A 72,089-nucleotide genomic window follows, 5' to 3' on the forward strand; every position below is an offset into this window, starting at 1 on the left:
GCATTGTACTAAAGTAATTGTATAAAAGAAGCGTATTTATACTTTCTGGTCAGTTGTGCGTAATGACTCGAAGAGGTAAGAACAAAAAACACATCGGTGCGGGACTCGTAAACTCGCTGATAAACAACCTACCATTCGAGCTACACATTCCCGGCTACAGATTTTGCGGCCCCGGCACGAAACTAGCGAAAAGGTTAGCTCGCGGTGACGTGGGAATTAATTCTCTGGACGAAAAGTGCAAGCAGCACGATATCGCATATTCATTAAGCAAGGATCTGGAATCCAGGCACCGGGCCGACGAGATATTGGCACAGGAAGCCGAAGATATAAGCAAATCGTCGAACGCGGGACTAGGAGAGAAAATCGCAGCGTGGGGCGTATCTAAGATCATGAAGGCAAAGACGAAATTAGGACTGGGTGCTCGTCGAACCAGCTACATCAAGTCAAAGACTAACTCACGCAAGACCAAGAAGCGCAAGATCGGTGCAGGCGTGCAAAAATCCAAGCAAAAACTACAGACTCTCGACAAGAAGATTATAGGAGGATTTCTTCCTTTGCTTTTGCCTGCATTGGGTGCTCTCGGAGGCCTTATCGGTGCAACGAGCGGTATAGTGCGGGCAGTCAACACTTCGAAGAATGAGCGCAAGCAGTTAAAAGAAGCACAGCGACACAATGCCAGCATGGAAGCCATTGCCATCGGTAAAAAAAACGGCGCAGGACTGTACTTGCATCCTCACAAGACAGGACGAGGCATGAGAAAGAAACGTGTAAAGAGAAAATCCTAAGTTCCCTACCGAAACGATCGCTCACCAACGTAGATTTAATAAAGTACGCACGCAAACTGAAAATACCAAATTTCCGCGGCGTGTTTATGCGAGACACTTTGCCCAGCAAGCCAAAGACACGTGAGTGCGCCATAATTAATTTAGACACGTCGGCGGGTCGCGGCACGCACTGGGTGGCGTATATAAAGTCTGGAAAAAAAGCTACTTACTACGACAGTTTTGGAAATTTACGCCCTCCGCCCGAACTTAGGCGGTACCTGGGCCGGTCCACTACGTTGTTTTACAATTACGAAACGGAACAGAAGCCTAATCAAACAAACTGCGGACACTTGTGTCTTCGCTTTTTAACAAACAAAAATTAGCTGACAAATAAAAAGTGCTACTTAAAGGTTGTGCAGTGATGTTAATTTATTAGTCATGTCGATAACACTTACCCTGACAGGTCACGCATCTGAGCTGCGGGCGGTTCATTTCCCGCCTCTGGATTTAGACGGAGAATGGTGTATCGGACTCGTAGATTTTCAAACGTATAATGCCATACCGAACATTGACGAAGAAAATTGCAAGATCTGCTTCCTGAAAAGTGATGGGACCGCTCATGAAATACGGTTACCTGTTGGCTCTTACGAAATTGACGACATTGCAAATTACATCAGGGATATGTTACCACAGGATGTAGACTTTCAACTGCGTGGAAATCCAAACACTCAAAAAAGCATTCTAACATGCAGTGAAAATGTCGACTTTACGAAACCTGGCACCATAGGTACGATGCTCGGATTCGAATCAAAGGTTTATGATACGGGAAGAACGTACGAATCTACACGCGCAGTAAACATTTTGCCTGTGAATGTCATAAGAATAAACTGTAATTTGGCAAGTGGAACGTATCTCAACGGAAGACTAAGCAACATGCTGCACGAGTTTTCGCCGATGGTCCCGCCAGGATATAAACTGGTCGAAGTACCGCAAAGTATCATTTATGTTCCAGTCGTCGTGAAGTGCGCACACGAAGTCGTCGTCCGAATCGTTGACCAGCGAGGACGATTGGTGAATTTTCAAGACGAAGAAATTTCATTACGTCTGCACTTGAAGCGATGGGCATAAAGTTCGTAACACCGAACAATTATAAAAGAAATCGTATTGCCGTGAACAAGAACAGTTCTCTACCAGACATCGGTGCATTAACACCTGACAACATAAAGTATCTTCTCAGTATTGGACAAGTGCCGAATAAATATGGAAGACGAAATCCTCAACGTGGAAGATCCAGTCATTTTTGATGACAGCATTACGAAAATGGAATTGCACGAGTACCAGCCTTTCCTGCTCGGACCGTACGCACTACCATCGGAAGTACGCATTGCAGTACAGCACCAAGATATTTGTACTTTACCTTCGCAGTCATTTCTACGCATAAGAGGCACGCTTACAAAAGCGGATGGTACGCATCCGACAACGACGTCAATATCCTGCAATGGTATTCTTCACCTAATCGAGCGCATTACTTATGTACTCAATGGTGTCGAGGTAGACCAGACGAGAGCTGTAGGCATAACATCTGCTATGAAAAATTACCTTTCGCTCACTCCAAATGAACTGTCTGCTGCAAAGATGGCCGGTTGGGCTCTCGAGGATGAATATAAGCTTCCGGTTTATGCCGAAGGGAAGTTCGAAGTTTGTGTTCCTCTGTCCATGCTTCTCGGATTCGCTGAGGACTACAAGCATATAATCATTAATTCGAAACAAGAGCTCGTACTGCTTCTAGCCAACACGCACATTAATGCAATTGTCGCCGCTGCTGAAAACCCTCAAGATGTCTCGCTAACACTACAGTCTATCGAGTGGATGCTGCCCCACATCCAAGTGAGCACCGTTGAACGAGTCAAGATGTTGAAGAACATAGAAAATGGCCAGAATTTCGATGTGCCATTCCGATCCTGGAGCCTGGAAACTTATCCTGGCTTGCCTCATAGTCAGCGTATCAATTGGATAGTAAAGTCCAGCTTCGCTACGGAAAAACCAAGATACATCATCGTCGGGCTTCAGACCGGAAGACAGCTCAATGCAGGAGTAAGTTGCTCCGTATTCGATAACTGTCAAATACGTAATGTAAAAATATTTTTAAACAGCGAAAGTTATCCGTACGTTGACATGAACATGGACTTTGAAAGTGGAAGATTTCTTCTAGCATATCAAATGTATGCCAAGTTTCAGCAAGCTTACTATGGGCGGAGACAGTCACCGATACTGAGTCCCGACAGTTTCAAGAACAAGGCGCCATTAATGGTGTTTGACGTTTCCAAACAGGATGATCGAATAAATTCAAACATCATCGACTGTAGGATCGAGATAACGACTAGCGGAAATATTCCACCAAACACCTATGCTTTTTGTCTGATACTTCACGATCGGCTTGCTTCGTACAATTGTCGAGACAAACTTGTGAAAATTCTGACATAAATACTGTTTCGTTTTCGATACTAATTTAGTTACGACCGAGCATTGCTGGCGACAAGATGTACTGCAACCTGCAAGGTTTCCAGAGCCAAAATGGATTCGTGCTCAAGGAAATTAGCGTCACCTCCGGAGACAAGACTCGAACCCGCAGCTTCCGACCTCCGTATCCGTGGAAACTACTAGACGAAAAAAGTAAACGGTCGAACGAATGGCTATGCAAATATTATCACGGACTAGAGTGGGACGAAGGAAAAATTCCGTACCACCAAGTGAAAAACACACTTCAAGATTTACTAGTTCAAAACGAAATAATCTACGTTGCCGGACCCGAACAGAAGAAATGGCTACGAGGACTGTGTGACGACGGAGCAGCTGAAATCGTAGATATACAGACCGACTACAGCTGTCCTTCCCTGCGCAAGCTTAGTGCAATATACGACATGCAGCCATGTGACAAGTTTGAACGTGTCTCTGCCTGTACAAACTCGCAGCTAATGCAGAAATGGCACACACAATGTTAGTAGGAGCCTGCATATATAAATGGCATACATACGTACGTGCCTTCAGTTGACGTTCGACCTGCAAGAAGATGTTTACGTTTCATCCTGCTAACGTGTACGTGAGCGCAAGACCTAGCTTCGGCAGTGTCGAGTACAGCTACTGGGATTCCGGATATCTACGTACATATACAGAAACCTGTGATGGAGGTGCTCAGCATTGGCGGTTTGCGCACTTTCCTGTGTCCTACGAACCGACTCAGCAGCTGCTAGCTTATTGCGAACCTGGAAACTGTGCCGTCTATCACATGAGACCACACACAATCCTTCCTGCTAGCATCGATGAGGTAGTCGCCTCGTCTTCACGTGCAACACCAAACATGAGCGTGTTGCAACCTGTTGCGACCTGTGATGCTTCTACGCAGACGCCCAAACGGTGTGTGTCTCGTCGTCGCAGTTCAGGCAGTGAATCTGTCCCAACTAGCACTGAGCCAAAGCCCAGGCGTAGACGTGGTCACAGACGTCATCGACCATGTCTTGTCGGAGTTGTCAACGTCACAGAAGATGACCAGCTGGAAACCTGTGTTCCTGATCCTGTGGCCTGCGAACCAGTTGGAACCGGAGTCGACGAACCAGTTGGAACCGGAGTCAACGAACCAGTTGGGACCGGAGTCGACGTGTCAGTTCGTGCGGCATTAAAGACTTTGCTTGTGAAAATGCTTGATTCCTTAACCTAATATGTATTTGTGTACTTTTTATAAATAAATGTGTAAAACTTGAACTCGTATGCTTTTTATTTCTACAATTTTTAGGTACCTAATAGGAAAAAAAAAATAATTTTAAATACAGACATTATTTTGACTCATGAGGTATACCAGTAGACCACGGGTATATAAGCGAGGTTCAGACGACTGGACCCGCAGTTCACCTCTGGTCGCGGTGCAGTACGGACGTGCTCTCTCCATTAAGTTTCGTGAGATTTAGTTATGTCGACCGGAATAGAATGTTTACCGACAGCAGCTAGGACCTCGATGGCAGCAACGATGATGGAGTCGGAGATCCCGATACCATTTGCAGAGGAGACCACGGCAGCGGAGAGCTCAATGGCTGAGGTGTCGACAGCTGTGGAGATCCCGATACCTGCTGCAGAGAAGACAACGATACGTGCTGTTCCACCATCAGCTGAAGTTTCATCATCAGCAATGGATTCTTCAACTAATGAAGAGCGTACATCGCATCAATGCAAATATTGTGGTGCATCAATAACCTGCAGTAGGTCTCTGACAATCTCTCGAGAGACATATAAGTGCGATAAATGCGATAAGGTTTTTTCGCATTGTAACAGTCTGGACAGGCACAAGATTATGTGCATAGGAAACGAATCAAGTGATAGTATGCTTCCATACCATCAGACATCATCATTTATTACCTTACCTGAGGCGATAGTCAACAAAAGAGCAGTAGTCAATTGCCAAAACTTCAAGGACCAGTTTTGTTTTAAATGGAGTATTTTGGCAAGATTTGTCGAGGGAAGTCATCAAAACCGTGTTGATAAGAGGTATTATGCTTTGGAGAATAAGTACAACTTCGATGGACTGTGCTATCCGCCACCGTTAAATCAGATAAAAGTTTTTGAGAAAAATAACCCTGAAGTCTCAGTTAATGTGTATGCGCTAAATGAGGATAATAAGGTGTGTCCGATTCGGGTAACCAAACAAGAAAGAAAAAATCATTTCGATTTGTTGCTTGTGACAAGTGAAGGCGGTTCTGCACACTACTGCTACATCAAAAACTTCTCCCGACTTGTGAGACCCCAGGTTACAAAACATCAACATAAGATTTATATGTGTAAGATGTGCTTTAAGTATTTTGCTAATCGACCTCGAAAATCAGGACTCACAGCTATACAGTGTCTTGAACAGCACAAGATTAAATGTGGAAATAAATCTTAACCAAGACTTTAGTAATTTGTCTGTGTAATTTTTTTGTACTTGTAGTAGTGTAGTATGTATGTAATAAAAGTATTTTTTAAAAGAACTTGCAGTGTTTTTATTTTCTCAAACCTTACACTTTAGTGGTATTTTTTAAAATTAAAGTTGTTGTTTGGTATCGGTCAGGGATCGAACCATGGACCTTAGTCGATCTAATCAATCAGTATATAGATTACAAATTTATTTAATGAATTTTGAACATGGTTTATGGCAATTATTTTTTTACATAAAATTAAACATTATTGCATCGATCGGGTATCGAACCGAGGACGGGAATCCATCGAATCAATATGTAAGTTAATGAGTGATTTATTTAATGAATTTTGGAACTTTTCCCGAATTTCTAGCTAAATAATTACGGATTTTCAAGATGGTGCCCAAATGACAAGATGGCGGGCACCTTAGTATTAATAAATGATTACTGCACTCTAGCGGATACGAATTCAACTAACATGGTGTCAGCGCACTCTCGCCGACGAAAACAAGATGGTGGTCTCCAGCAACGAAGACAAGATGGCGGACATGACGTCATACTAGGTGACGATATATATGCATTGGTAAAAGTGGTGGGAGTCAGTCTGCCTGCAGTCGCCATTGAGGAAGGATCGGTCGCCATTTTTATTTTTTTTGCCTTCACCGGGGGTCGAACCGAGGACTCCGAACTCCGTGTCGTTAATGTATGATTTTTAAATATTTTTTATTAAAATTTTATTAAATGAATTTTTTAATAAATTTTTAAAAAAAATTTCATTAAAATCGGATAATAAATAAAAAAGTTAAAGATGGCAGCCGTAACGGAAGTTGCAACGGTGACGTCATCATCCAATATGGCGGAAAACACATCGCCGGAATTTTCGAGAAAACACAATTACGTCATCCAAAATGGCGGATCCAAGATGGCGGATCCAAAATGGCCGCCGGGGTCAAGGTCAAGGTTAAAGGTCAAGGTCACATCCATCCAAGATGGCCGCCGTGACGTCACAATCCAATATGGCGGTCGGCACCTCGGCACCTCAGCCAGAAGCCAGATCTCGGACATACATTCGTATACTACTCATGTCCACGTATGCAAGAAGGGAATTAGCGGAGGGAGGTGGATGACGTCACGGGAGTGTGACGTATGCAGGGGAGAGACGTTTTGGACTCTAGCGAGGACAGAGGCTTGCGGGCGTTGACCGACGACGGAACAGCTATGAATATGGGGTGTTGGTGTAGCTCCGTGCACGGGAGTAGGGACGCGACCAACACCGTCGTTGTGAGCTGTTAGCCCTGGAGACTGCTACGTGGTGCCGTCACTGCCGCGGCCTGCATCAGCTGATTTTTTTTATAATTTGGAAGGGACGGCAACGTATTTACCGTAAGCAATCTTAAACTTCTCGTGAGTCGCGAGTGTTAATGCACCTCGTCCCGAAGTGCGGAGACCGCTGCCGTTTGACTGTGCTACATGTGTCACCTACGCCGAGTCTACAGCCCGGGTACCCGGAGGCGCTACAGTTTTGGTAAATTTCTACTACACGGCGAGAATTACTGTAAGTAAAACTTTAATTTGTTATTGGTGGAAGAATAAGTTGGTTTGGGACGGTAGGCAAGTTTGGGTGTGGAGTCCCCCTCCCCCGCGCGTCTTTCAAGTACGGACTTAGACTTATGCGAAGGCAAGGCCTTGGTGTTGTAGGTAACGTGATCGCTACGGCCGGGCGTCACGTAAGGATTGTAATTTTTATGTCTTTTTTTAAGTATTTTATTCCGTGCATTATAATCTATCCTTTGTTTTTGTGTCAGAATACATTTATGAACCCTGCAATAATCTACTCAACACACAATCAAGTGTTTAATTTTAGTTTTGCGTCCCTACCGTGTCCACGCGACTAGCCATGGTGAAGTCAGTCAGCGGGGTTCAAACAGAATGATTGCAACTGGCTGTCATGGTAGGGACGGACGTGGGCTGCTCGCCCCGGCACGGGGTAGCAGGCTACACAGGTTGGCAAATTTTTTGAGTCTACATGGTCAGATTAGTTTCTGTTCTTGTCAGTTAATAGATTATTCAGTATTTCATATATTTTCATGTATATGTAAATTGCTACGGGTCAAGAAATGTGCAGCTGTTAAAAAAAATGCACTGTGGTGTAAAGTGAAGTTTTCTGTTTGATTTACGGATATCAACTATAGTAACTTATTAATTTCTTGTACATAAAAAAAATATCAAACACAATTTTTTAGTTCGACTTGTTAAAGGTTGGCACTTAGTGTCGTATGAAATAAAAATACCGCACACCACCTATCTGCACTGTGAATAATTTTTGTAACTGGAACTGAAATATTCATGTCAACTTAGAGTTATTCATGTAAACTTACTAATAGTTTATAAATTTGTACATTCGTATTTAAAATACTGCATCATTACAAAATAGTTCAGATTAACTCTCAGGAAATTACGATATGTTTTTTTTCCAGTACCTATTAAAGTCAAAGTTATTTGTAATCATTTTCCTGAATGAATTAAACTATAAAATAATCCACCGATTTTTGTAAGAAATTCTTAGTATAAAATAAAATATTTCATATAGCCAAGTATATTAATGTATTTTACGATTCTACAATGTATTTTTGTGGAAGTACAAACTATTTCTTGGCAACTGGTTTCCAAAAGAAATTTTTTAAGTACAGATATTTTTTTTCTGTGTGTGAGCTTGAGAGCCACAAGAAATGCATCCGTCATCACTGTAAAGGGGTTCTGTTACCAGGAAACGTGTGGCGGTACATGAAAGGTATCGTTGTCCCCTCTCTGCGTCCTCACAACCAGACAATGACAAGATAAGTCATTTCCTAGCGGTGGCCATGCTCTCAGGTCTGTGGCGCGTAGTATGCAGCATGTCCATAACTGAATGACCTGGTTAAATATTTAACAGTGTCAACCGTAAGCATTGTAGAGTGTTGTTTCAAAGTTGCAATTAAATAGCAACTCAACCAGTTTTAGATAGGCGCATGCGCTTATATTAATTTGCTGTTTGATCGCTTGCAGAGCGAAAAAATTACTCTTCACCCTCTTCTATAAGGCCACTCGAAAGATATTAAAAAAAATTGGTTGTCTGTAAAGTCGGTTTACGGACGATAGTTTAACGTGACAACGTCATAACAAAACATTGATGAAATGATTGCATACTTTTATGAATAAAATTGAATTAATTTTTATTGAATTATCACTATTTTGTATGGGTAAAAAGAAGGAGTGAAATTAAAGATACAATTTCATTGATAAATTTACTTTTATTTGCACTCATTAATTCAAATATGTTTATTACTTTAACGAACAGATTATTTTAACTATAACTTTTATACATGTTTGCTATTTAACTTCCTCCAATCTGTGTTATTCTGTTAAGGATAGGACGATGATAGGAAAAGTAGGAAACAAATGGGAGTGTTTCAAGTTTAATGTGCCTCAAAAGTCAAATCGATGGTTGTTCCAATCGAGTGAAAGTTAGATAGATGCGGCGCAAGCGTACAATGAGCGTAACGGGACAAATCGTAATGGGACAATGAGTCATCCTTTTTCGGGCGTGCAGCCGGCGTTCATCGATTTATTAGACCTTGTCACGTCAAAATTGTTATTTGTGATGTGTAAACACCTTGGCTGTCGGTACACGGCATGTTGTAGGAGAAATTTCGTGGAAACGGAAACGTGACATCAAGCTTTCGGACCCACGTGTAGCAACATAAACCCGTACATAGTCACTTCCGTAAACATTAGAGAACATACCAAACATATTGACGTGCCAAATTAAACTTTATGAAAGTGAAACTACCTTGGAATATAGGTAGTTTGTAAAATGAAATGGTTATAGTAAAACGGAATCTTAATTTTTAAAATACCTAAGAAAACTGACATTACAATGATAATAATATATATTCTCCTTTCTACAGCGTGTTTTATACCATCAAGGAACATGGTTAATATACCGTCACAGGAAAAAAATTGTACTTTTTTGAAATCACTATATAAAACAATATTAAATATTAGTAAATTTGAATCAGCTCAATAAGTTTAAGGTTTGTTTGTAAGAAGTACCCACAGATTGATTTCAGTTGTTTAAGCAAAAACAAATATACAAACATAAATTTAGTTTTATAATATATTTTTAAAAATGATTCAGGTTAATATTTTAGTAATACCATAGATGTATAACTACTTACGTGTGCAAAAACTTAAAAAATATTAAGAGTTCGATGAATTTTAAAAAGATTGAAAGCATATTAAACAAAACATTTTGTCAAATAGAAAGTCAAACGCCGGGGTTCAGGATTGTTTTAAAACGTTTCTTCATTCCTATAATAGTTTGAAAATTCCTTTTTTTTTTATTCCTTCGTGCTGCCATTTGCGGATGATTGTGGCAAACAAAGTTAACGATTCAGGCAGCGAATTCTAGCGGTGGGCGCAGAAAGTAAGTGTGTGATTCGCGTCAATAAATTGTGGCATGTACTTCGAAAGTGAATATTTTATTGATCAGTATATTTATCACGCTCGGCATTATTTAAAAGGATTATACCTTAAATTTCTCACGTCCCGATTTCGTGTCACAAGTTTATTTACAACATGAACAAGATGATAACACGTGAGGCCAGAGCACTGGAAGTTTCTGACAAAAGTATCCGGTGAAAGGCACCGGAACAGTTTGCTCAGTGGCGTGTAACAGGAACCCCCCACGTGTGGTATGTCCCACCAGACAGATGGGAGGGGTTGAGTTCCCTGCTTCGCGGAACCCTGTTCTGCGGAGACTTGTAGGCGTGTGCGAAAGGCGTGTTTTGGCTTCCACGAGGCGCAGTTTACGCAGATACACACCCTCTTCCCCCCCACCTCTCCAACCTCGTAAACTTCTTTTTTGTTTTTGTTTGCGGATACGCCGGCGGTTACTCAGCCCTGGGCTCCCTCGCTGTTTGAGCAGCCGAGCGATACTCACGTCGGGCTGGGCTTCGCTGAGCCCTGTAGCCGGGAGTACACGGCCGCTTTTCCGTAGTCGCTCGCGGGGATAAAACCGCCTCCCCGGGCGCGCCGCAACACAACACACCTCACCAGCAACACCTTTAGAAATTACGGACTTTTTAACGAAGAATTCATCCGAAATAAACAACAAATTCTCCATGATTTCAGACAGAAAACAACGCCTTATTAATAGAGACCTGAAAAATTCGCGGGTTCATTTCGTGTTACGCTAAAATTCAAATAATTATACCTTAGTGCTGCTTCTGTTATTGGTTCACTGTTAATGTGGAGGACTGAGGGCCAATTAGAGACCCTCACTCATAGAAGTGTCGAATCGCAGACCACCCAGTCGAGACGACTCACAAGTCAGCAGCCAATGAACAGTTGGCATTTGCCCGAGTGTGTAGAGGATATTGGAGTCTATCCTGGAGGTCATTGAACCCGCGAATTTTTCCGGTCTCTATTTATCAATAGGGACTGGAAAAATTCGCGGTTTCGACGATCCCAGGATAGCCCACACAGTCCTCAGGAAAATAACGCCTGTTCATTGGCTGCTGACTTGTGAGTCGTCTGAACTAGTTTGCTTGTGATGCGATACTTCTTTGGTTGAGTATTCCCCATTGGCCCAGAGTCGTCCAGACGAACAGTGAACCAATAACAAAAACAGCTTAAAGGTATAAGTATTTGAATTTTAGCGTATCGCTAAATGAATCATCAAATTTTTCCGATCTCTACGTATTAAGACTACTTGTTATTTTTGTCGGTATAAACACGGTAAACACACCCGCGGAAAAAAAATCAGTTTTTTGCAGTTGTGTCAACCAGTTTTTTGAAAATAATGTTCGCAGGCTTTCACGGCCATTGTCTGAAGTATCTTGGCTTCTGGGTTGTAGCCGTGTCCTTGGCGAATAATTCACCGACGTTTCGGTAGACATTACCTACCTAGGTAACTGCTCCCTGATGATGGCTACTGCAATGTCAACCGAAAAGTCGGTTAATTATTCGCCAAGGACACGGCTACAACCCAGAAGCCAAGCTACTTCAGTTTTTGAAAGTTTTATATGTTTACCAAAATTACTTTTGTGAATTCATTTACGAAGTAAATGATCTTAACACCAGAAAAATTACGATGGTAAAGAGACAGCTTTAGAATATCCTTTATTATAATTTGTAAACAGTGTTTTTCGTAAATTTAAGGTAAAATTCTAAACATAGAGGCTAAGACCATCGAAAGTAATTTTATCTTAGGACGGAAAATTACCTAATGCCGATGCGCTGTTAATTGTCACAGGAATTTTCTTTTCAGGCAGTTTCGTGGAGAATAATAAATAGGTACATGCCCGCTAAACGCGTTACGATCGAAATGACAGGAAAAATTATTAGGCGCGTAAATATTTGAAACCCGTGCAAAAAAGTGTAAGTATACAAGCGGAGTAGTGTACAGGTAGGCGACTGCATGAGAGAGTTTGCGAGTATCAGAGAGCAGAAGTGTGCGAGTGAGCAAGTATTCGAAGTCACATGTATGCGAGTGCATGAGAAAGTGTGCGAGTATCAGAGAGCATAAGTGTGCGAATGAGCAAGTATTCGAGGTCGCAGGTATGCGACTGCATGAGAAAGTTTGCGAGTATCTGAGTGCAGAAGTGTGCGAGTGAGCAAGTATTCGAAGTCACATGTATGCGAGTGCATGAGAAAAAGTGCGAGTATCAGAGAGCAGAAGTGTGCGAATAAGCAGTATTCGAGGTCGCAGGTATGCGAGTGCATGAGAAAGTGTGCGAGTATCAGAGAGCAGAAGTGTGCGAATGAGCAAGTATTCGAGGTCGCAGGTATGCGAGTGCATGAGAAAGTGTGCGAGTATCAGAGAGCAGAAGTGTGCGAGTGAGCAAGTATTCGTGGTCGCAGGTATGCGAGTGCATGAGATAGTGTGCGAGTATCAGAGAGCAGAAGTGTGCGAGTGAGCAAGTATTCGAGGTCGCAGGTATGCGAGTGCATGAGAAAGTGCGCGAGTATCAGAGAGCAGAAATGTGGGAGTGAGCAAGTATTCGAGGTCGCAGGTATGCGAGTGCATGAGAAAGTGTGCGAGTATCAAAGAGCAGAAGTGTGCGAGTGAGCAAGTATTCGAGGTCGCAGGTATGCGAGTGCATGAGAAAGTGTGCGAGTATCAGAGAGCAGAAGTGTGCAAGTGAGCAAGTATTCGAGGTCACAGGTATGCGACTGCATGAGAAAGTTTGCGAGTATCAGAGTGCAGAAGTGTGCGAGTGAGCAAGTATTCGAAGTCACATGTATGCGAGTGCATGAGAAAGTGTGCGAGTATCAGAGAGCAGAAGTGTGCGAGTGAGCAAGTATTCAAGGTCGCAGGTATGCGAGTGCATGAGAAAGTGTGCTAGTATCAGAGAGCAGAAGTGTGCGAGTGAGCAAGTATTCGAGGTCGCAGGTATGCGAGTGCATGAGAAAGTGCGCAAGTATCAGAGAGCAGAAGTGTGCGAGTGAGCAAGTATTCGAGGTCGCAGGTATGCGAGTGCACGAGAAAGTGTGCGAGTATCAGAGAGCAGAAGTGTGCGAGTGAGCAAGTATTTGAGGTCGCAGGTATGCGAGTGCATGAGAAAGTGTGCGAGTATCAGAGAGCAGAAGTGTGCGAGTGAGCAATTATTCGAGGTCACAGGTATGCGACTGCATGAGAAAGTTTGCGAGTATCAGAGTGCAGAAGTGTGCGAGTGAGCAAGTATTCGAGGTCGCAGGTATGCGAGTGCATGAGAAAGTGTGCGAGTATCAGAGAGCAGAAGTGTGCGAGTGAGCAAGTATTTGAGTTCGCAGGTATGCGAGTGCATGAGAAAGTGTGCGAGTATCAGAGAGCAGAAGTGTGCGAGTGAGCAAGTATTCGAGGTCACAGGTATGCGACTGCATGAGAAAGTTTGCGAGTGTCAGAGTGCAGAAGTGTGCGAGTGAGCAAGTATTCGAAGTCACATGTATGCGAGTGCATGAGAAAGTGTGCGAGTATCAGAGAGCAGAAGTGTGCGAGTGAGCAAGTATTCAAGGTCGCAGGTATGCGAGTGCATGAGAAAGTGTGCTAGTATCAGAGAGCAGAAGTGTGCGAGTGAGCAAGTATTCGAGGTCGCAGGTATGCGAGTGCATGAGAAAGTGCGCAAGTATCAGAGAACAGAAGTGTGCGAGTGAGCAAGTATTCGAGGTCGCAGGTATGCGAGTGCATAAGAAAGTGTGCGAGTATCAGAGAGCAGAAGTGTGCGAGTGAGCAAGTATTTGAGGTCGCAGGTATGCGAGTGCATGAGAAAGTGTGCGAGTATCAGAGAGCAGAAGTGTGCGAGTGAGCAAGTATTCGAGGTCACAGGTATGCGACTGCATGAGAAAGTTTGCGAGTATCAGAGTGCAGAAGTGTGCGAGTGAGCAAGTATTCGAAGTCACATGTATGCGAGTGCATGAGAAAGTGTGCGAGTATCAAAGAGCAGAAGTGTGCGAATGAGCAAGTATTCGAGGTCGCAGGTATGCGAGTGCATGAGAAAGTGTGCGAGTATCAGAGAGCAGAAGTGTGCGAGTGAGCAAGTATTCGAGGTCGCAGGTATGCGAGTGCATGAGAAAGTGCGCGAGTATCAGAGAGCAGAAGTGTGCGAGTGAGCAAGTATTCGAGGTCGCAGGTATGCGAGTGCATGAGAAAGTGTGCGAGTATCAGAGAGCAGAAGTGTGCGAGTGAGAAAGTATTCGAGGTCACAGGTATGCGACTGCATGAGAAAGTTTGCGAGTATCAGAGTGCAGAAGTGTGCGAGTGAGCAAGTATTCGAAGTCACATGTATGCGAGTGCATGAGAAAGTGTGCGAGTATCAGAGAGCAGAAGTGTGCGAATGAGCAAGTATTCGAGGTCGCAGGTATGCGAGTGCATGAGAAAGTGTGCGAGTATCAGAGAGCAGAAGTGTGCGAGTGAGCAAGTATTCGAGGTCGCAGGTATGCGAGTGCATGAGAAAGTGTGCGAGTATCAGAGAGCAGAAGTGTGCGAATGAGCAAGTATTCGAGTTCGCAGGTATGCGAGTGCATGAGAAAGTGTGCGAGTATCAGAGAGCAGAAGTGTGCGAGTGAGCAAGTATTCGAGGTCGCAGGTATGCGAGTGCATGAGAAAGTGTGCGAGTATCAGAGAGCAGAAGTGTGCGAGTGAGCAAGTATCGAGGTCGCAGGTATGCGTGTGCATGTTAAAGTGCGCGAGTATCAGAGAGCAGAAGTGTGCGAGTGAGCAAGTATTCGAGGTCGCAGGTATGCGAGTGCATGAGAAAGTGTGCGAGTATCAGAGAGCAGAAGTGTGCGAATGAGCAAGTATTCGAGGTTGCAGGTATGCGAGCGCATGAGAAAGTGTGCGAGTATCAGAGAGCAGAAGTGTGCGAATGAGCAAGTATTCGAGGTCGCAGGTATGCGAGTGCATGAGAAAGTGCGTGAGTATCAGAGAGCAGAAGTGTGCGAGTGAGCAAGTATTCGAGGTCGCAGGTATGCGAGTGCATGAGAAAGTGTGCGAGTATCAGAGAGCAGAAGTGTGCGAATGAGCAAGTATTCGATGTCGCAGGTATGCGAGTGCATTATAAAGTGCGCGAGTATCAGAGTGCAGGAGTGTGCGAGTGAGCAAGTATTCGAGGTCGCAGGTATGCGAGTGCATGAGAAAGTGTGCGAGTATCAGAGGGCAGAAGTGTGCGAATGAGCAAGTATTTGAGGTCGCAGGTATGCGAGTGCATTATAAAGTGCGCGAGTATCAGAGAGCAGAAGTGTGCGAGTGAGCAAGTATTCGAGTTCGCAGGTATGCGAGTGTGCAAGTGTGCTATTATTGCAAACGTGTCACCGAGGACGCCTGCTGCCATTTGCGTTTTCTTCAAGTAATTCGCTAACTAAAATACATGTCGTAGTTATGCCTAGCAGTTTTCGTTAGCATCTTCTGAGATTTAAAACTTTTCGTCACGTCATGATGACGCAATCACCCAGACTTACCCTTTCGCTTCAAAGAATTCGGAAAAAGGTGATGTTTGTGTGGAGCGAAGAAAGATTGCGAAAGCCCGGAGAACAGAGGAGATTATCAGGAACGACGAGGAAAAGGAAACGCTTGTATCTTGGGCCACCTCTTAAAAAGAGAGCTTTTACAGAAAATGGTTATTGAGGGAAAGATGAACCGCGAAGAGAGGGAGAGGAAGAACTCGAAGACACAGAACGCTGACAAGCGGGAATGAGGCACGGACGTAACAAGTGCTGAAATAATCTCAAGACGGAGGAAAGTTTGCCACAGTGGAGAAAGTGGAGGAAGAGAGGTAGATTTGAGGTGGTTGCCGCACCAATAAACAATGCTGAACAATGAACTAGTGTCCAACCGCAACTGATCAAGACTTATTGGTATTTAATAAACAACATCTCATTACTGGCTTGATGTCAACGGTACGTATTTTAAAAGGACGCAGAAATGCCTACAAGTATTTTACTTTTTGGCTGACTCTATATATGTTCAAATGGTCTATACAAAGATGTGTGTTAACCATACAGTAGAAGTTATTATTCTCAAGCAAAAAAATCACTTTTTTTTTCATCCCACCACTATATGTGTACGGTGGTACATATATTAAAATTAATTGTGGAAATATATTGAGAATATAGTTAACTATATTAACTTAGTTTGGCTAACATTTGTTCATACAAAGATACCACTTAATTTAATATAATGTTTTCCGTAAACTCACACTCTAAAAAATGCCAAAAGTATTCTAAATTTTGAGGTTAATGTAAATCATATGGACTTATCAAAGATGTAAGTATAACAAATCATTGACTAATAATGTAAGAAATATCTCAGTACTTTTATGCTAATTGTAAGCAATAAGTTATTTTTTCATTGGTAAAAATATATGAAAAGAAAATTTCAATAAGAGTATAGCAGAAACTACACTAATGCATATTAAACGAATTTAATAATACGAATAATAAAATAAAAGAACAAAATTTATGACAAATTTTTTTCAAGAGTATTACAACGAATTAAATTTTATTTTTAATGAGTTAAGCACAGTGACATATATCCCAGAAATGTTATAAGGTCATAATATTTATTATGAAGTATCTTGGCTTCAGACAATGGCCGTGAAATATTTCTTATGTTTATTTGAAATTACTCAGAATAATATTGTAATATGAATATTATTTTTTAACGGTAAGCGCTGCAACAAGTAATACGAATATACTTATAATATTTTATTAAAAACGTAACTTCTCTTAAAAACTTAATTTTAATACAAGGAAATATTCCTGCAAAATGTAACCATTTTCATTTATTTAATTAATTTAAGTTTACCTTATAAATACAAAATAAAATATACAAATTTTTATTTCAAAATTATTTTTTTATTTTTCTCTGCCAGGAACAAATTAGCCATACATCTGCAATTTTATATTGCAATACTTTATAACTAGCGTAAACATTAAAATATATTTGGAGATTAGTTGCAGTAATTAACGCAAAATGCAGCTTTTATAACTGCGAAAGTAGTCTCACTTTAATATTGTATATTACACCAAGTGAACTCATTCAAGAAACAAGAACAACAATACAGGGTGAGCTCAGGAACGATTAAAAATAAATACTGTAATAGGGTGAAATTGTTAACATACTTCGTAATAAACATTATTATTGAAGTTTTTCTATTTTTATCCGATTAACACGTCTCTTCAGTGTTAAACGTGTTCTTACACACATTCTCAGACGAATTTTTGTTATTGTGAATTATATATGGCTAAAATGAAATTGTAATTTTTTTAAAATCTTGCTTGCTAAGCCATTTGATTAAAAAAATTCAGAAAATTTTAAGCACCATGATTTAAATAATAGTCTATTTACAACAACACGTGAGATTTAGAAGTTGATTTAAATATCTAAATAATGAAAAATTTTTTTTTTTTAAAGTTACGAAGACTAAATAAATGATTTCGTTCCCAAGTATCGCAGTGTGTAGTTTCAATCAACACATACTTCAATCTGCTCTTCCTCTGAAAACTGCAACTGCAACTAATGAAATGGCTCTCTAATTGTTTCTGTTTCCGCAGATGTCTGCACGGAAGTGTTGTTGAACGCACACACACACACTCTCGACGCGATGTGGGTGTGCGCGTGAACGCACAGAGTGCTCGCACGGAACTCGTCGGGTCGCGGTTAACGCACAGCGCACATTGTGCTTGTTCCGTTACTCGTACACGTTCTATTCCGTGCGAACAACACACCGCCAACCTCTCCCGTGTAGGGATAAACGTAGCCCCTGAAATCTATGCATCCACGCACTACCGCTTCATGTTGCGGGCTGCGTTTTCCCCCTCTGACATTTTCAAGCGACATTTATTCAACGAACTAAAGTGTGGTTCGACTTTTTATCTTTTTCCAGTTTTCTAAGCCAACGTACAATGACTTTCAAAATTTATATATTTAATTTACAAAAATTGGTGGTCTGTAAAGTCGGTTTACGGACGATAGTTTAACGTGAAAACGTCATAACAAAACATTGATGAAATTATTGCATATTTTTATGAATAAAATTGAATCATTTTTATTTTAATAATATAAAATTAAATACTTGAAATTATACTAGTAATCACATTTTTTAAAATGCAAGAATAATTAACCTTTATTGCCGAAATTGTTGTAATAAGCAATGAAAACCACATTAACTTTTCACTTCACTTTATAAACAGTCGACGAAACAGTTCACGTGTAGATGACTTGTAATTAATTTTAAAAACTGGCGTTTAGCTATAAAGTTTAAATATACTTATGATCAAGTTTTCATATAACTAAACTGTAATCAAATATCTATCATCAATTATATGAATCACCATAATTTTTTAGTCAATTGTAACATAACCTATTATTACTGCACTCGCCGACAGCGTAACGGAACACAGCGTAACGGAACAATGAGCGTAACGGGACACAGAGTAACGGAACAATGTGCGTAACGGGACACTTTTTCGTGCGTGCAGCCGGCGTTGATCGATTTACTAGACGTTGTCACGTCAAAAAAAATAATGGGTACGTGTCCGCTATGCGCGTTAGAAGTCAAAACTCGTTGATAAGAGGGAGAGGAAATTTATATTATTATCTAATAATTGAAATAGGCGTAATCATGCAATGGAAAGATACTTTTGTTAACTGGTGTCAGTACCTGTATTCAATGTAATCTCTGAATGAATTAATGGGTTTATGGTAGCTAAAATATGATACATAACGCTAGTGGAAATGCCTAGACATATTGTTACATTTCTAATGTTAAAACTGGCTACAACCTCATAGTTGAGAGTTTAGAGTTGCGAATTACGAGTTGCGAAAATATGTGAAGTAGGCAAAATTATGCAAAAGTATGTGAAATTTTGTAGAAATGCAGCATTATGAGTAAGTATGTAATCGTTTACTAAAGTATTGAAATAATACCAAACATGCGCTTCTGCTGGCATCTGTTACCAGTTGTAAAGGTGTTTCAATTCAAACCATTTTTTAAAGCCCTGCGCCTTCGAGCAATATTCGTTACTTACATTACACACATTAACTTTGTTACCTACTCACTTCCATTACGTAGTGAGGGATATTACTCTACCGGTTGTAAAAACTCATCACTCTAAAATAATACAAAATTGATGGATTACATTTTTTCTTTCAAGTTAGCAGGCTTCAACCAACTTGATATAATTTACCCACAAGACTTCTTAAAAATATGTCTAAAATAAGATAAAATAAAATAAAACTTTCTTATTATAAAAGTACAAATACACGGTCAGCTAAATTTAAATTTATTGTATTACTCCAGCCACCAAAAGTATTTTCTTTACACTTTTATTTACTATAAAAAAGTTCTGGTTGCGCCCTTTGAAAATTTTTAATATTACTATGTATTCATAGAGATACCGTTAACAAAATAATGTAGGTAAATATAATTTTTAAATCAAAACAAAATAGGTTTTATTGTGTTCACATGTAGTACATTCAAAGTTTGAGTTTTGTATGGATACATTTCCTAGAAAAGAAAACAAGTTATTATTTTATTGAGGCATAGCTACTGATCATGCTGCCAGGAGATATGTCACGGCATAAATTTTCTTGTAAATTTCTTTAAAGATCACATCTTAGTCAGTTCTACTTAAAAACGTGAAGCATAATTTACAATAAGTTATAAAATTGTGTGGATGCAGCCTGGAAGGTGAATGAGGTCACAGATTGGTGGTTGAATAATTGGTGTTCTTGTTTCATCAACCGTGTTGGGGAACGGAGATCACAGGAAGCGTCGTCGAAGGTACTTTGAGGAATGTAGGCCCATTAAAAATTAGTTATAGGTAGGGACCAGAAAAATTCGTGGGTTCAATGACCGCTAGGATGGACTCCACAGTTCTACGTACACTCGGTCAAATGTCACCCACTCATTGGCTGCTGTCTTTTGTAACGTCCCTGAGTAGAAGTCCTGTGATTCTTTACAGGTTTGGTTGAATGTCTCTCATTGGCCCAGAGCCCTCCAGATGAGTCATGAGCCAATAGCGGAAGCAGCATTGGGACACAACTGTTCGAATTTTAGCATATCGCGAAATGAATCCGCGATTTTTTCCGGTCTCTAGTTATAGGCTATTTAGAGGCCAGATGTTAGATGCTAGTTAGTTTTAGGCAATGAAGGAGAGGATACATATACTGCTGAAGAGTTAACGAATATTAAGTATTTTAATTCTATATATATAATTAAAACATAAACAATATATTTTAGTGAAAATTATTAATTAAATGGAATCTTATTTTTCTTTTTAATCCCAGTTGCTTGGTCCTGTTTGATGTAAGCATAAGAAGGTTTTTTATAACCTTAGCTAAAACCATAAATGTAAACTAAAAATTATGTGAAGAACATGTTTAAAGTTGCATTATTAAATGCAAAACGACCTTATCTTCATTGTACTTAGTATTGTCCTAGATATGGTACTGATGATAATAAATTTGTAATAACTGCAGTAACTCATAAGTGTATATATTTTTTGGCAAGCCACTTTCAAGGTTGTATAAAAATAAGGGAATCAAAAATTTCTTGGGATGAGTGTGTTGTTACATATAGGCAAGGTATGTGAAGTTACAGATTGCTTACTAATAATCAAGTACGTCCTTTGTTTCTAGCAGGTTTGTTGGACGTTCAGACGTTCGGTCATATGTCTTCGAGGGTATGTTTTTCTTTTAAGAGTGTAAGTCCAGGCAGTTTTAGTATAAGGCATGTATTCAGGAAAAGAAAGTGACAGCTGAGGAAAGGGCGATCCTGCTTACAACAGTAGTGGCAGTGTACAGACATATTTGATATACGTCGACGTAAGTCTGTTTTACGTTTGAGAGTGAGGGATACGTTGGAGTTGGCTAGTGGCATGTGAAAAATAGTAAATCTTGAAGACGGAAGAGATGATCTTGCTATCGTGTTTAGGTGTCCAACTCCCCCTGGCAGAAATACAATGTGCAGAGCTTCAGGAAAAAAAACATAGTGATTTTAAAACTCCTGAAGATAAAAGAATGGGATCTGTTTGTGAAAAGCATTTAAGAATGCTCTGAGGCCCGAAAAGTATTTTAGAATCTGGATTAAGTTTTTAAATTGTATATTTAGAAGAGTTCAAAAGGCTAAAAAGGTTTTCTTTTGAGACTAAGTTTAAGGCATTAAACAACCGGTAATTTTTCTTGAAAGCCCTTAAGGGCCTTTCTCACAGCTTACGTTCAAAACTAAAATTTTACAATTGTCCTATGCATGACGAAAAGACTGCGTGCCAGTTCATAGCCTTGCGCTTTATCACAGCTTACGTTCAAAACTCAAATTTTACAATTGTCCTATGCATGACGAAAATACTGCGTGCCAGTTCATAGCCTTGCGCTTAGAGGCTATACTGTGATAGAAGCATAAGCGAGCGTCGCACTTATCATCACACCTCATTAACACAGGTACAATCCTTACTAGGCTAGACTATAATCCTTTTAGAAAATGGTTTGACTTTAGAGATTTTGGTTTCAGTTAAGTTTAGCTATAGTCATCTGTGTTCACCATTTCGGAAGGCGTGCAATGATGCCACTCGATGGCAGAAGACTTGACGATCCTGTTTCCAAAAACCATGTTTAGGTACAAACTTTCCTGTAGTCATCTCCGTGTGCCGTCTCCAAGAGTGTGGAATCAGGACAAGTCGTCTAGAAGCTTGTACTCGTAAGTACAGTTAAATCTGGGCGAAACAATTAAAAGTTACAGTTTATTGGAGACGATTTGGTGAATTTGCTTCTGGCAGCAAGTGTTGATACTCGCAGGTTTTTTAAAAGTATCTTCTATATTTTCTTAATATGGAACTCTTACAGAGCGTGTAATATGTTAATTACGCGAGGGTACAATTGGACAACGGATTATTTGGGTATCATGCTTCAAGCTGCTACTTTGAAGGACAGCTGTTTCTGGTAGTGTCTACGAAGGTTTATTTTAATTTAAATATCAAAGAGAACAGTTTTTGATGGTTAAAAGATTTGAGTTATTACACTTAGGAAAAAAAAAGTTCGGCCACAATTTGACGGTTGAAGAGGAAGTGATCCTGCTTCGAGCATTCAGGGACAGATGCTTCTGGTGGAATCTTCAAAGGTATATTTTACTTTAAAAATCTAGAGGAACAGTTTGACCTGTTTAAGAGGTTTGTATTGTCACATCAAGGAAAAGCAAGTGAGAGGCTTTTAATTGATGGCTGAAGAGTTAGCCATCCTGCTTGAAGCAACCACGTTGAGGGACAGATGCTTCTGGTAGCATCTTCGAGAGTCTATTTTACTTTAAGTATCCAAGGGAACTGTTTGAGCTTGTGGTGATTTATGTTGCAAAACATAGGAAAAGCAAGAGAGAGGCTACGGTTTGACGGTTTCAGAGGAATTGAAACCTGCTTCAAAAAGTCACATTGAGGGACAGATTCTTCTGGTAGCGTCTTCAAAGGTCTATTCTACTTTAAAAATCTAGAGAAACAGTTTGAGCTAGTTAAGATATTTGAGTTGTAACACCAAGGAGGCTAAAGCTTGATGGTTTAAGAGGTAGTGATCCTGATTCACGTTGATTGACATTTTCTTCTGGTGGAGTCTTCGAAAGTCCATGTTATTTATAGATGCAGGGTAACAGTTTGAGATGGCTAAAAGGTTGGTGTTGTCACGTCCAGGGAAGGCCAGACAGAGGCTACAGTTTGACAGTTTAAGAGGAAGTGGTCCTGCTTTACGTTGGTGGACATTTTATTCTGGAGTGGAGTCTTCGAAAGTCCATGTTATTTATAGATGTAAGGTAACAGTTAGAGATTGCTAAGAGGTTGGTGCAAGACAGAGGCTACAGCTTGACGGTTTAAGAGGAAGGGATCCTGCTTGAAGTTTATGGACATTTTCTTCTGGAGTGGAGTCTTCGAAAGTCCATTATTATTCATAGATGCAGGGTAACAGTTAGAGATGGGCTAAGAGGTTGGTGCAGCTACAGAGGCTACAGCTTGACGGTCGAGGTGTTGGCGACCCTGCTGCCGGAAGCCGTGTTGAGGTACAGCCGCTCGGGGAAGCCCCCTCCTCCTCCCCCTCCTCCTCGGGCGCCGAGCTGGAAGGGACCCGCACCCAGGTCGCTGCTCGCCGGGCCGTAGAAGCCGACGGAAGGCGCCGCCTGGCCGCCTAGCGCCGCCTGGCCGCCTAGCGCCCCGGGGAAGGGCGGGAACCCGCCGGCGGAGACGTCGGGGCGCTGCGCCGCCTGCTGGCCCGTAGCGGCAGCCACGCCCAGCGCGGGCAACTGGCGCTGCTGGAAGAAGAACCCCTGAGGGCCCAGCTGTCCGGCCTGCGCAGCGGCAGTGGACACTTCTTCATTTAATTATTATTTATTAATGTCTTGAGATGACTACCAACAGCGATGAGCCGAGGTGGTAGCCACCGTACATAAAAACAAACAAACACAAAAAATGACAATTAACAAATACAAAACAAAATGAATTATAACAATGACACTGACAACAGACACACAATCTGAAGTTATAGGGGAGACCGGGGTAAGTTGGCGAACGGGGTAAGATGACGAATCGTATGTAACTAATCCAGAAACACAGATAGAAGGTTGGCGCACCTGTGACCTTTTGTGTCACCATCTGCACCTACTAGGCAGGTGCAGCGGAATTTTCCAGTCAGTTTGAATGTGGCAGTTTTGAGAGGCAGTCTGTTTCGTGAGCCATTGTTGTAATATTGAAGGTACGTATGTTAAGCTATTACGAGAAAAGAGTCCATTTGTTTTAAATGTTTATATATGTAAAATGAAATGCTGACTTTTGGGAGTATTTTAGTGTATAGATTTTTGAAGAAAATTTGTTAATGTTGTTCATGATTTTGGTAAAGCAAAAATACGGCTGCTGGGGCAAGTTGACGGGGGCAATATGACGAATTCGTCATCTTGCCCCTGCAATCGTCAACTTGCCATAGGTAATGACAGTGTGAGCATTATTTTGTATTATATGTGTTATTTAAACCAATGATGTACAGATATGACGAACATTTAAGTAAAATAAAAATAATAATGAAATTATAAAATATTATAAATAGTTCCTGTGTTAATAGTCGTAACAATTTTGTTTGATTTTTTGTAGATGCCTAGGCATATTATAAGCGGAAAACGGAAAGGAGGCGTTGGAGTGACGAAGAGATAGATAGAAGAAGCAGAATGAAGAGAAGAAAAATGAAAGAAAAACTAAGAAAACTGAAAAACAAAGCTCTGATCATTCTGTAGCAAAACCATGAAGCCTAAATAGCGTTTCTTGCCCTGCATGTGAAGAATTTTACGTGGAACCTCCAAATGAAGACTGGATTCAGTGTTCCACATGTTCTGAGTGGTGGCACGAAAACTTTTCCAATTATGAAGTCAAGGAATTATATCAAAGTCGTTCAAATATGTTATAATATATCTTCTTTACATCCTGCACGTTGTTTAGTGTAGGATATCTATAAAACTATTGTTTACTTTGTCCATAAATATATATATTTTGGTTTCGTCATCTTACCCCAATAGGTTCGTCAACTTACCCTACTCCTGGGGCAAGATGACGAATGTGCTAACTAATTGGTTTCTTGTCAATAACTTCGGAACTACGCAAAGTAATACAACCTTTTTACATATTAAGGTAGAAATTAGTATGTACTTCGTATTGGTACCAAATTAGATATTATATATGCTTATTTATCTGTTAAAGGCCATTTCAAAGCTTAACATCGTCAACTTGCCCCGGTCTCCCCTACCTAGTGTGAATAATTGAAACATAAAGTAAAAGATGATACAAAAGGAAATGTATTGCATTACAATACCGTGGTTATATACTACATGTAACTAAGGTAAGTACAGAACATATAATATTAACTACTAGCCTTTGCAAGGCCTCCGTCACTTTGTTTGAAGTACCACACAAAGCATCTCTATATCTCTACATACATCTATATCTCTTTATATATCTCTCTATACCTCTATACATGAACACTAGCCAAACACGTCCACGTTTCGCTGTGGCTCAGTCTGACAAGGGGACCACCAAGTATGGTACAAACGGATTTTAATGGGTCTTGTATATGTTGTGGAGGGAGGCCCCCAGAGTACTATAAGCTAAAAGGATTTTGTCCAATGCGCCTTAGTTTTCGCGAAAATGGCGGTTAAAATTTTATACGAACGTTTCAGACCGGTACATTTTCTGTCGCGCCAGGCGAGCCAGCCTAGCCTAGTTAGTAAGGCTCTTGCTTTGTGTTTATTGTTATTATGTAGGCTACTCTCTAGCATGTAAGTAACTTAGGTCTAATTCTTATTTATTTTCTATTTACCTTCTACTTACCTTTTTTCCTTACCTTTATGGTATTACTTACCTGTTGTTGCGGGCCTCTTGGTCCTTAATTTTAATTATTCTTGTTGGGTTTCTTATTATATTTCGTTACTTACCTTTTCGTGCTACTAATTTGGCCCCATGAGTGACCACTAACTTTTCCCATCTGTAAGCAAGATGGCGACCTGGTTTTTAATTTTTCTTCCCGACCCTCCAAGTTTCTTTAAGTTATTATTGTCGTTTTTTGTTTAATTTCTGTTCCCTTTTTGTTTGCTGTACTCTGGGTTTATTGTACTTTTTCCGAGAAATTTTAGTGGTGTTATTTTGTACTGTTGTGTTGTTTTTTTAATTGTAATTTGTATTTATTTTAAGCACGAAAGAGCAGAGTTAGCTGGAGCGTGCTCTTTATTTGCTGTAATGTTCGTTTGTAATGTGTATTTATGTGTTTGTAAAATCAATATAAATCTAAAATCTAAATCTTGCCTAGCAGCCGGCCGGTCAGGGTTCGCTTCTTGTTCATAGAATTTTTTTTTATTATTTCATAATTTTAGCATGTGACTCATAATTGCCCATGAGAGAAGCATTCACACTTGCAAAGATTGCCCGTTGCGCTTTATTGATAGTACAGTGAGTGCAAGGAGTATTGGAAACCGAAGCCGTTTGAACTCGAACGCAATGTCGGTCGGAATGAGTGGTATTCGTGGGAAGTAGTAAGTCTTCGCCTTTATGAGGTCCAATCAAAATTGTTTGCTTCAATTAGATTGTTTGTAATACCAATCTTATGGCATTACATAACTTTGACTGACTGATGTTTCGGAGTAAAGTAATTTGCTAGCCAATTTTCAAATTCAGAATTTCTGACGGTAATACGGTATCATCAAGTGAATTAAGAAATTCCGTGGGAAAATGTATTACTTCACTGTGGTTTATCACGGATACAATGGATTTTAATGTCACTGTTTCACCTGCGATTCTGTTTAGAATGATACGTTTACGTCGACAGTTTTAGCCGCTAGAATGGCTCTTCTACTTAACCAAGTGATTTCGATAATTTGCTTCAATACTTTGGGAATATTTTTCTATTAATTCTTCTTTTGAATTCACGATATTGAAAAAAAAAATTAACTAAGTAGTGATTTTTCCTGATTATGGATTTGTAGGTACATTGCCGTTACCGACCTCAAGTACTTGTCTTGAAGGAGATGGTCCCCGGACCTACCTGGGTGTTGAGCTGCGGGCCCAGCTGGCCGAACTGCGGGAAGTTGAGGAAGGCAGCTCCGCCCCCGGCGGGGAGGGGCGAGTTTCCGCTGTTGCCCCCCAGGTACGCCAGGCCCCCAGACCCGGGGTAGCAGCTCCCCCAAGGAGATGGTCCCATGACCTACCTGGGTGTTGAGCTGCGGGCCCAGCTGGCCGAACTGCGGGAAGTTGAGGAAGGCAGCTCCGCCCCCGGCGGGGAGGGGCGAGTTGCCGCTGTTGCCCCCCAGGTACGCGAGGCCCCCAGACCCGGGGTAGCAGCTCCCCCAAGGAGATGGTCCCATGACCTACCTGGGTGTTGAGCTGCGGGCCCAGCTGGCCGAACTGCGGGAAGTTGAGGAAGGCAGCTCCGCCCCCGGCGGGGAGGGGCGAGTTGCCGCTGTTGCCCCCCAGGTACGCCAGGCCCCCAGACCCGGGGTAGCAGCTCCCCCAAGGAGATGGTCCCATGACCTACCTGGGTGTTGAGCTGCGGGCCCAGCTGGCCGAACTGCGGGAAGTTGAGGAAGGCGGAGCCCACCCCGGCGGGGAGGGGCGAGTTGCCGCTGTTGCCCCCCAGGTACGCGAGGCCCCCAGACCCGGGGTAGCAGCTCCCCCATGGAGATGGTCCCATGACCTACCTGGGTGTTGAGCTGCGGGCCCAGCTGGCCGAACTGCGGGAAGTTGAGGAAGGCAGCTCCGCCCCCGGCGGGGAGGGGCGAGTTGCCGCTGTTGCCCCCCCGGTACGCCAGGCCCCCAGACCCGGGGTAGCAGCTCCCCCAAGGAGATGGTCCCATGACCTACCTGGGTGTTGAGCTGCGGGCCCAGCTGGCCGAACTGCGGGAAGTTGAGGAAGGCAGCTCCGCCCCCGGCGGGGAGGGGCGAGTTGCCGCTGTTGCCCCCCAGGTACGCCAGGCCCCCAGACCCGGGGTAGCAGCTCCCCCAAGGAGATGGTCCCCGGACCTACCTGGGTGTTGAGCTGCGGGCCCAGCTGGCCGAACTGCGGGAAGTTGAGGAAGGCAGCACCGCCCCCGGCGGGGAGGGGCGAGTTGCCGCTGTTGCCCCCCAGGTACGCGAGGCCCCCAGACCCGGGGTAGCAGCTCCCCCAAGGAGATGGTCCCATGACCTACCTGGGTGTTGAGCTGCGGGCCCAGCTGGCCGAACTGCGGGAAGTTGAGGAAGGCAGCTCCGCCCCCGGCGGGGAGGGGCGAGTTGCCGCTGTTGCCCCCCAGGTACGCGAGGCCCCCAGACCCGGGGTAGCAGCTCCCCCATGGAGATGGTCCCATTACCTACCTGGGTGTTGAGCTGCGGGCCCAGCTGGCCGAACTGCGGGAAGTTGAGGAAGGCAGCTCCGCCCCCGGCGGGGAGGGGCGAGTTGCCGCTGTTGCCCCCCAGGTACGCGAGGCCCCCAGACCCGGGGTAGCAGCTCCCCCAAGGAGATGGTCCCATGACCTACCTGGGTGTTGAGCTGCGGGCCCAGCTGGCCGAACTGCGGGAAGTTGAGGAAGGCAGCTCCACCCCCGGCGGGGAGGGGCGAGTTGCCGCTGTTGCCCCCCAGGTACGCGAGGCCCCCAGACCCGGGGTAGCAGCTCCCCCAAGGAGATGGTCCCATGACCTACCTGGGTGTTGAGCTGCGGGCCCAGCTGGCCGAACTGCGGGAAGTTGAGGAAGGCAGCTCCGCCCCCGGCGGGGAGGGGCGAGTTGCCGCTGTTGCCCCCCAGGTACGCCAGGCCCCCAGACCCGGGGTAGCAGCTCCCCCAAGGAGATGGTCCCATGACCTACCTGGGTGTTGAGCTGCGGGCCCAGCTGGCCGAACTGCGGGAAGTTGAGGAAGGCAGCTCCGCCCCCGGCGGGGAGGGGCGAGTTGCCGCTGTTGCCCCCCAGGTACGCCAGGCCCCCAGACCCGGGGTAGCAGCTCCCCCAAGGAGATGGTCCCATGGCCTACCTGGGTGTTGAGCTGCGGGCCCAGCTGGCCGAACTGCGGGAAGTTGAGGAAGGCAGCTCCGCCCCCGGCGGGGAGGGGCGAGTTGCCGCTGTTGCCCCCCAGGTACGCCAGGCCCCCAGACCCGGGGTAGCAGCTCCCCCAAGGAGATGGTCCCATGACCTACCTGGGTGTTGAGCTGCGGGCCCAGCTGGCCGAACTGCGGGAAGTTGAGGAAGGCAGCTCCGCCCCCGGCGGGGAGGGGCGAGTTGCCGCTGTTGCCCCCCAGGTACGCGAGGCCCCCAGACCCGGGGTAGCAGCTCCCCCATGGAGATGGTCCCATGACCTACCTGGGTGTTGAGCTGCGGGCCCAGCTGGCCGAACTGCGGGAAGTTGAGGAAGGCAGCTCCGCCCCCGGCGGGGAGGGGCGAGTTGCCGCTGTTGCCCCCCAGGTACGCGAGGCCCCCAGACCCGGGGTAGCAGCTCCCCCATGGAGATGGTCCCATGACCTACCTGGGTGTTGAGCTGCGGGCCCAGCTGGCCGAACTGCGGGAAGTTGAGGAAGGCAGCTCCGCCCCCGGCGGGGAGGGGCGAGTTGCCGCTGTTGCCCCCCAGGTACGCGAGGCCCCCAGACCCGGGGTAGCAGCTCCCCCATGGAGATGGTCCCATGACCTACCTGGGTGTTGAGCTGCGGGCCCAGCTGGCCGAACTGCGGGAAGTTGAGGAAGGCAGCTCCGCCCCCGGCGGGGAGGGGCGAGTTGCCGCTGTTGCCCCCCAGGTACGCGAGGCCCCCAGACCAGGGTAGCAGCTGCCCCAAGGAGATGGTCCCATGACCTACCTGGGTGTTGAGCTGCGGGCCCAGCTGGCCGAACTGCGCGAAGTTGAGGAAGGCAGCTCCGCCCCCGGCGGGGAGGGGCGAGTTGCCGCTGTTGCCCCCCAGGTACGCGAGGCCCCCAGACCCGGGGTAGCAGCTCCCCCATGGAGATGGTCCCATGACCTACCTGGGTGTTGAGCTGCGGGCCCAGCTGGCCGAACTGCGGGAAGTTGAGGAAGGCAGCTCCGCCCCCGGCGGGGAGGGGCGAGTTGCCGCTGTTGCCCCCCAGGTACGCCAGGCCCCCAGACCCGGGGTAGCAGCTCCCCCAAGGAGATGGTCCCATGACCTACCTGGGTGTTGAGCTGCGGGCCCAGCTGGCCGAACTGCGGGAAGTTGAGGAAGGCAGCTCCGCCCCCGGCGGGGAGGGGCGAGTTGCCGCTGTTGCCCCCCAGGTACGCCAGGCCCCCAGACCCGGGGAAGAACCCCGGCGGGCCGAAGCCCCCGAACTGGTTGGTCCCGGGACCTGCCTGGCCCGCTGCGACAAACAAGTGATGTTAGCCTCCTGCGGTAGTGATCTCGTGAGTGGATCTCGGACGAACGGAAACACGTAACAACGGCGCTTCCGTGCGTGGATGTCTCAGTAGTAGAGACCTGAAAAATTCGCGGTTTCATTTCGTGTCATGCTAAAATTAAAATAATTATACCTTATTGCTGCTTATGTCATTGGTTCACTGTTAATCTGGAGGACTGAGGGCCAATTAGAGACCCTCACTCGCAGAAGTGTCGAATCACAGGACACCCAGTCGAGACGACTCACAAGTCAGCAGCCAATAAACAGTTGGCATTTGCCCGAGTGTGTAGAGGATATTGGAGTCTATCCTGGAGGTCGTTGAACCCGCGAATTTTTCCGGTCTCTGATCAGTAGTTTAGAAAAGATGGTGCACTCGCGTGTTTAATCCGTATATGTTGCTTTCGTGAACATCGCAAATAGGTATTAAACAATAATGTTTTAAAATAGTACTCTTTTCATTTACTACTTTATGTTGCAATTTAAAATTAAAAATAAAGTTTGACGTTTTTAAAATGTGTTTAATCTTGGCATTACAATCCATAGCTTACATTGAAAAGTTTAGCTAGCGGATTGTTATTTATACTGTAGAAATAAAACAAATTTTTACCCTGAACATATTTGACGCAATAAAATATTTACTGTTAAATCTTAAATTTTGAATCACATCAATAAGTTTTTTTTGTTTGAAGGAAGTATTTACTGACATATTTCAGACGTTTAAGGAACAACAAATCTTCAAACACATACATAATGTTAAAATATGTTTTAAAAACGTTTTAAGTAAAAGTTTCATTCTAAAGAATACTGCGTTACTTTACGCGTTTAAGTTTCTTATTATAAGCGTATTTGCAACACAATACATGCATTTTTAAAGTCTTTTTTACCTTTATCGGAGCCATTTCATAATAAAGTTTACAGTCTATATAATCAAATGATTTAATATTCGACGTAGCTGCTCCAACAGCGAATTATAGTGGTGGGTGCGGAAACTACGTGTGATTTAATTTCCAGAAATCTAGTTGAAAACACAATTTGCGTATACTTATCACTAGGGGCAGGCATTTTTCGCGAAAAGGTCTGAACACTAATTTGACTGCAACAAGGTATACCCGCACCTGTGGTTTCTTCCTTGTGATTGGCGGCCGTCTGCGAGAGAAGTCGTCGTCTTATTTGACCGAGCCACTCAGGACGCGTTTACTTCCGCACTGAATCACTGCGATTGGTGTTGTTACAATCGATATGTACCTGGGAGAATCTCACCCAATCACGAAACACAGACGATGTTACAGTGTTTTAACTTTCATCTAGTCCCGAAATCTTTTCGCGAAATCTGCGTGCCCCTACATATCACGCTCGGCATTCTTCTGAAAAATTCTACGTTATATTTCGTGTCTGAGTTTCGTAATATAGGTGTATTTGTAACATAAGAACACATGTATTTGCTCGTTACCGAGGTTACATGTTACACATCACTGGCGAGTACTGTAAGACTGGTTTAGGTACATGTGGTTACATGGAGGGATAGGAACTTAAATATGCAACATTTCACATTTTTAAGGGCATAAAGATTTTGTGACTTGAGTGTTTTCCAAAAATTGGCTTTGTTAAAGCATAATTTATTATTTAGTAGAATGCCTGAAGTCAAAAGAGACTGGCTGCTAAAAAGATATTTATTTCCGTGAATTCACTGGCTTTTAGAATTAAATTAATTTTTAGGATAGGCTGAAAATTTCATAATACAATAAATTAACACGTTTGGGTGTTTAAAGATATGTCGTGTAATTTCTGCTTAAACTAGAGTCACGTTTTATTATTGAAATAAAAAAAAATGGTAAAAGCTTGAAAACTTTGAAAATATAATGGCGTATTTGGGTTCCTATACCTCAACAATGGGCTATTAGTAGAGACCGGAAAAATTCACGGATTCCTTTCGCGATAGGCTAGAATCCAAAAACGTTTGCCTTTTTACCGCATCAGCTTTTGGGTAACAGTTTATCTGAATGACACTCGGCCAATGAAAAACCTTAAACAAAAGAAGTATCGAATCACTAGCGTCCCAGTTAACAGGTATCACGAGTCAGTAGCCAATGAGCAGATGTCATTTTCCCGCATGCATAGAGGATCATGGAGTCTGTCCTACAGGTAATTGAAATCGCGAATTTTTCCGGTCTCTAGTTATTACTGTAATTAAAATATTTTATATATCAAGAAATACAAAGTTTAACTAGTACGACAAAAAAAATCACCGTAACTAAAATAGCATTCAAGTGATCCAAAAGAAAAGAAGAATATAAATATTTTTTCATTATAAATGGGACACTTCAACCGGTGATAATTAAGATCAAGATAACATTTCTCATAAACGTTCGTTAGGATTTATTTTGCATGTGTATGTAGACCACATTTAACAAAGTAGCAACTGTGAGATCATATGCTTGGAACCGAACTAAGTGACCAAAGATTTGGTTCTTTCAGTTTATGAGTTAATATTATGAGCAATATGTGTCTGATGACTGTGGACGTAGGTCAACAAATAACCACTGTACACGTTTATTACTTTGAACACTAGAAACTGTTGGAATTAGTAACACCAGAGCTGCTTTACATCTTAATGAGTATTTTCCTGTGTTCAGTTCACCGGTTCACATACATATATCTTATAGAGAGTGTAACCACTCTAGCTTATAGCAGTAGTTTAAATTGAGATCATGCATAGTCCAAGTCTTTTTTGTATCGTGAATAAAAAATAATTATTGGAAATTCTTACCTCCAGGTCCATTGTTTGTGTTAGGTGTCACGATTTGACTCTCGACGTTTTTCAGTAGTAGTGAACAGGTGCAGAATAAAATCAACGAAACAACCTGTAAAATCAAGAAAATCCAATATCAGGTGAACCAGTTTATACTTTCATTTGATGTATCCCAAATAATTTACTATAAAAGGTATGCACAAGATATTTTACGATATTTATACAAATAAAAAGAAACTCGTATTTAATTAAATGATAAAAATTATTAACATTCGATAAAGGATTAGTATCATGAAAACTGGACAAAAATCAGGATGTTCCTATTCAAGGCTACAGAACCGATCTCAGTTACTCAGCCGATAAAAGTGCAACCATCGAAAACAAATAGCGTGTGTTTCTTTATTTTGTTAAGGCTTTCTTGCTCACTCGGCTAATGCCGTTAATTATTGCGAGCTTATTTATAAACTTGGTTTCAAATCATTACCATACAGCGTGTGCGAGGAAACGTGTTGGGGCTTAAGTGCGACATTAAGGTCAGACATTTCGAGTCACCCTTGGATAAGGTTTGTCCCTTTAGAGTTCAATCTTATTGACACTAAACACGTTTTTTTTAGATTTTTTAAATAGCTAAAATTTCCCAAAATAAAAGTAAATTTTTCCATACTTTAGACAAAATTACATTTTAAAATCTACATTTTGAACTTTTTCATGCAGAACCGATAAAAAGAATTAACTGGATTATTTAAATGATAATTAAATGTTAAAAACAGATTATACTGGCTGCTACAAGACATCGTTTCAAGTTACTTCAGATAACATTTCTGTTGAATTTCTTATCATTTAAATATTCTTTATATGGTAAGCAATTTGATTGGCAAACAGCAATAGCTCTAGCAATATGAAAGCTCATTTGTAGGGCCATGCATATTTCGCGAAAAGATTCCGAGATCTGATATAAGTTAAAAAACACTGTAGCATCGTCTATGTTTCGTGATTGGGCGAGTTTGTTTTCAGGCACAAGTCGATTGCTAAACCACCAATCACAGCTATTGAGCGTGGAAGCAAAAAGCACCCTGAGAGGCTCGGTCAAACAAGGCAACGACTTCTCTCGCCGACGGCCGCCAATCACATGGAAGAAACCGCTGGTGCGAGTATACCTTGTCGCAATCTAGTAGGCGTTCAGATTTATTCGCGAAAATTGCCTGACCCTAATTATTAGATCAGAATTGTCTGAACACTCCCCGTTATGACTTTGGGCCAATCAACTATCATCCAGCAGTAAATTGACTGAATTACGTAGAACCATTATAAAAGGGGAGGTTCAAAAGAAATAAACCATCCGATAAGAAAGCTCATTTGTAGAGACCTGTAAAATTCGCGATTTCAAATCCCTAAAGGATAGACTCCATGATCCTCTATGCACTCGTGCAAATTACATCTGCTGATTGGTTACCGACTCGTAACACCTGTTGACTGGAATGATAGTGATTCGCTAATTCTTCTGTTAAAGATTTTTCATTGGCCCAGAGTCCTTCAGATAAACTGTGGCCCAATCACTGAAGCAAAATAATGTGAAAAGTATTTGGACTCTTACCTATCGCGAAATGGATCCGCGAATTTTACAGGTCTCTACTCATTTGAGTTAAGTGTACATAGGACTATGAACTTTAGCCTGACGCCAAATGAGTGAAGGAAATCTCCTGGTCTCTGGCAGGAGAGGTCGTACCCGCGGCGATGCCATGATGGACGTGTGCGGCTGGACTCTGCTCGGTACCTGGCGACGAGCAATGATGCCTGGGGACTGTGAGACACGTGACTAGGGGGACCCCGTTATATCTGGGAGCCCGTCCTGCAGACCCCACCCCCGTGGACGGCGCCATTCTTCCAGCGGTCAGCCTCCAGTGAGCACCGCTTCCGCCCCCGGAGTTGCCCCACCTTCCTGCTTGTCCGCGCGCGACACACTTCTTCCCCTGTCGCACCTCCGTCCGCCGCTGGACGTCCACCCGCACCCCCGCAGGTACACCCGGTCCTCCGTAGGGAGCCTCGCGCCGGAGAGACCAATATTAAGGGACCGGAAAAATTCGCGTATTCAATGACCTGCAGGCTAGACTCCACGATCCTGTGCGTACTCGGGCAAACGTCCAGCTGTTCATTGGCCACTGACTTGTGAGGTGTCTAAAATGGGTGACTTGTGATTCGTATAGGGACCGGAAAACTTCGCGGGTTCAATGACCTGCAGGATGAACTCCATAGTTCTACGTACACTCGGTCAAATGCCATCCACTCATTGGCTGCTGTCTTGTGAGACGTTCCAGCGTAGCAGCCTGTGATTCGATAAAGCTTTGGTCGGGTGTTTCTCATTGGCCCAGAGTCATCCAGGTGAGTTGTGAACCAATATCAGAGGCAGCACTGAGGTGCAACGATTTGTATTTTAGCCTATCGCGAAATGAATTCGCGAATTTTTGCGGTCTCTACCTGTAGGATATACTCCATGATCGTCTACGCACGCGGGAAAATTACATCTGCTCATTGGCTACTGACTCGTATCGCCTGTTAAGGGGCCCGCCTCGTCAGGGGCGTATGTGTGTTAGTGAGGCGGGGTGATAAGCGCGACGCTCGCTGGTGCTTCCAGCGCGGTATAGCCTCTAAGCGCAAGTCTCTGAACTGGCGCGCATTCGTCTCGTCGTCACAGGATAACTGTGAAATTTGAGCGGTGACCATAACATTATATGGCGAAGAAATGAAGATAAAGGTGTTATGCAAGCCCCTTAAGTGATTTCAAGAATCTGTACTAATTCTTTTATGCCTAAAAATTACTCTGAAAACACGCGTTTTAGGCATTTTAACGCTTCTAAAAATACAGTTTAAAAACATGATCCAAAATTAAAAGTACTTTTCGGGCCTCAGCGAATTCTTAAATGCTTTTCGTAAACATACCCCACTCGGATATGTTGGGTAGTTTTGAAATCGCGTTGTTTTTCCTGAAGCTCTGCACACCGTATGTGTGCCCAGGTAGGCGAGCCCCTTAACTGGGACGCTAGTGATTCGATACTTCTTCTGTTAAATTTTTTTCATTGGTCAAGCATCATTCAGATAAACTGTGGCCCAATCACTGATGCAGTAAAAAGGCAAACTTTTTGGATTCTAGACTATCACGAAATGAATCCGCGAATTTTTCAGGTCTCTGCCAATATTGTACTCACTGTGAACGTGATTTTTGACGTGACAACGTCTAATAAATCGAAGAACGCTGGCTGCACGCACGAAAAAGTGTCCCGTTATGCACATTTTTCCGTTACGCTGTGTACCGTTACGTTCATTGTTCCGTTACACTGTTGGCGAGTGCAGTAATAATAGGTTATGTTACAGTTGACTAAAAAATTATAATGATTCATTTAATTGATGATTGATAGTTGATTACAGTTTATTTATATGAAAACTTGTTCATAATAATTATTATATTTAAACTTTATAGCTAAACGCCAATTTTTAAAATTAATTACAAGTCATCTACACGTGAACTATTTGTCGACTGTTTATAAAGTGAAGTGAAAAGTTAATGTGGTTTTCATTGATTATTGCAACAACAATTTCGACAATAAAGTTTAATTATTCTTGCATTTTAAAAATCTGATTACTAGTATTATTTCAAGTATTTATTCTTTTATTATTAAAATAAAAATGATTCAATTTTATTCATAAAAGTATGCAATCATTTCATCAATGTTTTGTTATGACGTTGTCACGTTAACCTTTCGTCCGTAAACCGTCTTTTCAGACAACCAATATTTTTTTTTGTTTTGTAAATATACCTGAAATAATCATCCAAAATTACAGATATTATTTTTAATTTTTGTATAAATTCGTACAAAAAATCTTTTACGATTCTTGCCCCGGGCATTTATGCTTTGTGTTGTCCCAGGATCTGCATTAGTTAAAGTAATATATAACCTGTTCCCCAAAGGGCTTCCCATTATTAACTGTGCACAATATAGAGCATAATAAAACAAAATATATTCTAATATTTTTGTATTCGTATATAATTTCCGTGGTTAAATAAATGTACGTCTGTATAAAATTCCTTCGTTACCGCTACAATTAATATTAAGCACGTACTGTTTCCTGAAACGTGTAATATATATGCAGAAATAACAAAAGCAATGAGTTGTACAAATTTTCTATGTTTTTCTTGTATTATTACAAGATATTTCCTTGCAACAGGTTTGTAAAGGAATATTTTGTATAAGTACAAACATTTTTTTTTCTAGTTGGAAGGCAAGTGATCCGGCGTTCAACCGTAGTGATCCTAAGGCACAAGTTTGTCAGTACAGATGAATAGTTAGTGCCTACCTTTTCCAACATGGCGCCCATGAAAAAAAGAGTAAACTTGTATAAATAATATTCAAAACATCAATTTCAATAAACTTGTCAAGCCCTACCTAGGGACCGGAAAAATTCGCGGATTCAATGACCTCTAGGATAGCCTCCATTATCCTCTGCACTTCTCAAGCAAACACGCGTGTTCATTGGGTACTAAATTGTGAGGCGTCTCCACTGGGTAGCTTGTGATTCGACGCTTCTTTGGTCGATAGTCTCTCAGAGCTCCAGTTAAACTGCGAGCCGATAGCAGAACCAGCAGAACTGTTCACATGTTTCCAGTAGCGGCCGGTATTAAAGAGCACAAGTGCACGTGCACACCCAGTTTTCTACAGAACATTTATTTATTTTGTAGAGTTATAAGTTCCTTTTTATATACTTTTACCAGTGGCAGCTACCAGAGTTACACTCGTCGCTTTGTTTGCATCTGTCACGGACATCTGTTTTTATTTTTTCGATTGCGGCGATACGGCAACGCTGTAGTGTTCACAATGGATCTGTGCACGAAGCGCGCTGCCTGCATGCCTGCCTCGGTCCTTTTGCGCATGCGCACGAAGGAATTACGTCACTTCCTACGGGACATTCAACACTGGACGAGTGCACGACTCTGGTGTGCTCGTGATTGTCTCGTTGCTCATTGATGGAGTTCCAAATTTCAGCACGCACAGCAGCACTGATCAGAGAAGTAAGTTATAACTTATGAATCAGCCCGGTAGATGCCAGTATTGTCCACTCCAATACTATCACCCCTAACCAAACAAACTTTTCGTGTTCAGTTTTTTACGTCCAGTAGAAACAAGTATTTGCGTGTGGTTTAATGCGAGCGTAAATATCTTTTATTGTGACTGTGCGTTTGTAAAATATTTTTCTGTGCCTTACGCAGGACAACATTTTTCTGAGGTAGCTATATTATAAAGTTTCCCTTAAACCCAGCCACAAATTTGAAAAATCAAGAACATCAAACATAATTTTTTATTATTTATGTGAGGCTTGATCGGCGATCTACCATTTTGAATTACAATTTAAAATCTCTTAAAAAACAACTAGTCTGCTCAATAAGCTTCGTTGTGATAATTCGGGCTACAATTACAGACATGAGTTTGTGTAATAAACGAAATATAATTTTCACGACTTCAAGATAAGCAGTAACTGCTACGGTGCCGCACCAACACAGATAATCTGACACCAAAACAGGCTTCAAGAACGCAGTAAGGTAGGAGGTCTTTTTTTTATGAGTGCATATGTGTTAGCATGTGTGTATGTATGAGTGTGTGAACACCCATAATTTAACATCACCGGCCGCTACTGCATGTTTCAATTTCAGCCTATCACGAAATGAAACCGCAAATTTTTCCGGTCTCTACCTATTGCCAAAGTTATCTTCTATTTCTGAGGAAACAGCGTAAGGACATCACAATTGACTTGTCATTTGAGTTGCGAAACTTTAATGTAGTCAGCAGCGAATTAACAGTTGACCACGTTTTAGAGTCACCTAAGAGTCTATCAATCACGCAAAAACTATTAATTATTGCACTATCCCGTTTAAAATAAAAAAAAGTAAATGAGATAAAATTGTTATTAATTTTTTGAAAAAAATTTATTGAAATTTTTTTTTTTAGTTTAGACTTCATTAAATATAGGTTTTTATTAAAAAAATCTGTGGTACCTGGATCTCAACAGTTATATAAATATTTTTAACTAAGAATGTACATATTAAATAATCACTTAGTAAAATATTATAACGAAATAATGTTAATTTAGAACAAAATAAAATTTTTTGTCACTCTGTTGATAGGACATCTAACATAAATAAAGAAAGACCGGATTAAGATTGTTAAATTATATTCACTTACAATGTATAAGATATGTGAAATAGTCTATATATTAGTTATACAAGATGTGCATATTTCAAACGTACATATGCGACGGGACATTATTTTTCCAACGCATCTTTAACATTTTAACCAATGTAAGCTAAACAGGCAGACAGTAAGTCTCTGGTTTAATAATAAAATATTATTTTCCTTACGAAAATATAAATTTTTGCAAAAAAAAAAATCATTTATAGCCATGTAGTTTAGAATTTTTTTTGAGTTGTTTTCCATTTTACCGATTACAAACAAACTCACAATATCTTCTGATATATTAGTGTAGATATTGATTTTGAAAAATTTAGACACATCAGAAATTAGCACCAATATCGATTCTTCGAAACAGGCACTCATTGTTTTTATGAAAAATAAACCTTTTACCTTATCCCTGATAACCAACACTGAAAAATTAGGAGTAACTAATTGATCACAAGCACACTGGCGCTGTTATGGCACATTGAAGGCGCGCATTGAAAAAACTTGGTGCATAGCAAGTAGTGCTTTATGACTTGCTCCAATATTGCATGGAGAGTTACAGTGATTATGCTTAGGTGGACGAGAACAACATATATACACAGTATATATTCGGACTTTTCAATGAAGAATGTACTCAAATAAACAGAGAGCTCCTTTTAGTCTTAAAATCTGGGTCCCCTTAGAAATTACACTATACTCATACTTACTTATGTAATCCATTATGAACAATGTAAAACGCACGTACTGGTACAAGGAAAAGGAATGCGTTTACTGAACACTAAACCAGTTTTTAAATGTTTTATCACTGCTCTGCGATATTTTCGTGAGTTCACGATCAATCTATGCTAGCTCAAGCCTTTTAAGATATGAAAATCCATGGATGATTAGCAACTAGCTTTCTTCGTTAATTTAAACTGAACATTTTTTTTGCAAGAATAAAAGTACAAATATTTCAAAAAAAATTTCGGAAAGTATCAATATTATTTGTAATGCGAAACTTTAAAATCAGTACACCAGACCGAAGAATTTTAAACCTAATTATTTTGATATTTGGGCTTTTGAGAAAAATAAGTAAAATTGATTATGCATATATAAGAAATAATTTTGGTTTCTTAAATCGTTAAATAGTTTTTTTTTCAGTCTAGTTTTAACTCCCTGTGTTTATTTTGTGCCCGGAAACCAGTTAGAAAAATTCGCATTATTTTGTTTACGAACGTTGAATCAGAATTACACTTTCCGTAATTTATTTCCAGCGAAATATAAATATCTGATAAATAAAACCAAAAGCCTACAAAAACCGTTATAGAAGTTAAGATTTTATGGTCTGTTAAATATTCGCGGCTTTGGATAAGCTGGGAGCCTTCTGCGGTGTCTCTGACATCCGGGGCGTGTTGACTCACCGGGCCTGCGAGCGAAAGTATAAGAGAAAAGAAGTTTTCCCTGAAATGTTTACCCGAGCTTCGCCTGAAACTCCCTTCGTCTACGGTAACCTGCTTGTCTGGCTGCGTGCTACTCCCGCTTTTAAAACAACTGCTACCTTCTTTCGCGTCAACAGTGCTGGCACAGCTAGCTGGCACGCAAAGTGCACTGTAAATATCTCAGGTAAATTGAACAGAAATATTCATGTTAAATTACACATATTTGAAAAAAAAATTTACGTGACAACGTCTAATAAATCGATGAACGCTGGCTGCACGCACGAAAAAGGATGACCCATTGTCCCGTTACGCACATTGTCCTGTTACGCTTTGTCACGTTACGCTCATTGTAAGCTTGCGCCGCATCTATCTCTGTTTCACTCGATTGGAACAACCATCGATTTGACTTTTTCGAGGCACATTAAACTTGAATCACTCCCATTCGTTTACTACTTTTCCTATTATCGTCCTATCCTTAACAGAATAACACAGATTGGAAGAAGTTAAATAGCAAACACGTATAAAAGTTAAAGTTAAAATAACCTGCTCGTTAAAGTAATAAACATATTTGAATTAATGAGTGCAAATAAAATTAAATTTATCAATTAAATTGTAGATTTAATTTCACTCCTTCTTTGTATCCATACAAAATAGTGTTAATCCAATAAAAATGATTCAATTTTATTCATAAAAGTAGGCAATCATTTCATCAATGTTTTGTTATGACGTTGTCACGTTAAACTATCGTCCGTAAACCGACTTTACAGACAACCAATTTTTTTTGGCACTCACATGCCAACAACTATGTCACTACAAAAAAAAAGTGCTCGCAGTTAACGCTGGGTTCAGATTTTTACCGGGGTATTTATTATTTGGGTAAATATGTATTGTACGGATTAGCGCCAAAAAAATCGTACAAATATGAAATAACTTTCATTAAATGCTCTTTTACGTCCTCTTTTCAGAACCGCCTGCGGAGATTAAAAATTCCAATTACTTTTGGAGATATCGCCGTTCTTATTTTGCAATACAAGCCCTATGTAATCATTCAACAGACGCCATTTTATATTTTGCCGTGTGTGCGTGAATGCATAAATAACAGAAATTTTCCATTAGGTAAGGTTAGTTACATGATAAATACTTCAAAATAAACGGAAATTAAAAATAATATCAATTAATTTTACTTGTATAGTTTTAAGTATTTATAATGTAACTGACCTGACCTAACAAAACGGGACAAAGGTAGATTAGGTCAGGTCAGCTACAGTATAAATACTTTGAAACTGAACGGACATTAAAAATAATAAAAATTAATTTTAATGGTTGTTTAGTTTTAAAGTATTTATAATGTAGCTGACCTGACCTAACAAACCGGGAAAAAGGATGAACAGTAGGAACTCACGTAATTTTCTTTTTACGTGATGTAGTCGTTCAACTACGTCGCGAAAAAAAAAAATCATACTTTTAAACAAGCAACAATGGGAACGCGGGAAGCCTACGATTCACTCATCCTTCTGGACATACCCGAATACTCACGTTGGCAATCCTTCTTTTAACAGACGAGAGGCAAACGCCCGATCGTGCATCTTCGGTTTTTTTTTGTTTATTGTAAATAAATATGCAACTCATGAAAACTAATGGTCAATTAGGTTATGTTAGCTACATTATAAATACTTGAAAACATTGTGGATGGTTGATTTGGTTAGGATAGCTACATTAAACATACTGTGAAATCATGTAAACTGTTTCCTAGCGCTGGATAGCTACATATTAAAAAGTTATTGGCTAAGCAACCATAAAATGATTTTACAGTTTTTTTAATGTAGCTATACTTACCTAATATAACCAACCATCCACAATGTTTTAAAGTATTTTTAATTACTTCTTGCTAATTTTAAGAAAAGAAGGCTTGCCAACGTGAGTATTCGGGTATGTCCAGAAGGACGTGTGAATCGTAGGTTTCCCGCTGAGGGACGCATCAGTGCACAGCATGAAAATTAAAAAATTCCATATCTCCTAAAGTATTTGGAATTTCTGATCTCCGCCGGGTTTACTGAAAAGAGGAAGTTAAAGAGCACAGAATAAAGGTATTTTCGGATTTTTAAATTTTTTTTTTAAAAAATCGCCAAAAAATGAATATTAAAAAATTCCATATCTCCAAAAGTAATTGGAATTTTTTATCTCCGCAGGCGGTTCTGAAAAGAGGACGTAAGATAGCATATAATTAAAGTTATTTCATATTTGTACGATTTTTTTTGGCGCTAATCCGTACAATACATATTTACCATTATTTGTGCTCTCCTAGTACCTGCAATTGTTATAGTCATTGTAAACCTTTTTTAAATAGTATTAACTGCGCGATTTTGGTTAAACAAATACGAATGTGAAGAAATTAAAAAAAACTTTTGGATACAAGATGGCGTCTTTGATTTATATTTCTTGCCGGTTAACTAATTTCAATCGATTGGTTTTTGACGTGACAACGTCTAATAAATCGATCAACGCCAGCTGCACGCACGACAAAGTGTCCCGTAACACACATTGTCCCACTACGATGTGTCCCGTTACGCTCATTGTACGCTTGCGCCGCATCTCTCTTCCACTCGATTGGAACAACCATCGATTTGACTTTTCAATCATCTTTTCGTCGTTTGAATTATTAATATTATGTAATTTAACGATCATCCACCGATTTTCAGCACAATCGGTACGGTTCTTTAAAAGTAATGTTGAATATTCAAATACGTTTTTAACCAACAATGGTGTTTTACAGTTACACATAATAATTCTAATTACACCCGGGATCTTTTGCACAATGTTTTAAAAAATATTGTAACACATTATAAATAAGTTTGGTGTATTTGGGATGCGTATTTGTTATAAAATCGTATTATAAAAACGAATTAATATTATCCCCCCTACGGTGCTTCCATCTACGGTGACGGACGCGAACCGAACGGATCGCCCTATCTATCGATTTCCGCGGCGACCAGGCACTCTTTAATACATATTTTTCTTTGTTTATCGCAAGGGGCGTTATTATTAATAAATTATAAATAAAATTTCGTGCCCGGGGCCACAATTGCATATCATTTTGAGCACTGGAATACATAAAAACGTAAAATAATCTCGACGAATTTTAATCTCGGCCACAGCGCACCACGAGCATCTGGGTTGGAGATTAAAGCCGAAATTCTTTCTTAAACTTACTAATACTTATTTTATTAACTGCAAGGGCATTTTAATTAAATTCTAGGTTTAATTTCACAACGAACAAACTTCGTCGTTAAATGTATAATTGCGATAAAGCGTAAAACATTCTCGACGATCTTGAAGTTAGTATAAACATGGCGGACAACTAGCAGCCGACAATATATTTTAAATTTCCCGCCTACCACTATAAGGAATAAACATGGCGGATTACATACGTTTTTAAAACTTCCACAACACAAAACAAAATTTTTATAATCATATAGCTATACAACATCTGAAATTATTATTTCCAAGATGGCCTCGTGGCCGCGCGATTAGCATCACTCAATCCAAAGATTGATGGATCGAATCCCCGCTGCCGCGATACCTCCCATTTTTGTACTTGTAAAAATAAATACGGCGCGTGCGACACTACAAAAGTAATTAATATATTTGAATTAATGAATGCAAATAAAAGTAAATTTGTCAATTAAATTGTAGATTTCATTTCACTCCTTTGTATCTATACAAAATAGTGATAATTCAATAAAAATGATTCAATTTTATTCATAAAAGTATGCAGAGGTAGATTTTATCATACAAAAGATAGAAAAATTAAAAAAAATTACTTCCTCAAAGAATAACATGTTTTTAATGCCTAAATGGTTTGGTTGCAAAAACCTATTATGGCTGTCTCAGGCCGAATTGGATATTTCATTTTCTTCTAGATCAATCATTTCATCAATGTTTTGTTATGACGTCACGTTAAACTATCGTCCGTAAACCAACTATACAGACAACCTATTTTTTTTAAAATAAAATAATTTTAATATTATAACCTGGAAATATATTTTGATAAAATGTTTTCACACAAGACTTGAAAAATACTTATTAAAACAGGAATGGTATGCATTAATGATAAGTTGTGTAAAACTAAAATGAGTGAGGCAAAGTTTTTGGAAAAAATTTGCACCTAATGAATATAAAATAAAATACTTGAAATATTATAACCTGGATATATATTTTAATAAATGTTTTCACACAAGACTTCACAAATTCTTATAAAAACGGTAATGTCATGCATTTAATGATGTATATTTGTGTTAAACTAAAATGAGCGAGGCAAAGTTTCTTGGAAAAAATATTTGCACCTTATGAATTATTTAAAATATGATATAGCTAAATATTCGCGAATGTGTGACCTCCATGTGTGATGGAGGTAGAACTTCACAGACTGGTTGCATTCCTGCTTCAGCTCACTAACAGTTCGGCAGGAAGTGCTACAGCTGCCATCTTTGTTTTCGGCTTCTAACATGACAGCTAATGCGACACCCAAATTGGCTTTTCGGGGGGGGGGGGGGGCTTTATTGTTTATGCCAGCTGAACATATTTACAGGTTATATGTAAGTAATGTGTTTTTGACTTGTTGTAAGCTTTTGGACATACGCCATTGCTAAGCACATTTATGTCGGTAGAAGAAAACTACAAAAAACCCAAAAGACAAAAACACAAATTAAGCAAAAAAATTGCTGTTGTCAACAGGATATAAATACCACATAGTATTCCATAACAGGAATATGGTCAACAAATAAAGAAAAAAAAAGAAAAATCGACTAAGAGAAAGAAAAAACCCCACAAATGATGACAGCACAAAAAAATATTGAACCCAAAAAAAAAAAATCAGCACAACTGTTGAAACGAGACAAAAACAAGACAAAACGAAAAGACGAAACAAACACAATAGTTTTCCAAAACATGTATTGTTTTTATAAATCTTCAAAAAATTAAAAACTCGGTTGTTAGCAGTGTTGAAAGGTTTCGGCACGATGTATGTGTTGTTCAATTGAGGCATCCGCAGCCACAGAGCCAATTCACCTCACCACAGCCAATTGCTCGGAAATCCCACAGAATTTCAATTTGAATAAAAATGGCGTCAAATTCCAAAATTATTTTACCCTAACCTCTCTTCCAATCGTTACAATTTCTCATATCGTTCTGAATTTTTTTTTCTTTACGCTCTGATTAAGTCATTCATGCATTAAGCATTCATGCTTAGTGTTGTCAAAATACCTTCAATAGTTAAAGTTATTGGTAAAATTTTCCTAGAATATCTTTCCAGTTTTAACTGTGCTCAAATTAAGCATGATAAAACCAAATAAAGTCCAATTTTTCTATATTCGATATTATTTATTCAAGTTTATGTTTGAATGAAACATTTGGGTGATTTTGGTGATAAATACTCAGTGTTATACTCGGAAAAATGTATTTCGTAAACGTAAAAAATAAACATAGCCATGTGTTGCACAAAGTTACAATATATTTCTTGTAATATTACGAAATACTTTTTTTCTCAAACGGCTTTCAAAGGAATCTTTTGTAAAAGTGCAGACAATTTTTTTTTGCGCCATTCGCCAGTCAACGACCACCGGCGGACAGAGAGACGCGCAGAAGCGGGCGACACAGTTACACGACGCGGCCTTTAGGGCTTGAGGGAGGAGGAATACAGGGGATGAGAGGTGGCGGATGAAGCCGATCAAACCGCGAAGGTCCCTGAGGAAGCCACGGAAGTGACCTGCCGGCGGACAGAGTGTACGCGCAGGATCGGGAGACACAGTTACACGACGCGGCCTTTAGGGCTTGAGGGAGGAGGAATACAGGGGATGAGAGGTGGCGGAAGAAGCCGATCAAACCGCGAAGGTCCCTGAGGAAGCCACGGAAGTGACCTGCCGGCGGACAGAGTGTACGCGCAGGAGCGGGCGACACAGTTACACGACGCGGCCTCTAGGTCTCGGGGAGGGGGAATGTAGGGGGGAGAGGTGGCGGAAGAAGCCGATCAAGCCGCGAAGGTCCCTGAGGAAGCCACGGAAGTGACCTGCCGGCGGACAGAGTGTACGCGCAGGAGCGGGCGACACAGTTACACGACACGGCCTTTAGGGCTTGTGAGGAGGAATGTAGGGGGGAGAGGTGACGGAAGAAGCCGATCAAACCGCGAAGGTCCCCGAGGAAGCCCCGGACGCGACCTGCCGGCGGACAGAGTGTACGCGCAGGAGCGGGCGACACAGTTACACGACGCGGCCTCTAGGTCTCGGGGAGGGGGAATGTAGGGGGGAGAGGTGGCGGAAGAAGCCGATCAAGCCGCGAAGGTCCCCGAGGAAGCCACGGAAGTGACCTGCCGGCGGACAGAGTGTACGCGCAGGAGTGGCCGACACAGTTACACGACGCGGCCTCTAGGTCTCGGGGAGGGGGAATGTAGGGGGGAGAGGTGGCGGAAGAAGCCGATCAAGCCGCGAAGGTCCCCGAGGAAGCCACGGAAGTGACCTGCCGGCGGACAGAGTGTACGCGCAGGAGTGGCCGACACAGTTACACGACGCGGCCTTTAGGGCTTGTGAGGAGGAATGTAGGGGGGAGAGGTGACGGAAGAAGCCGATCAAACCGCGAAGGTCCCCGAGGAAGCCCCGGACGCGACCTGCCGGCGGACAGAGTGTACGCGCAGGAGCGGGCGACACAGTTACACGACACGGCCTTTAGGGCTTGTGAGGAGGAATGTAGGGGGGAGAGGTGACGGAAGAAGCCGATCAAACCGCGAAGGTCCCCGAGGAAGCCCCGGACGCGACCTGCCGGCGGACAGAGTGTACGCGCAGGAGTGGCCGACACAGTTACACGACGCGGCCTCTAGGTCTCGGGGAGGGGGAATGTAGGGGGGAGAGGTGGCGGAAGAAGCCGATCAAGCCGCGAAGGTCCCCGAGGAAGCCACGGAAGTGACCTGCCGGCGGACAGAGTGTACGCGCAGGAGTGGCCGACACAGTTACACGACGCGGCCTTTAGGGCTTGTGAGGAGGAATGTAGGGGAGGAGAGGTGGCGGAAGAAGCCGGTCAAACCACGAAGGTCCCCGAGGAAGCCCCGGACGCGACCTGCCGGCGGACAGAGTGTACGCGCAGGAGCGGGCGACACAGTTACACGACACGGCCTTTAGGGCTTGTGAGGAGGAATGTAGGGGGGAGAGGTGACGGAAGAAGCCGATCAAACCGCGAAGGTCCCCGAGGAAGCCCCGGACGCGACCTGCCGGCGGACAGAGTGTACGCGCAGGAGTGGCCGACACAGTTACACGACGCGGCCTCTAGGTCTCGGGGAGGGGGAATGTAGGGGGGAGAGGTGGCGGAAGAAGCCGATCAAGCCGCGAAGGTCCCTGAGGAAGCCACGGAAGTGACCTGCCGGCGGACAGAGTGTACGCGCAGGAGCGGGCGACACAGTTACACGACACGGCCTTTAGGGCTTGTGAGGAGGAATGTAGGGGGGAGAGGTGACGGAAGAAGCCGATCAAACCGCGAAGGTCCCCGAGGAAGCCCCGGACGCGACCTGCCGGCGGACAGAGTGTACGCGCAGGAGCGGGCGACACAGTTACACGACGCGGCCTCTAGGTCTCGGGGAGGGGGAATGTAGGGGGGAGAGGTGGCGGATGAAGCCGATCAAGCCGCGAAGGTCCCCGAGGAAGCCACGGACGGGACCTGCCGGCGGACAGAGTGTACGCACAGGATCGGGCGGCACAGTTACACGACGCGGCCTCTAGGGCTTGAGGGAGGAGGAATGTAGGGGAGGAGAGGTGGCGGAAGAAGCCGATCAAAGCGCGAAGGTCCCCGAGGAAGCCCCGGACGCGACCTGCCGGCGGACAGAGTGTACGCGCAGGAGCGGGCGACACAGTTACACGACGCGGTCTTTAGGGCTCGGGGAGGAGGAATGTAGGGGAGGAGGGGTGGCGGAAGAAGCCGATCAAACCGCGAAGGTCCCCGAGGAAGCCCCGGACGCGACCTGCCGGCGGACAGAGTGTACGCGCAGGATCGGGAGACACAGTTACACGACGCGGCCTTTAGGGCTTGTGTAAGGAGAAGAATGGGAGAGAGGGGTGGCGGAAGAAGCCGATCAAACCGCGAAGGTCCCCGAGGAAGCCCCGGAAGCGACCTGGCGGCGGACAGAGTGTAGGCGCAGGAGCGGGCGACACAGTTACACGACGTGGCCTCTATGGCTAGGGGAGCAGGAATGTAGGGGAGGAGAGGTGGCGGAAGAAGCCGATCAAAGCGCGAAGGTCCCCAAGGAAGCCCCGGACGCGACCTGGCGGTGGACAGAGTGTACGCGTAGGAGCGGGAGACACAGTTACACGACGCGGCCTCTAGTGCTTGATGGAGGAGGAATGTAGGGGGGAGAGGTGGCGGAAGAAGCCGATCAAGCCGCAAAGGTCCCTGAGGAAGCCACGGAAGCGACCTGGCGGCGGACAGAGTGTACGCGCAGGAGCGGGCGACACAGTTACACGACGCGGTCTTTAGGGCTCGGGGAGGGGGAATGTAGGGGAGGAGAGGTGGCGGAAGAAGCCGATCAAACCGCGAAGGTCCCCGAGGAAGCCCCGGACGCGACCTGCCGGCGGACAGAGTGTACGCGCAGGATCGGGAGACACAGTTACACGACGCGGCCTTTAGGGCTTGTGTAAGGAGAAGAATGGGAGAGAGGGGTGGCGGAAGAAGCCGATCAAACCGCGAAGGTCCCCGAGGAAGCCCCGGACGCGACCTGGCGGCGGACAGAGTGTACGCGTAGGAGCGGGATACACAGTTACACGACGTGGCCTCTATGGCTAGGGGAGCAGGAATGTAGGGGAGGAGAGGTGGCGGAAGAAGCCGATCAAAGCGCGAAGGTCTCCGAGGAAGCCCTGGACGCGACCTGGCGGCGGACGCAGTGTACGCGCAGGAGCGGGCGACACAGTTACACGACGCGGCCTCTAGGGCTTGAGGGAGGAGGAATGTAGGGGAGGAGGGGTGGCGGAAGAGGCCGATCAAACCGCGAAGGTTCCCGAGGAAGACGCGGACGCGACCTGGCGGCGGACGCAGTGTACGCGCAGGAGCGGGCGACACAGTTACATGACGCGGCCTCTAGGGCTTGAGGGAGGAGGAATGTAGGGGAGGAGGGGTGGCGGAAGAGGCCGATCAAACCGCGAAGGTCCCCGAGGAAGACGCGGACGCGACCTGGCGGCGGACGCAGTGTACGCGCAGGAGCGGGCGACACAGTTACATGACGCGGCATCTAGGGCTTGAGGGAGGAGGAATGTAGGGGAGGAGGGGTGGCGGAAGAAGCCGATCAAACCGCGAAGGTCCCCGAGGAATCCCCGGACGCGACCTGGCGGCGCCCACGTGACCCTGCCTCGTCCTGACGCAACGCGCGGACCGGCGATGCGTGAAGCGCGGGTTCCTGTTTCGAGACACGTCGCTCGCCAGGACTCAGAGAAACTTCAAAATCACCGCAACGGATCCCGTGACCTCAATTTTATTGCGACCGTAATGTACGAGTGTACACAGATAAAAAAAATTTCACCTTTAATTTACAAAGAACGCTGGTTACAAATTATCCATGGATAGAGAACGGAAAATTTTGCGGTTTCATCCGGCGATAGGCTAGAATTCAAATACATATACCTCTTAGATGATTTTGCTATTGGCTTACTGTTCATCTGGACGCATCTCAACCAGTTATAAACCCTCAACCAAAGAAGGATCGAATCACAGACAAACCAGCTGAGACGACTCACATGTTGGCAGCAAATGAACTTGAGTTATTTGCCCGAGTGTACAGGGGAATGTGCATTCTATCCTGAAGGCCAACGAAGCCGCGAATTTTTCCGGTTCGTATCCATAGATAATCGTAAATTTACTGAAATATTAGTTCACTTGATTTGAACATGATTTCAAAAAAAAATACTGGTAAATTTTCAAAACATTTAAAAAACTGGTTAAATCTACAGCAAGAACACACCCCTGTTGTCCAGGTGTATGTTTACAATTTGTTTACAAAAAAAATGTTATACTCGGAAGTCTAAATATGGCGTAGTTTCTATGGAAATTCTGTTGTTTGAAATTACAAAGAACTCTTTGTTTATTTCAGTTAATTCCTTCGTTGAAAAAGTCTGTAAATTTACTGTTACTTCTAACATTGTAAAAAGTATATCAGTCGGAGCAATAGTATTTGAGTACAGTCTGTGTGTGCTGTATAACAATGTTAATAAACTACTTTCTAAATAAAAATCTTCCAAAAACAATTTGGAAGATGATTCCAAGTTGAGAAACATAGATTTATTAACAGCTTGCATTCCAAAGGATATCACTAGATACACGGTGTACTTATGTGAGGTGGAATTAAAAAAATATAGCAAGAAAGCACCCTTTAAATAAATAAAAAAAAAAAAAATATGCTAAATTTCAATCTTAACAGTAGTGCGTGTTAGAAATACTGATTAATTAGATGGTCCCAAGTTCATAAATATAACAAAGATGTAGCTCATCACAACCAATGTTAGTTAAATTCAATCAATAACAGATTTTTACGATTCCTTCAAGTCATAGATTTCTTGGAGGATGAGCTTATCTCTGCAAATATGAAAAAAATTGCTTATTTAATACAATTTCTTTGACATAAGCAATTTGTAGTTTTGCAGTGTTTGTCATGGAAAAAATTCAAGAACGCAAATCAAGGAATAAATATGAACACTTAAACCCGCAAAGAACAAATCTAGATGAGCTATTTCCAACCGGTAAATCCAACGATTAATTAAACAGGTAATATGTACTGTTTGTGTCCGATAACGGAAACAGATGCCAGTTCCCTAAACTTCGCAACTTTTTTGGCACAGGAAAAAAAAATCTGTGTTCGTCGGTGTTGTCACCATTGTGTTGTCCATAATAGGTACTACCTGTTCATGTTCATCATTAGGTTTAACTGTTTAACAAAGCTGATTTCGGCTTTATCTCTGTGGGTTATGTTTCCATTTGATTTCTTAAGTTGCGTTCGTAAATACGTATTTACATGACAAACAGTTCAAAGCTGCAAAGTTGTATGTCCAAGAAATTGTATTAAAACAAAATTCTCCATTGCATTTATCATTTAAAAAACGGAAAACTATATTCCATCACAAACAAACAGAAAAACATCAAAGAACGATGGATTGACTAAGTTTAATGCAGATTTTTTACTTTTTGAACGATTTCTGATTGTCACACAATATTCTCGAGGATTGGATCCACACACAACCTCAGGGAAATATGAAGGTTTCACTTGTGGCTGGATCCATGTTTGCACAATATGGAAAACAAATGTGTCGCTACTCAGATAAATGTAAAATAATTCATATCTTGAAGTCTGTTGGGGAACCCACCTCAAAAAATAATTAATCTCTTCAAGATAACTGATTGAACAGCTGGGTTGCGATCGGGGATGGAATGGGAAAATTCCAAGTTTCTGAAGATCATGCTGATGTGTACTCCTGAGAGACGGAAATGAAATTCTGGTTAAATGATCAACTCCATATTGTTTACGACACGTACTAAGACAAATCAATCAAGAATCTTATTACATGTAAAAAGGCCCCATGGAGATGTAGCAGCATTGCACAGAATATGTGATAACACTGAAATTTCATAGAAAAATGTGAAGGAAACCTATTGTTTCACACTCGTGAAAATATTAATTAATTACTTACATAGCACACAGAACTCTAATTCATTTAAAGAGAGCAGCAAAGAACTGTGCTCTTCCGTGGCGTTCTGAATGTTCTGTTAAGCATTGGTATTTTCACTGTTTAAAGAGTAGTCAAGAAGGAGCCGACAATTTTTTTTCCTTAATTCCCTTAAAGCCAAAGATATAGGTTCAGATGCACTTGTAGTGTTTGATCAAGGACACAAATATTTTAGTTTTGGTAGTGAGACGTTATCAGAGACTTCTCTGTAACACACAAAATTTGTGCCATCATCAGGCTATATAATATTAGTAAAAACCATAAATAAACCGGAGTTCACACATTATTAGTAGAGACCGGAAAAATTTGCGGGTTCAATGACCTCCAGGATAGACTCCAATATCCTCTACACACTCGGGCAAATGCCAACTGTTCATTGGCTGCTGACTTGTGAGTCGTCTCGATTGAGTGTCTGTGATTCGACACTTCTATCAGTGAGGGTCTCTAATTGGCCCTCATTAATCTAGATTAACAGCGAACCAATGGCACAAGCAGCACTAAGGTATAATTATTTTAATTTTAGCATAAAACGAAATGAATTCGCGAATTTTTCAGGTCTCTAATAATATCTAATCTCGGTAACGAGCAAATTCACGTGTTCTCATTTTGAAAGTATAACTTACACTTATAATACGAAACTCTGACAAGAAATTTAGTGTAGAATTTGTTTTAAAAAATAATGCCGACATTGTTATATGTACGCAAATCGTGGTTTCAACTACGTATCATGAAGTTAATCACACGTAGTTTCCGCACCCGCCACTAGAATTCACTGCTGGAGCAGCTACGTTGACTATAGAATCATTCGATTTTCAGAGCGAAAGGTAAAAAATGATATCATGATACGGCTCCAATGAAAACCGAAAAAAGACTTGAAAAAAAAAAAACTAGAGCCTGGCATTGGACATGGTTTTCTACAATGGCTTTTATTAAATTACTGCCCAACTTGTTAAAAATTCATTTAACGGTTTATAATATAATTTTTTCCCTTTTGGCTTTGTGAACTGTTCGCGTCATCCGCTGCAAATGGCAGTACAGCGGTTACACATTTACGTTACACGCGGCTTCCGGTCCATTCGCGAAATACCTCCTAACCAGATGCCGAGGGTTCAAATATTACGCATCAAACAATTCTGGGTCTCTGGCGATCATATAGTCACGGGAGCATCTATAGTCCGGTCAAAATAGACGTAAAAATAGTGATCAATAATAAAAATTCCGACAGAGCTGAATTTCGCAGAGACCTTGGGTACACCAGTAGAAATAAAGTGCCAAAAGTACCCATAGATTCCATGAGCGATAAAAAAGTTATTCAAGGTCAAACGTAAAAAAAAATTGTTTTTATTTTTATTTTTCTCAAAAACGGTAATTTTTTAAAAAATATAGCCTAGAAAAAAAATAGTAGATTATAAAATTATCTACAAAAATGTTCCTAATACTTTTTTTTTCTGTAAGAATCAGCATTCCTAAGATGTCGCCATTCTAAAAATTGAAAGAGTTAGTATTATCTTTGAAAGATTTGTGCAGTGGGCGTCCATGACTTGATGAAAGCTTTTGGATATACGCAATTTTTTGCTTAATTGTGTTTTTTGTCTTTTGGATATTTTTTAGTTTTCTTCTACAGAAAAAGTGCTTAGCAATTACGTATGTCCAAAAGCTTACATCAAGTCTTGAAAGAGTTAGATTCTGCACTATATGCACACATTTCCACGCCATCTACGAGGTAGTGTACTTGGCGAGTTTTTTTTAACGTGGTTTCCCCGTGGTTCCCATCCGAGAGCATTGTTGTTTGGAACCAGAACATCTCTCTCTCCCCCCCTCCCACCGGGCCTTATTAAAGCAGAGCAGAAATCACAGCCGTATGACGCACGCGCCTTCCACCCCTAACTGCGCTACCTGCCGGACGGGGGGAGGGATATTGTCACATTGTGCCGACACCCGCGACGGGGAGATATTGTGTCTTCCACTTCCCCCATTACTCCCAGGTAGCCAGGAAGAAGGCTTTGTCCGCGCCGTTGAATGGGGGCCTTCCTGCCGTCACCCCGTACACCCCACCTTCCCCCTTTCCCACACACCACGAGCCGGAGAACAAAAGAAGCCGCCCGCCTAGGTACAGTCCGGCGCGCGACACAACTAGACACGAGCCTCGCGACGCACCGTCGTAAAGCGCCCCATACACTAGCGGAAGAGACCGGAATAATTCGCGAATTAATTTCGCGATAGGCTAAAATACAAATAGTTATACCTCAGTGCTGCCTCTGCCATTGGCTCGCAACTCACCTGGATGACTCTGGGCCGGTGAGAAACACCCGACCAAAGCTTTATCGAATCACAGGGCTGCTACGTTGGGATGTCTCACAAGACAGCAGCCAATGAGTGGGTGACATTTGACCGAGTGTACGTAGAACTGTGGAGTTCATCCTGCAGGTGATTGAACCTGCGAATTTTTCCGGTCCCTACACTAGCGGATAAGCTCGGCGCATGGCCGCTACCACACACTACACGAGCACGCTCGTCTCTTTCTCTACAAAGACAGCAGGGTTTTGTACTTGCTAGAGACCGGAAAAATTCGCGGGTTCAATGACCTCCAGGATAGACTCCAATATCCTCTACACACTCGGGAGTAGGGAGAGCGTGCCGACTCTGGAACATAGGCGAGGGGGGAGCGGGGTAATCCGGGGATTATCCCATTTTTTATGGTTTTTTTACGCATTTTTTATGGTTTTTTATGTGCAAATCCACTTTTTTATGCGCTAATCCAGTGGCTAATCCGCTAATCCGCAAATCCGCAAATCTCAAATTCGCAAATCCGCAAATCTCAAATCCGCAAATCCGCAAATCCGCAAATCCACAAATCCGCCATTTTGTATTTCTAGATATTTCCACCAACTTCGAATCGTGACGTCATGATTCTGTGTCGTCTGCTGGAGGCCGCCATCTTGATTTCTTCTGGCCGCCATCTTGTTTCGTCTGCTGGAGGCCGCCATCTTGATTTTTCCTGGTCGCCATCTTGTTTCGGCTGCTGGAGGCCGCCATCTTGTGTGATGTCATATAGTTCTGTTGGTCGCCACCAGGTAGCAGCAGGTATTATTTTATTTTAACTAAAATATTTTCAGTGCCGAGGCTGGGATTCGATCCATGGGACGTGAAAACGTCCAGGATGTCGTGGTTACGAGGCGGACGCCTTGACCACTAGACCACGAGACCAATTGGAATATGGTGGAATAAATAATCTATATATGCTACGTACTGACGGCAAGTTTATGATAAATGGGGGAGGGTGTTTTTGCCTTCCTTAATGCATACCTAAGGCACACACATTAAATCCCCCAACAAACTTGGAGATAATGGCCCACTTGAAACATTCTTGATCTTCGTTCTGGGGATTAAGTACAGCATGTTTGATAGCAATCGATGGTGGCAGAGGCAGATAGGAAGATGCACGCAGTGGGTCGAGCTTGCTGACACGAAGTTGTATGCACTTCACTGACGTCAGCGACCAGCCAGAACCTTTGCTCATGTACTCGTCCTCCTCCTTACAGATGTTCAAAATACTATTTCGAACAGCTATAGCAACATCATCTACATTGTATAGAGGGATGTTGGGGGTCTTGAAGGCACGCAGTTCTGCACTGTCGTCGAATGGTGCTGGTTTTGCATAATTGCACTCGAGCCACATATTAAATTTTACGGCCCCAGTTGCCTCTACAATCTCAGTTAGCTGCGCAACTATTCTATCCTCCATCGTCTCAAGATATGTACAGATATCCAATGAACGGTCGAAATTGTTCCCGGCTACGAAGGTGCGCAAACTACCACTGAATGCACGAGCCACTTCAACGAAATCATTAGTATTATTAATATCTTCTGGCTCAATGGTTGATGTGGCCTGGGATGTTGAGGTATTAGGCAACACCATGGGTTGAACTGCTCTAGAAGTAGAGGCTTGCTGCTCATCACTCACAAGCATTGTGCACCGAGTCGGGAGAGCTGGAGTCGTCGCCGCAGACCCACGACATACCAAGCGGTGTGCTGCTAAATTGTCGCGCCGGGCAAAAACATTTCCGCACTTATCACAAAGAGCATTAACTGCTCGAGCCTGGTTTCCAGTACAGGAATCCTCATGCCTACGAGCATCGAAGGTCCTCGTAAACTGCCTGTAGCAGTACCGACAATGCTTGCTGCGAGATGTATGTGTGCTGGTACAGATCTTCAAATGGCACTGTAGGTTACCCCAACGAGCAAATGTAGTGCCGCATTTCTCGCAGAGGTGCATTTCTAGGTTAGGTGCGTCTGCACACTGTCGTTCATGACGTAAGGCATTTTTCCAGGCCGTAAATAACTTCTTGCAAAAGCGACAACTAGGACCCATCGCGCCTACCCCTGAACTAACTGAAATATCAGCAGACGTGGATGATGATGATGATGATGATGATGATGCTATATATCTTGCTATCAGCTCCGGATCCTGCAGAGAAGCCTCGATGCGGTTCGACGGAGAAGTAGATACCTACCAACGAAATACTAGTTAAAATACTATTTCGAAGAATAACAAGCAGTCACTTGCATAAAAACAGATGAAAGTGTATAAGCAGGACCACCAACTTGTTAAAAAAATTTTTATGTATTACTGAGAACTTGACAAAAAAAAATGTGTCAACAGTTTGAAGCTGTAATATTTCCTGTGTAAACATAAGCAGGTCACACTAGCTTTATAATAATTAATTGTACTGGTAGGAAATGTGTGTACTAGCCGACGAGACTCTAACAGACCGTCTACCGCTACGTGATACAGTGCTAGGTATCGTGCGTGAAAAAACTTTATTCATTAAGAATATATTTGTAATGAAATACACAGCAAATGTAAATAATGAGTTAACAAAAATATAAATAATATTTATGATTTAATAAGGTATGAGACTCAGTAATATCGTGCGCGATGTAAGGAAATGGACTCGCAGTGCATATATAATTTCACGTAGCTCTGCGCTGGGTCAGAGCACTAATGGAAACCTTTCAGAAGGTATGTTGAAGCTCCCCCCCTCCCCCCACCCCCACCTCTCTTACACCACTCTCTTCAGACAGGCGGCGCGCGCTTCATGACAGTCTGAGTCGTGTCCCGACATGTCTGGAGCACCCGATGCTGTCAGGGGAGCATTTACGTATAATGAAAGGAAGTAGCTCTGCTGTTTTATTGCTGGGATACTAGACATACTTACACTGATATTTAAAATAAAAACATAATCTATATAAATTAATGTATTGCTACTCATAGCATAGTGTGCTGCCAACTATGCGTCCTTTTTCTGTATGTGGCCAGACACTTTAGGATATATGATTTCAGCATAAGTACAACAAGAAAAATATTACTTCCTAATGTGGTCCCTACATTGTTCCCAGGGTATCGTAAATGGTTTCATGGCTACAACTGCATGTGACACTACATAAAATAACAATCACAAGTGTAATACTTTTTACAAGTATGTGTAGGCTTCTGACTGTGGCGGACTGAAGGCTCGTGCCTGCAGTAGGACGTTAACACAGACTACATATTCATCAGTTGAGACGTGATAAAATTACAGGTTACATCAGCTGAGGCGAGGTCAAAGACTTGTCCGTACCCTATAGCATAGGACCGATGCCTGAGAGCAGCGGTATATATGTAAGCCGCTAGGATATTACAGTACATTATGTAGACGTCAACTACCACTCAAGTCAAAAATGTGTTTAATAAATACGAAAATAACTATTCTATGGTCAAAAATGTGTTTAATAAATACGAAAATAACTATTCTATGTGAAAATACACTAGTATGAAAAATCCATATTACACATGCTAGAGAATAAAACTGTGTAAGGACATGCACAATAAATTACATGTATTTCATAGATGTCACGTGGTACTAACTACCGGGTTCGTACAGAGGCTTAAAACTATGTAGGTTACATTGCAGGTAGTTGCATGAAGCCCACCATACTTGATTACTTTCTTCCTCAATGGTGTGGTGAATAAGCCCGTCACACTGTTCCGTCCAACTGATAACCGCGCCGGTGCTACGCCGCAACTCACACTTCATTGACGCTTTTCCTGGACGCACACGTAACGTTTCGGTTGCTGATGCAGCCTTAAGTATGTCTAAGCTTGTGGGAAATTTACTGTCAGGTCGTATATGATATATAACACAGTTGACCTTACTACATGCTTGATTGCGTACATCTAGGTTGTCCTCGTCACAGTTCGACACCCAGTGATGACCAAAGTTGCAGACCTCCAGCTGGAACTGACCATCAGCTGTCACGAAGAACACACGACGGAATCCAGACGTTACCTCTGCATACTCAGCAGATGGATCAAAAGACATTTTGACCACAGTACACGGGTACTGGATGAGATCTATGATTCAACTAGCTTCTTCAGGATCGTTGTCCTCAAATTTATATCACAGTACAAAATTTCAATATGGCCGCTGGACATGTTATTAATTTGTCAACATTTAATTTTCAAAATATTATTTAACTGTAAAAATTAAATGCAATCATTAAATTAAAGATTTGTCTGTTATCAAAGAAACATGTACAGTATACTTAATGCTCTAAGATGTAGATGTTATATAGAATAAAATAATGTTTAGTTGGATGAAGAATATTTATAAATTGTATTTTATGATTTAATAAAATTTAAACAGTTGATATTAAGAGGTGTATCTTAATTTTTGTAAGTTAGTTCTGTATCGGGTGCAGATGGAGAATGAGTGTTTAATTGAGTGTTGATTTTGAATATGAATGTCGAATTAAGTGTCGATTTTTGAAAAATGAGTGGAGAGTATTTATTTCCATACATTACAACATTTAAAGTATGATTATCGCACAGGAATTGTCTCATGTCATTTATGAAGTTGGGTAGTCTAAATATATTTGGTTATTCAATTGTTCTAGCTCCTGTAGCATACGCCTGTTTTGTCTGCTGCGGGAGTGACGTCTGTGCTTGGGAAGAGGCTTTCACAGCAGCGCGTGTTCGGGCAGGAGGAAACACGCAGAGCCACTTAGGGGTGTTTGTGTCGTCAACCATAGGTTGCGCCGGGTTTTTGGAATGTGTTGTGCAGGTTATTTCGATCGAGTTCTGGGGTCTCACAGCATCGCTCCACTAACGTGGTAGTCTGCTTCTAACCACGCTCCTATCATCATGGCTTCCACCAGTGTTTACGCGGAGAGTGTTTGCGATTGTAATTTAAACAGTGTTACGATGGACGATGTTCGGGAATTTGTAATGGATGTAGTACGTCGCTACATAGGTATGGACTTTAATGATATACATTACCACCTTACATCCTCCACCCTCAACATTCTCACTGAGTTCCCTGAGGAAGAGGTATTTATTACCTATTTATATCATGCTGTTATGACCTGCATCGAGGCCGCAAAGGAAGCGCAAGAGGTGAACGAAGATGTGGATGAAGGAACGGATAGTGGCTTGGGGGATAGTGATGAAGACGAATTGTAAATTTGTGTGTACTACGACACCAAGGGTTGTTACAACCAGTCTGACATTCAGCATCCTAGAGACAACATCAGCACTGCAGCCTTGCAGTCATACCTGTAGAACTAGCATCAGCCTTGCAGAGCTAGCACAGCTTCACACATCAGTTATCGTGAGTACTGACAAAAAAATGTCATTATTTCTCTGCAACATTCAGTGCCTCACATCACAAAAGGGGTATGTGGTTAAGCAACTTGCAGCAATGTTCATCGAGGACGGTGATGTATTGAGGACCTATGAATACATATTCAAACCACCATGTGACTGGTCCGAACTAGACAGGCTGTTGCAAAGCGAGAATCGTAAACTGACTTATGAAGTGCATGGACTCTCGTGGAACGAAGGTGAAGTGAGCTTTGACCAAATCTCATCAGTGTTATGTGACATCGTCAACCCTGAAGAAGGAGATGTAGTATACGTCCTAGGAGACAAACAAAAAAGTATCTTTAGTGAACTGTGCAGTGCCAACATTGTTGATTTACATAATGAAAGAAACTGTCCTAGCTTCAACAAACTTTTAAAGACTTATGGAAACCGCCTGGATAAATGTATAAAACAGTATGGCAAATTCCATTGCGCCCATTGTAATGTTCAGCTACTTAAATTCTGGCTATTCGACCACCCATACTACTATGTATAATTGGGTCTCGAGTTAATGTTGCCTTTGTCACTATGATGTGTAGTGTGTGAATATTATGTGATTTTATTACTCGTTATTTACTTCTTTTAAATCATCGATTGTTCTTACCCCTTGCTGTTTGTAATAAGATTTAAATAAATATGTGTTTAACATTTACGTTGTTTGCTTTAATTTCAAAACATTTAATTGCCGCTATTATTGAATTGTAACTATAAGTTATTAGTCTCCTCAGCTAGAGTGATTGCTTTAATACATAAATTCTAACACTACCTTCGAGATGTCTTCCGCCACTACGAGAAGAGAGAGAGAGACTCTACACAACACCAATATTTTATAAATACTCTATCATATTTAATAAACATACATTAATAAATAATAATAATATGGCTACAGGTTCCAAACTTATCTCGACTGGTTACACATTGCATAACACTTGTAGGTTTTTAAATTCAAACTTGGCACCATCCGGCGACAATACCTTGAATTAAAGATGGCCGACAGTGGTGCCATCCGGTAGCGACTTTAAGAATTAAAGATGGCGATGGTGGCGTTCTCCGCCCATTCAAAATTTATCTTACATTGGCCGCGGTATTTATTAAGGAGGATCCTGGGCAGGGGCCCATCAGTGAAAGCTTCCACTTCGCCTCCAAAAGTATCCCTGTTTTGTTAAGTGAGGACCTAGCAGAAATTTTCAGTTTCACATTAGTTTCTGTGCTTATGGAGCATGTAAGTGAGTTTGCTTTGCGCGGGTCTGGATGGCCGACAGTGGTGCCATCCAGTAGCGACTTTAAGAATTAAAGATGGCGATGGTGGCGCGCTCCGGCGGTAACTTTAAGAATTATAGATGGCGACGGTGGCACACTCTGGCAGCAACACTAGGAACTAAAGATGGCGATGGTGGCGTCATCTGGTATCGATTGTATGAACTAAAATATGGCGACGGTGCCGCCATCTACCAGCCAACTTGAGAACCAAGATGGCGGCGCCTCTGGCAACTAATTTTTGAATTTGGCGCGCGATACTAGCGACATCTACCAGCCAACTTGAGAACCAAGATGGCGACGCCTCTGGCAACTAATTTTTGAATTTGGCACGCGATACTAGCGACATCTACCAGCCAACTTGAGAACCAAGATGGCGACGCCTCTGGCAACTAATTTTTGGATTTGGCGCGCGATACTAGCGACATCTACCTGCCAACTTGAGAACCAAGATGGCGGCATGCGACACCTGCCTGCCGGCTCCCTAACTAATATTTGAATTTGGCGCCATCTGGTAGTCTGTGCTGGAATTAAAGATGGCGATGGTATAATAATAATTTGAATTTCATGCATTTGGGAAGGCAAAGACACCCTCCCCCCTTTTATCATAAAACTTGACGTCAGTACGTGGCATATATAGATTATTTATTCCACCATATCCCAATTGGTCTCGTGGTCTAGTGGTCAAGGTGTCCGCCTCGTAACCACGACATCCTGGACGTTTTCACGTCCCATGGATCGAATCCCAGCCTCGGCACTGAAAATATTTTAGTTAAAATAAAATAATACCTGCTGCTACCTGGTGGCGACCAACAGAACTATATGACGTCACACAAGATGGCGGCCTCCAGCAGCCGAAACAAGATGGCGACCAGGAAAAATCAATATGGCGGCCTCCAGCAGACGAAACAAGATGGCGGCCAGAAGAAATCAAGATGGCGGCCTCCAGCAGACGAAACAAGATGGCGGCCAGAAGAAATCAAGATGGCGGCCTCCAGCAGACGACACAGAATCATGACGTCACGATTCGAAGTTGGTGGAAATTTCTAGAAATACAAAATGGAGGATTTGCGGATTTGCGGATTCGCAAATCCGCAAATCTCAAATTCGCAAATCCGCAAATCCGCAAATCCGCAAATCCGCCATTTTGTATTTCTAGAAATTTCCACCAACTTCGAATCGTGACGTCATGATTCTGTCTCGTCTGCAGGAGGCCGCCATCTTGATTTCTTCTGGCCGCCATCTTGTTTCGTCTGCTGGAGGCCGCCATCTTGATTTCTTCTGGCCGCCATCTTGTTTCGTCTGCTGGAGGCCGCCATCTTGATTTTTCCTGGTCGCCATCTTGTTTCGGCTGCTGGAGGCCGCCATCTTGTGTGACGTCATATAGTTCTGTTGGTCGCCACCAGGTAGCAGCAGGTATTATTTTATTTTAACTAAAATATTTTCAGTGCCGAGGCTGGGATTCGATCCATGGGACGTGAAAACGTCCAGGATGTCGTGGTTACGAGGCGGACACCTTGACCACTAGACCACGAGACCAATTGGGATATGGTGGAATAAATAATCTATATATGCCACGTACTGACGTCAAGTTTTATGATAAAAGGGGGGAGGGTGTCTTTGCCTTCCCAAATGCATGAAATTCAAATTATTATTATACCATCGCCATCTTTAATTCCAGCACAGACTACCAGATGGCGCCAAATTCAAATATTAGTTAGGGAGTCGGCAGGCAGGTGTCGCATGCCGCCATCTTGGTTCTCAAGTTGGCTGGTAGATGTCGCTAGTATCGCGCGCCAAATCCATAAATTAGTTGCCAGAGGCGTCGCCATCTTGATTCTCAAGTTGGCTACCAGAGTGTGCCACCGTCGCCATCTTTATTTCATATTTCAGCTGCCAGGGCGCAGCACCATTCGATAGGTCGAATGCTAATCGATATATTTACTTTTATTTCATATTTCAGCTGCCAGGACGCAGCACCATTCGATAGGTCGAATGCTAATCGATATATTTACTTTTATTTCATATTTCAGCTGCCAGGGCGCAGCACCATTCGATAGGTCGAATGCTAATCGATATATTTACTTTTATTTCATATTTCAGCTGCCAGGGCGCAGCACCATTCGATAGGTCGAATGCTAATCGATATATTTAGTTACAAGTGTTGCTACCAGAGGGCGCGATATTTAAATTTAAAAAATATTACAACCTTTAAACAATTCTCTGCCATCTTGGATTCAACAGCCCCACCATCTTGGAAGCACATGATACACCCAAGGACTCGTTCCAATACATGCACAGAGTGCACCGAAAAGATTGTTCCCTTACATGCACAGAGTGCACCATATTGAATGATCATGATATGTGTTCCTTTATATGCATCAGAAGCAGGCATAAGAAATTTTTTCTTATAGGCATACTTTAGTGTTAGCTTTCCTGTAATGCATTTAATAATAGTGTAAGCTCATTATTATTATTTAGTGATAGTGAATTTATAACTATGATGTGTAGTCTCATTCTCTTCGTTTCGACGTGGCGGAAGATTCTCTGGAGTGTAAGCTGAAAAAAAAAACAACTTGTGTTTGAATTTATAGTGGTATGCTGCTTTCCACATCACCTTAGAGACTATGTCTCAGGAGGTACAGCATTAGATGCGTTAACTCCTTTTTTTATACATGGCGAGTTTCCCCGAGAGGCCTATTTTCCATGTTTAACAAGGGCGCAAGCATTATGCTTCACCGTCACTCTCTCCCAAGCCGCTGTCCACTCCATCATCTGGCTCCACTTGCTCTTGAGCCTCCATTACAGCTTCAAAGCATGCTATAATACCGTTGTAAAGGTATGTTAGAAACTCGTATTCCTCTGGAAATGCAGCGAACAAATTGATCGCGGAGACCTCTAGATGGTGTACTATCGCATCTATATTCATGCCGATGCAAGCATGAAGCGCATATTCAATGCAATCGCGCATTTCCTCAAAAGCAGTCATGTTCATTATGGAATTGTCAGAGACAGAATGAAGACTATAGTTGACCTGGTCTTGACGGAAAGATGACATGCAACAAAGTTTAACCACATTAGCATTTAAAATCAGGATAGACTCAAATTTACTTTAAATTATTAAACAGACTAGCATTTAAAGAAAACTATCAGATTCACTATCTGAACCGTGTAAATAAGATGAGTGCAATCTCTACATGTTAAACATACCGATGGTTTTATCTCCACATGCGCAGTACAGTAGTGCATGAGTTCTGTCCAACATTCTTAATGTTTTATGGCTGAAGGGGGAGGCAATGAATCGAAGTTGGTTGCCATCTACCCAGTTGACCACTCCGAGCGGAGGAGGAGTTTGGAGTGCTGTTGTTTTCCTACAACTCGACTCGGAGCAGCAATGCTTATTGAGCGTACCAAGGTATGAGGATAGTACAAAAAAAAATAAACTGGAAAATTATAAAAAAAAAAAAAAAGTTAGAATCTCTTATTATGTGGGGAACTCAGGTTCAGGGATCTAGACGGTAATGTCCCCATGGAAGCGTGCTAATTCCATCATCGGAAATGCTCCGCTTGTCGTCACCTGATGACAACGCCACCTTAGTCACGCGTTCAGTACAAACAATATGATTTCGTGAACGAAAATGATATTGAGTCCCCCAAACCCGTGAATTTGTTTGCAAGCAATCCAGATATTGCTCAAAAAGTAGCGAGCTGAGTACACTGGCCTTCACACCCTTGGATTTAAGCGTAAAAGCACCATTGTCCATCTTGTATGCATAAAGTTTGGGGCGAAGACCAACATACTCAGTAATGATGCGTCCAGCGGCTTCATCCTTCATGACACCAGTCATGCCGTGGTTGACTGATGGAAACCTTTGAGCATTATCTGGAGCATAATTCGAAGTGTCGAATCGAGAAGCCAAATCGGGGAGAATCGAAGAATACACATCGCGACACTCGATGTGGTACAGAAGAGAATCGGTATCTGAGTAAAGCAGGTGCAGAGATGGAAAGGGAAACTTAACCTGGATATAGTTATAGTGGAAATCATAGAGATGCAATTTGGATAAATCTAAGATGGCCACACCAGTGTAAAGGGGTTTGTTGAAGGTTACCGAACCTTTGGCTAACTCAATGAGGACCAGATTCTCATCGACGATCCGCCTTGCCTTAAATGACGGACGACCTATCAACTCTGCCGCACCATATATGGTATCGTACCGCGAAACCACACGTATGTCACGCTCCCTACGCGGCGACTGCAAAGATTTGCCAAAAACGGAATTATTCATTAATTTATAGAAGGATTTCTCAAAGGGGTTCGCTGCCTGAGCACGGCAATTCAGATTATACCGTACGTACGACGCCATCCAGGATTTTTGTTCAAAGCGCAAAACACGATGAACATTTTCAAGAACGGCCCCGTACGTAAGGTAGTGCTGCAGTGTTTTTGCATGTAAAACATAGTTCTTTCGCGGTTCAAGTGTCAATAAGAGCTTTGACATATTGCCGTTCACTGGTACGCCATTCACGGGTGCAAGCGGCAGGTCTGATAGCCGGTCATGACATTCACGCGGAAAGGATAGATCCACCTCTATAAAACATGAGCAGTCACCATCGGTGTCCATGGTGCTAAAGTTCCAGTTTGCATATTCGAGTTCCTGCACCCACTGGAAGTTGCCCACCGGAAGCTTACCAAGCATCGTATGACCATAGAGAGAATTTACATCGAAATAACAGATGTAGGAAGATGGCAGGCTAGAGTCATAATCGCTCATGTAAACATTGTTAGCCTTCGCATAGCGCCGACTAACGTTGGTGATCCCACCCCGAACAGCATTCTCCAAGAAAAGATAGATATCTGGATCGGTGACTAATTCCAGACACACCTCAGACTTGCTCAACAAACCGTCCCACGCAAGTGATGGGGCCGTAATGTAGTGCGCCGGATCTAAGCCATAGGACTGGCAACAAACTGAACGGAAATTCTCGAACACGTCAGCCAACAAACACGTATCCACCTTCAAATACTGCAACGCGTAATCGTTCAAAGTCTTACAGCGGAAAACATTCCACGCAGATCTAGCGTGAGCATAGTCCCCGTCACTCACGTCAGTCCCACTAAGAGCATTATGAAATGCTTCCCTAGGGGGTAGTGAGGTCGTCTGCAGTTCTGCCATACTAGTGACGAAATCGTATGGGAACACCCCTTTCCTACGAGCTAGATCAAACTGTGCGTCTTCTGGAAACTGGACACGAGTGAGGCTCAGCTGAGCAGGCGAGAGATTACCTGCCAGAGTATCCAGAGATGAAGTTAGGAAGTTAAGGGAGTCAAATGAATCTTAAACGCACTGTTCGAGTACCTCCTCTCGCATCATTACCGGTAATCGGTATGTACTTTGTTATGCTCTTGTAACTTTCAAAAGACGTGCCTATAACCCTGACCTCCCCGGGGTTCTCCAAAATGGAGGAACCGTCAGGTTGTGCAATATGACGTGAGACTAATGGTCTCATCAAAAAGTGGGCATCATAATTCTGAAGATTGTGGAAAATAGCCACCAGTTGGTTCTTCTGCAGTCTAAATGCAATATTACACTTAGAATGCGCATAGCCACGAATCTCACCGGTCAGGTGGTCATGGTCCAACACTGACTTGTCACCTAGTGTCTTATTACATATATGGCAATGTGTCTGACTCGCCAACCGCGCAGCAACAGCAGGAGTCTGGGCTTTCATGGGAACGGTCTTAGCATAAATCGCGCACACCCACTTAGTCATATCAATCAAGGTAGAGACCATGTCGGCAACACAATTCTCCCCTTCAAAGTGCGCATATCTGGTAAGCGAAGCATCGTACGAACAAACTAATAAAATGCTACATGCATAAGGCACGTGCTCGTTCACCGTCGTGGTGCTGGAGGCATCGGTCTCCGGTAAACAGGTGGACATCGGTTTCAAGTAGGTCTCTGTATCGCAATAAGCGACAAAGCCCATACGTTCCTTCTTGGATACATTTGTGAACTCGAGCCATTTGGTCTCCTCAGTCGGGAATACTGACCGAACGGCCGTGTGTTGGCTGCACAAATCAGTGTGGGAGTTCAACTTGTCCGCAGTATGGAAATACTGAAGACAGCGGTCGCAAACCCACTTTGTATGTTGATCACGCGAGAGTTGAGAAGAAAGCAAGCGGGACAAATTCTTAATAGTCACGAAATGGAGATGAGCGGGAGCACCAGACGCACGAATAGCCAAAATATTCACATGACGATCACATCGCATAGAGGTAATGCAAATCGGCTGGATACTTGCATCAGTGGGTTTGTTAAAATCCTCGTCAATAATCGTTCCCTGATCACTCACGCAAGAATAAATGTTCACGGAAATATTATTGAGACTCTCAAAGATCTTAACCTGATGCAGTGTCATGGGGAACGTCATACCGGTCGTATCAAAAACCTCGAGAGGATTAGGATACGATCCAGTACGAGTAACCATCCCAGCCGCCGGCGTCACACCTGCCATAACGGCATACAGAAAGCACATCTCACGGTCAGTCTCGATGTTTACACAAGCTTTGCGGTTAGACAAAAATGCAGGCAACTTTGTATGCGCGGCCCCCACCGTGAATGGTCGGTATGCAGAGACATGCATGTCGAGATGTTTTACATGACTCAACATCCATCCAGACCCGCGCAAAGCAAACTCACTTACATGCTCCATAAGCACAGAAACTAATGTGAAACTGAAAATTTCTGCTAGGTCCTCACTTAACAAAACAGGGATACTTTTGGAGGCGAAGTGGAAGCTTTCACTGATGGGCCCCTGCCCAGGATCCTCCTTAATAAATACCGCGGCCAATGTAAGATAAATTTTGAATGGGCGGAGAACGCCACCATCGCCATCTTTAATTCTTAAAGTCGCTACCGGATGGCACCACTGTCGGCCATCTTTAATTCAAGGTATTGTCGCCGGATGGTGCCAAGTTTGAATTTAAAAACCTACAAGTGTTATGCAATGTGTAACCAGTCGAGATAAGTTTGGAACCTGTAGCCATATTATTATTATTTATTAATGTATGTTTATTAAATATGATAGAGTATTTATAAAATATTGGTGTTGTGTAGAGTCTCTCTCTCTCTTCTCGTAGTGGCGGAAGACATCTCGAAGGTAGTGTTAGAATTTATGTATTAAAGCAATCACTCTAGCTGAGGAGACTAATAACTTATAGTTACAATTCAATAATAGCGGCAATTAAATGTTTTGAAATTAAAGCAAACAACGTAAATGTTAAACACATATTTATTTAAATCTTATTACAAACAGCAAGGGGTAAGAACAATCGATGATTTAAAAGAAGTAAATAACGAGTAATAAAATCACATAATATTCACACACTACACATCATAGTGACAAAGGCAACATTAACTCGAGACCCAATTATAAATAGTAGTATGGGTGGTCGAATAGCCAGAATTTAAGTAGCTGAACATTACAATGGGCGCAATGGAATTTGCCATACTGTTTTATACATTTATCCAGGCGGTTTCCATAAGTCTTTAAAAGTTTGTTGAAGCTAGGACAGTTTCTTTCATTATGTAAATCAACAATGTTGGCACTGCACAGTTCACTAAAGATACTTTTTTGTTTGTCTCCTAGGACGTATACTACATCTCCTTCTTCAGGGTTGACGATGTCACATAACACTGATGAGATTTGGTCAAAGCTCACTTCACCTTCGTTCCACGAGAGTCCATGCACTTTATAAGTCAGTTTACGATTCTCGCTTTGCGACAGCCTGTCTAGTTCGGACCAGTCACATGGTGGTTTGAATATGTATTCATAGGTCCTCAATACATCACCGTCCTCGATGAACATTGCTGCAAGTTGCTTAACCACATACCCCTTTTGTGATGTGAGGCACTGAATGTTGCAGAGAAATAATGACATTTTTTTGTCAGTACTCACGATAACTGATGTGTGAAGCTGTGCTAGCTCTGCAAGGCTGATGCTAGTTCTACAGGTATGACTGCAAGGCTGCAGTGCTGATGTTGTCTCTAGGATGCTGAATGTCAGACTGGTTGTAACAACCCTTGGTGTCGTAGTACACACAAATTTACAATTCGTCTTCATCACTATCCCCCAAGCCACTATCCGTTCCTTCATCCACATCTTCGTTCACCTCTTGCGCTTCCTTTGCGGCCTCGATGCAGGTCATAACAGCATGATATAAATAGGTAATAAATACCTCTTCCTCAGGGAACTCAGTGAGAATGTTGAGGGTGGAGGATGTAAGGTGGTAATGTATATCATTAAAGTCCATACCTATGTAGCGACGTACTACATCCATTACAAATTCCCGAACATCGTCCATCGTAACACTGTTTAAATTACAATCGCAAACACTCTCCGCGTAAACACTGGTGGAAGCCATGATGATAGGAGCGTGGTTAGAAGCAGACTACCACGTTAGTGGAGCGATGCTGTGAGACCCCAGAACTCGATCGAAATAACCTGCACAACACATTCCAAAAACCCGGCGCAACCTATGGTTGACGACACAAACACCCCTAAGTGGCTCTGCGTGTTTCCTCCTGCCCGAACACGCGCTGCTGTGAAAGCCTCTTCCCAAGCACAGACGTCACTCCCGCAGCAGACAAAACAGGCGTATGCTACAGGAGCTAGAACAATTGAATAACCAAATATATTTAGACTACCCAACTTCATAAATGACATGAGACAATTCCTGTGCGATAATCATACTTTAAATGTTGTAATGTATGGAAATAAATACTCTCCACTCATTTTTCAAAAATCGACACTTAATTCGACATTCATATTCAAAATCAACACTCAATTAAACACTCATTCTCCATCTGCACCCGATACAGAACTAACTTACAAAAATTAAGATACACCTCTTAATATCAACTGTTTAAATTTTATTAAATCATAAAATACAATTTATAAATATTCTTCATCCAACTAAACATTATTTTATTCTATATAACATCTACATCTTAGAGCATTAAGTATACTGTACATGTTTCTTTGATAACAGACAAATCTTTAATTTAATGATTGCATTTAATTTTTACAGTTAAATAATATTTTGAAAATTAAATGTTGACAAATTAATAACATGTCCAGCGGCCATATTGAAATTTTGTACTGTGATATAAATTTGAGGACAACGATCCTGAAGAAGCTAGTTGAATCATAGATCTCATCCAGTACCCGTGTACTGTGGTCAAAATGTCTTTTGATCCATCTGCTGAGTATGCAGAGGTAACGTCTGGATTCCGTCGTGTGTTCTTCGTGACAGCTGATGGTCAGTTCCAGCTGGAGGTCTGCAACTTTGGTCATCACTGGGTGTCGAACTGTGACGAGGACAACCTAGATGTACGCAATCAAGCATGTAGTAAGGTCAACTGTGTTATATATCATATACGACCTGACAGTAAATTTCCCACAAGCTTAGACATACTTAAGGCTGCATCAGCAACCGAAACGTTACGTGTGCGTCCAGGAAAAGCGTCAATGAAGTGTGAGTTGCGGCGTAGCACCGGCGCGGTTATCAGTTGGACGGAACAGTGTGACGGGCTTATTCACCACACCATTGAGGAAGAAAGTAATCAAGTATGGTGGGCTTCATGCAACTACCTGCAATGTAACCTACATAGTTTTAAGCCTCTGTACGAACCCGGTAGTTAGTACCACGTGACATCTATGAAATACATGTAATTTATTGTGCATGTCCTTACACAGTTTTATTCTCTAGCATGAGTAATATGGATTTTTCATACTAGTGTATTTTCACATAGAATAGTTATTTTCGTATTTATTAAACACATTTTTGACCATAGAATAGTTATTTTCGTATTTATTAAACACATTTTTGACTTGAGTGGTAGTTGACGTCTACATAATGTACTGTAATATCCTAGCGGCTTACATATATACCGCTGCTCTCAGGCATCGGTCCTATGCTATAGGGTACGGACAAGTCTTTGACCTCGCCTCAGCTGATGTAACCTGTAATTTTATCACGTCTCAACTGATGAATACGTAGTCTGTGTTAACGTCCTACTGCAGGCACGAGCCTTCAGTCCGCCACAGTCAGAAGCCTACACATACTTGTAAAAAGTATTACACTTGTGATTGTTATTTTATGTAGTGTCACATGCAGTTGTAGCCATGAAACCATTTACGATACCCTGGGAACAATGTAGGGACCACATTAGGAAGTAATATTTTTCTTGTTGTACTTATGCTGAAATCATATATCCTAAAGTGTCTGGCCACATACAGAAAAAGGACGCATAGTTGGCAGCACACTATGCTATGAGTAGCAATACATTAATTTATATAGATTATGTTTTTATTTTAAATATCAGTGTAAGTATGTCTAGTATTCCAGCAATAAAACAGCAGAGCTACTTCCTTTCATTATACGTAAATGCTCCCCTGACAGCATCGGGTGCTCGAGACATGTCGGGACACGACTCAGACTGTCATGAAGCGCGCGCCGCCTGTCTGAAGAGAGTGGTGTAAGAGAGGTGGGGTTGGGGGGAGGGGGGGAGCTTCAACATACCTTCTGAAAGGTTTCCATTAGTGCTCTGACCCAGCGCAGAGCTACGTGAAATTATATATGCACTGCGAGTCCATTTCCTTACATCGCGCACGATATTACTGAGTCTCATACCTTATTAAATCATAAATATTATTTATATTTTTGTTAACTCGTTATTTACATTTGCTGCGTATTTCATTACAAATATATTCTTAATGAATAAAGTTTTTTCACGCACGATACCTAGCACTGTATCACGTAGCGGTAGACGGTCTGTTAGAGTCTCGTCGGCTAGTACACACATTTCCTACCAGTACAATTAATTATTATAAAGCTAGTGTGACCTGCTTATGTTTAC

At 42.5% G+C, this 72,089-nt stretch overlaps 1 protein-coding gene and 1 long non-coding RNA gene across 2 annotated transcripts; both read right to left on the reverse strand.

Annotated features, from left to right (window-relative positions):
* Positions 1-23,208: 23,208 nt before the first annotated feature.
* Positions 23,209-29,866, reverse strand: LOC134538781 (uncharacterized PE-PGRS family protein PE_PGRS36-like). The gene is made up of 11 exons (XM_063380273.1): positions 29,711-29,866; positions 29,386-29,580; positions 29,060-29,218; positions 28,734-28,892; positions 28,408-28,566; positions 28,082-28,240; positions 27,756-27,914; positions 27,430-27,588; positions 27,104-27,262; positions 26,778-26,936; positions 23,209-23,547 (listed from the first exon to the last, which is right to left on the reverse strand). Exons 1-11 carry the CDS (start codon positions 29,864-29,866, stop codon positions 23,209-23,211), a joined length of 1,962 nt encoding a protein of 653 aa, XP_063236343.1.
* An 81-nt stretch (positions 29,867-29,947) lies between these two features.
* Positions 29,948-34,640, reverse strand: LOC134539091 (uncharacterized). Its single transcript, XR_010076261.1, has 3 exons — positions 34,570-34,640; positions 32,862-32,955; positions 29,948-30,058 (listed from the first exon to the last, which is right to left on the reverse strand). It is a non-coding gene; the product is annotated as an uncharacterized LOC134539091 (long non-coding RNA).
* Between the last annotated feature and the right edge of the window lie 37,449 nt (positions 34,641-72,089).

Source organism: Bacillus rossius, chromosome 14 (genome assembly GCF_032445375.1).
Source record: "Bacillus rossius redtenbacheri isolate Brsri chromosome 14, Brsri_v3, whole genome shotgun sequence".
NCBI lineage: Eukaryota > Metazoa > Arthropoda > Insecta > Phasmatodea > Bacillidae > Bacillus > Bacillus rossius.

What these genes read in the sequence shown, in the direction of transcription:
- LOC134538781 (XM_063380273.1), bottom strand. Translation starts at nt 29,866, where the DNA reads ATGGGACCATCTCCTTGGGGGAGCTGCTACCCCGGGTCTGGGGGCCTG. An exon ending in GCCCGCAGCTCAACACCCAG is followed by an intron (nt 26,937 to 27,103) that starts GTAGGTCATGGG and finishes ACACCCAGGTAG; the next exon opens with GTCATGGGACCATCTCCTTG. An exon ending in GCCCGCAGCTCAACACCCAG is followed by an intron (nt 23,548 to 26,777) that starts GTAGGTCCGGGG and finishes GCCGCTGCGCAG; the next exon opens with GCCGGACAGCTGGGCCCTCA.